Raw genomic sequence first — 72,089 nt, forward strand, 5'->3', positions numbered from 1 at the left:
ATCAAGAAGCGGATTAAGACTGCTCAGGATCGACAGGCTAGTTATGCGAACACAAAGCGTCGACCTCTTCATTTTCAGCCAGGTGAGAAGGTGTTTCTCCGAGTTTCGCCTTTTCGCAGGATTTTGAGATTTGGTCTCAAGGGTAAGCTGTCTCCGAGATTTATTGGTCCATTCGAGATACTGGAATGTGTGGGAGATTTAGCTTACAGACTTGCGTTGCCGCCGTACCTATCAAGTATTCATGATGTGTTCCACGTATCCTTGTTGAGACGTTATGTAGCAGATGAGTCGCACATCTTACATCCATCTGAAGTTCAACTTGATACGGATTTGTCTTACGTGGAACGACCAGTTCAGATTCTAGATCGCAAAGATAAGGTGTTGCGGAATAAGATCATTCCTCTTGTCTTAGTGCAGTGGCAGCGTCGAGGCACTGAAGAAGCCACTTGGGAGTTAGAGAGTCGTATGCGTTCGGAGCATCCAGAGCTCTTTTGAGTTGTGCTTTGTATAAGTTTGTGTTTTCAGTTGTAATCATAGTATCAGTTGTATTCAACAACAATTGAGATGTATTAATGATGTTGTTATTTCGTTTTGTTCATTCTCTAAGCCTGATTTCGAGGACGAAATCTTTTAAGGGGGGGAGAATGTAGTAGCCCGAATTCCAAATTGGGTAATTAACGGAGTAATGGTGATTAAGAAGGTTTAAGGTGTAATTTTGGCTATGGTCATGATCGGACGGACCGAAGAGGGTTCGGAAGCACCGAAGAGTTCGGACGATCCGAAGTGTAGTTCGGTGAATCCGATCATAGGTGTCAAGTGTTGATCGACACGTCATTTTTCCATGCATGTTCGGACGGTCCGAAGTGTATGATCGGAGGATCCGATCATGAGCTGTCAAGAGCCAATGGACACGTAGCGTTCGGACGTTCCGAAGTGTTGTTCGGAGGATCCGAACATGGCCTATAAATAGTGCTCGGATTTCTCATTTGTGACTTGCCAATTCATGATTTTGCCTCATAGTTGAGAGGATTTGGAAGGTTTCTAGGGTTAGTTGTTGGTCGAGCGATAGCCAAGAGCTGCCAGGAGTAGTAGCGTAGCGGCGCCTGAGTTTCAAGGCAATCGACATCAAAGGGCTGTCGACGGACGAAGGTAAACCCTAAACCTTTGGTAGTACTAGGGAGTACTGGTTTTGCTAGTCGAGCATGGTAGTATTGATTGAGTATGCTTTTGATGCGTAGGCTTGTGCTAGACCTGATTAGCGGTGTTGCGTAAGGCTAGGCTTGCTGTGATAGAGGTACGAAAGTACTATCCGAGATATCCTGGTTGAGTATACATTCATATATGTGTTGCATGAGTATTTGCTGCATTGTTATATGTCATATGATGCATGCTATTATGTCACGAGTTATGATGTATATTGCATATCATGTTGAGCCGTATCTCCTTCGAGATAGCCTTTACTGTTGAGCTGTATCTCTTTCGAGATAAGCTATATCTTGGGGCCGCTCAGCCCTGTCTTGTGGACGCATGGACACCGAGAGTACACAGTGGCCGACGGGTCGGGAGGGCTTCGGTGGTCCGGGACATTTTAGGTCCACGTCTGTCTTGTAGTGGATGCAGTGACCCAGAGGTTGGACCGCGCGGCACTATCCACTTGGCGCCTCTAGACTAAGCATTTTGAGATCCTTTGTGATTCCTGTTTCTTGACTACCCTGGTATCATATCATAGCATGTGCATTTCATATAGGTTTGTATACTCATACTTTTGTCCTGGGCGTTCTTATCGCTCACGTCCTCGGTTTTGTTTATTCTTGGACACCCCATTCCCACGGGGCAGGCCTCAGGTTGGATGGCTCAGGAGGAGCAGGAGGAGGACGTTGAGTAGCTGGTTGGTTTAGTTTTCAGTGTTTTCCATTTGATTCGATATGGTTGTACTGGATATTTCATTTTGAGTTAGTCTAGACTTCGATTTCGATTGGGTTGTATAACTATTGTTGTTGGCCATATTTCCGCTGTTATCTCTGATTATAATTAATTAGGTTAATTGCATGCTTAGTTTTTGATTAGTAGGTGATTCTGGAACGGGTCACTACAACCTGTCCCACCTGTTGTCATGCACACATACAGACAAGACAACAGTCGGATAACTTCGGTGAGATATAAATATCCCAGTATAAACAATGTATCAATGCAATCATATAAAACATATATAAAAGCATAAACAATCATGAAAACATGTATCCAATCTGACTACATGAATCGATACAAATCTGTACCTAAATCTAGGACTCATGTCTAATCTAGGGATCCCGATCTAATTTAGACTTTGGTATGCTGTATCGAATGTCTACAATAGACGTCGATCTACATCTAAGCTCATCGATACACCGTAAGTCTAGAGTCTTCGCGGTTCTGACAAAGACTCGGCTTGTGAAAACAGATATTTCAAACTCTTATGATCAGAATATATCTCAAACTTTTCACCGTAAAGATAGTGTCGCCATATCTTTAATGCAAAGACAATGACTGGCAATTCAAGGTCATGAATTGGATAACAGGTCTCATGTGGTTTAAGCTGTCTTGAGGCATAAGCAATAACATGCCCTCGCTGCATCAGAACACATCCCAACCCTCTGTGAGAAGCGTCGCAATAAACCACAAAATCACCAGTACCGGATGGGATAGTCAACACCAGAGCACTGGTCAATCTCTTTTTCAACTCCAGAAAACTGGTCTCGCATTCCTCAGACCAAACAAATGGAGCATTCTTCTGAGTCAGCTGAGTAATTGGTTTAGCTATACTCGAGAAATCTTTAATGAAACGATGGTAATATCCCGCTAAACCCATGAAACTGCGAATTTCGGGCACGGACGTCGGTCTTGGCCAAGAAATGACGGCTTCTACTTTACTGTGATCCACTGATATCCCGTCTCCGGATATAATATGACCCAGAAATACTACATGTCTTAACCAAAACTCACATATCGACAGTTTAGCATATAATTTCTCAGCCCTTAAAATTCGCAACATAGTTATTAAATGCTCAGCATGCTCACTCATATTCTTTGAATAAATCAAAATATCATCAATGAATATAATCACAAATTCATCGAGATATTTCTGGAACACACGGTTCATCAATCACATGAATACAGCTGGAGCATTCGTTAGAACAAACGGCATGACAATAAATTCATAGTGTCCATACCTGGTTCTGAATGTTGTCTTTGAGATATCAGAATCTCTGACTCTCAGCTGATGATATCCAGATCTCAAATCGATCTTGGAATATACAGAATAACCCTGCAACTGGTCAAAAAAATCATCAATACGAGGCAAGGGATATTTATTCTTTATCGCTGCCTTGTTTAGTTGCCGATAGTCGATGCAGAGTTTCATCGAACCGTCTTTCTTTCTTACAAACAGTACTGGAGCACCCCAAGGAGAAACACTCGGTCTGATGTACCCCTTGGCCAGTAAGTCTTCCAGCTGATTCTTCAATTCTTTCAATTCAATTGTTGTCATTCTGTACGGAGCTCTAGAAATCGGCATTGTACCTGGCATCAATTCAATGCTGAAGTCTATCTCTCTGACTGGAGGTAATCCCGGGATCTCATCTGGGAAGACGTCAGCAAACTCACGTACTACTGGAAAATCAGCCAATGATGGACTCGACTTCAGTAAATCTACTGAATATACAAGGAACCCCCCTGCTCCTTTCTGCAACAATCGAGTCATAGATAATACGGATACTAAAGGAATTCTCGATCTAGAACCCTTACCGTATAATTTCCACTCTTCAGCCATATCTGGTCTGAATCTCACTATCTTGTGGAAACAATCAGCTGTAGCTCTGTACTTGGTCAACATATCAATACCGATAATACAATCAAAATCGGACAACCCAAGTACGATGCAATCTAATTCAATCTCATGCCCGTCATACTGTAGTACACAATGTTTAACAGAATTTACAGATATCAAACACGTCCCCAAAGGAGAAGAGACAGACACTACAGTAGCTAAGGACTCTACAGGCAATGCATGACTCAATGCAAATCGTTCAGAAATAAATGTATGTGAAGCACCAGGTATCAATCAATACATAAGCAGGGTAACCACATAAAGAACAGTTACCTGCTACAACGTCATCTGGTGCTTCTTGGGCCTGCTCCTCTGTCAAAGCAAATACTCTGGCCTGCTGTCTAGGAGGCTGGCTAACAGTCTGGCTACCTCCTGGCCTCTGCTGTGACTGAGCTGGCACTGGCTGGAATGTGTGAACAGCACCTGATCGTCTCTCAGTCTGTGCTGCTGATCCCGATGACTCGGCTCCCTGAGATCTTTAAGAACCTCTCTGTGGAAACACTTTAGCAAAGTGTCCCGGCTGTTTACAGATGTTGCAACTACCAGTCACTCCTTGGCATTGCTCAGTTTCATGTCTTCCTCCGCAAGTCCTACAATAAACTCCAGTATAGCTCTGGTTCTGTCGGGAGCCACCAGAGCTGGAAGAACTGCTGCCCAATTTCTTAAATTGTTTTCCTTTGGCTTTCAAAAATTCATTCTTCCCCCCACTGCTGTGCCACCCTCAAATCTGGGAGGTGGTTGTTGTGGTCTCGGTGCTGGAGGCACAAATGAAGCCCCTTTCTGTCTCATCAGACCGACTTCTGCTCCCTTAGCTCTGTCCAAGGCGTCAGTAAAATTATTCAGTCGTCCTGTGTTCACCAATAAAAAATTTCTGGGTTCAAACCATTAATGAACTGATCAGCAGTAGCTTCCTCGCTATCAGCAACATGTGGAGCAAATTTCAACAAGGTGGAGAACTTGTACACGTACTCTTCTATATTCATCTGTCCCTGCCTTAGATTGGCAAACTCCGCCCCCTTGTCCTTTCGGTATGACACTGGAAAGAATCGTTGATAAAATTCAGTTCTAAAAACATTCCAGGTGATAGTCGTACCTCTATGCTCCAAAGCCCTCTTTATCGTAATCCACCAGTTCTTTGCAACATCGTGTAACTGGTGTCCTATCAGCCGAACTCGTCTCTCATCTGTATACTCTAATGATTCAAACAACATTTCAATATCATCAAGCCAACTCTCGCATTCCACAGCGTTCTCTGTTCCTTTCAAAGTTGGCGGATGAAATGACTGAAATCGTTTCAGTAACGTTTCCATTGGAGTCGGGGTGACATCCATTGAAGGATTTGATGTACTTCCCTGTTCTGGGATTCGTCTGGAAGGCATATCTTGTTATCAACAGGATTAGTAACTCAAATATAACAACCAGCTTCAGCCCTCCTCTGATCATCTTACTGCTGATCTAGAATCGGTGCTGATCCATTCTCAATAAAACATATTACTATATCAAATCAGATAAGGAAGTAACATATATTAAAGCAGTAAGACATGCTAGCATTCAAAAGCAGGAAAGAAAACCTCAATCTACCCCGCTCACTAGCCTCTTCTATCTCAATCTAAAGGATCTATCGCTCTGATACTACCTGTTGTAGGGACCTGGACGCTAATCATCTTTTTAATCGTTATTGGGACTAATTTAATCAATTATAATAAACATGGTCTAATTTTTTTTTTAAATGCGGAACGTAATGGAATCAAACTCCTATACATATCAGTATAAAAGTTTAAATCTGATACAACATACAATCATTTATATATCAGGTTCAACAACTAACTATCAAGTGTTTAAACTCTATCTCTAGTCCAAGTCCGTAGTCTCCACTCTAATCTCGATCTTTCTTCAACTCTGTGACCCTGAACCTGTCCCACCTGTTGCCATGCACACATACAGACAAGACAACAGCCGGATAACTCCGGTGAGATATAAATATCTCAGTATAAACAATGTATCAATGCAATCATATAAAACATATATAAAAGCATAAACAATCATGAAAACATGTATCCAATCTGACTACATGAATCGATACAAATCTGTACCTAAATCTAGGACTCATTTCTAATCTAGGGATCCCGATCTAATTTAGACTTTGGCATGTTGTATCGAATGTCTACAATAGATGTCGATCTACATCTAAGCTCATCGATACACCGTAAGTCTAGAGTCTTCGCGGTTCTGACAAAGACTCGGAGATTCTGCCCTAGCTAGGCTGATCTGCCCTAGACTCAAACTCTGGCTCTGCTATCATTCAATAGACTAAAATCTGCAAATATCAATGCAATAAAATAAAGTATGTGATTTTGGGAGACTCAAGTCAAACCTGACTCGTGTTGTGCAATTCCGAATCTTATTTATACCATTCGTTCTGTCGCTCTGATATAATTGAAGTCTCGACTCAAAGTTTGTCAATGTTCAATCTGGCAATGACAATATCAATATACGTATCAATATTCTATTCTAATCAAGACATCTCTGTCTTATTAAATTCTGACGGTACAACCGTATAATTCTGTGATACCGGTGATACCACACCAGTATATACTAATTCCAATAACTTATAATCAAGCACCGTACAAATCTGACATCACATCTCAGTCAATTTACTCTGAAATTCATAACAATTCCATAATCAATCTGTTTCTTAATCTGACTTCGATTCTATGATGTCTACTATGTCAAGAACGCCATATATGAATCGTATCTAATTCTGGACATAGCTTAATTTCAAATTTTAATAAAACGTAACGAAACTTACGTCCTGTAGGAGCTGTCGTTGCTAGGAACACGGTGCCGTACTCGGATCCCAAATCAGACGGACGGATCAACGTGTAAAGGCGTAAGGATTTTATCAATCTTTCTCGTTTTCCTTTCTTCGTTTTTAAGCATTTCTGAAGGATTTGTATATATATATATATATATATATTCCGCCCGGGCGCTTGCTCGGCGCTCGGGCGGTTAAAACCTACCGTCCGGGCGCGAAAGGTTCTGTCCTCACCCTTATTCATTGGCGCTCGGGCGGTAAAAAACTACCGCCCGGGCGCCACATCTTCTGCCCGCAACAGACCTTATCGAACATTGGCGCTCGGGCGGTCACTTTCTACAGCTTGGGCGCCAATAGTTCTGTCCCAAACTTATACAATTCATATGCTTTGTCCAATCTGGTCTCGGAATGGCCCAGCTATAATCACATCAGTTCAAACTCAATAATCTTAGATTAAAATAAAATCAAAATCTCGGGCATTACATGTTTCATGAGATATCGAACACCTATGCGGGGAAGAATGGAGGCCGATCGGAGACAGTTTGCTGTGTTTTCTAGCTTCAAAAGTGACTAAATTAATCAAGGAACGTAGCGTGAAATCAGCTATGGCTGCTGCTAGGTGAAGAACCTAGAAAAGTTTTAATTACTAATTAAGCTCTACAACTTTTCAGATTTGATAATTTAAGAGTCCTACAAATCCTAAATTTTACTCATAATTAAATATTAACTAATTTAGTTAATTAATTCATGAAATAACTATTAAAATATTATATCTCGAGTGAAAATATTTAAATTCCTAACAATTTCAAAATTTTTTAATTAAAATTTTTAATGTCTTTATTTCACTCTATAAATTAAATTTTACCCTTAAATGATAAAATTCATAAATCCTTTAAAATACCTAATTTTTTAGCTTAAAATAAAAATATAACAATAAATTTTAACATATCAATCGTCTCCGGTCTCCTTTTTCGGTTCGACATCGAATATTCACTTGAAAACTAAAACTCGAAGAAATATTTTAAATTGCATGAAAATAAATATATATACATTTAAAATAATTTAATACATAAAATGCATTACCTAATTTATTAATTGAATAAACAGACTATTTCAATCATGTATGAGTTTCCGTGAACTGATTTTTAAACTACTATATGCAATTAATTAACCCAAATCAAAATATCATAACACGTTAATGACAATTAGATATATTTACTAATATAACTTAATATCTTCATTCCTGAGATTAACGATTTAACGGTTGCTAATCTATGAGTTTGGACTAAACTAACCCTACGTTAAAAAACTATTAACCTAAACTCTATATGTATAGGCCAAAAAAAGGGGGAAATAAAGTAAACTGCTTCCAGCCAAACCAAAGCTCCATTTCTATCCTCACACTCCATCATTCAAGTTCCTAGGTTTGGCTTACCTATCAGGTTCATGTGCAGAAAAATGCCATTGATTTAAATGATTAGTAAGTTTTTTTTTCCCTTTTAAATTTATATTTTTGTTGTTCATGAATTTGACAAAAACTTGTGTGAGACGGTCTCACGAGTCGTATTTGTGAGACTGGTCTCTTATTTGGGTCATCCATGAAAAAATATTACTTTTTATGCTAAGAGTATTACTTTTTATTATGAAAATGAGTAGAGTTGACCCGTCTCACAGATTAAGATCCGTGAGATCTCACATGAGACACACTCCTACATAAAATAACAAGATAAATATATTAGATCATAAGAAAGTGAGCATAAAGTATATGAAATATTAAACATTTTAAATTTGAAATTAAATTATGTAAGCGCTCGGAACCGCCACACAAATCGCTAGTATATATTATATTCTCAATATAGAGATCCAAATTAATCTTATTTGAAAGTGTGAATGGACGATAAAAATAGGTTAAATATGATATGATAAATATTTTACAATTAGTTTGCCATAAATATGTGTATATTTAAATTCAAAACTTCATAAAAATTGTACATAATATGATTTAACGGTTTCATATTTTTTTTCGGGAATCAAGATATATTCTTTTATTAGTCAAAAGAAAATTTAAAATTGTATAAAAGGGCAGTATTGTCCATTAATTTAAAAATAAAATTGAAAGAAAATATAAATACGTAATTTTCCAAATCCTGACGTAAAGTGAATTTCTCACGCTCGAGGGTAAAGGAGGAAGATTTTGCTAGAACGCAAGTAAATTGAAAACGTAGGGAGTCAATTACTCCCATTCAGATCGAAACATGTCCTAAATTTCATTCAATCTCACGAATTTGTTTGATTGTTTACGGTGAAACCGCTGTTTTCCAACCGCATTTAATTGTTATGTCAATCGAAAATTTGTGCACTGATCTAATTATTGCCGGGGAAATGGGGGTTTCTGCAATTGGATGTCTTTGAGGTTCGAAAATTGCGGTGTAGATTTTTGCATGGCTTCGCCGCAAGTTTTGAAAAAGCAAGAGCAATTGGCTGCTGGAAGGAGAAAGGTCTTTTTATTGTTCGGTTCTCAATTTCCATTCTTTAATTTAATTGGTTTTTGCTTGAGATTCTGTTTAGTTTTGTTTATATATATCCACCTAAATGGGGGATGTTTTGTTCATTTGGATCATGGTTCATTGGATATTTCATAACAAGTGCATGTAATTCTTTATATATTTGCCGGTGCGCATAGAACAGATTGGAGTTATCTGCTGATTAGTTTTTGAATTCTTTCTTATTTTGTTGTTGTTGAAGTTGTATTTCTTAATCTAACTTCTATGCGCCATGCTACTCTGGTAATTCTTTGTTTTTATTGGTAATAAGTTGTTAAATTCATTAATTAATCTGCAGCTAGAGGAGTTTCGCCGGAAGAAGGCCTTGGAGAAGGCTAAAAAAGCTACATCTCCTAGTCTTCTTGATCCTTCCGATGATGTCTCACATGAGAAGCAACCATCTGAATCTGAGCGGGTATATGTGGATGATGATGGTGTGCTGACAGATGACACATTTTCTGTAGGTGGTTTGAAAGCTTCAGGTGTTGTTGAGAATAATGAGACAAATGAAACTAGTATTGCTTCGCAAAATGAATTTGGTTCTTCAGGCAACAAGATTGCTAGCAGTTCCCTTGTGAATAAGACTGGTGTATTTTCATCCGATCTAGAACATTCATTCTGTCAGGATAAACAGTACAAGAATGCTTCTGCTTCTTTGAGCTCCTTGGAACCTAGAAGTTCGGGATATAAATCATTGGATAGAGATGAAAAGGATGGATTTTCATCTCCAACTACTTCTAGGATTGGGAATGATAGCTTTATGGCACATTCTGTATCATCCGTGCAGGAAGCTTCAAGTCACTTTAATGACCATGGTTTAGATGGTTACCCATTAAACATCAGTAATGACCTTGGGAAGGATCTTTTGCTTGGGAACTCAAGCTCATCTACCCTTTTTGCTAAAAGGTTTTCATCTGAGAATTCTGTCAGCACACTGTTGGAAGACAGTTTGGGTACTAGGGACTATCAGGGTAACACATCAACATTTTCTCCACACCAAGGTAATATTTAATTGAATGAAATATGTTACTCTTTTAGTATCTCTCTTCCTATACCCTCTGATTTATTTTAGAAATTTCTTATGATTTTGTTATGTTCTATGCTTGGGCTTCCTATTGGGTTACAGAATCTGTTCATTCTGCCACAAGTATTGGACAAAGGCTCTCTGTGTTTTCTGATACCGGGGAAAACAGAATTAGAGGCTCTGTTGTTCATACAGGCAGCATGGACCACTCATCTTCATGGATGCGCGACCATAGAAATGATGAATTTGATTCTGATGCTCGAAGATCATCCAATAATGCACTACCACCTCCATCTGTAGCTGGCAAGAGATCCCGACAATCATTTCTTGATTCTATTCACATCTCAAAAGGTTCGTCATCACCCCCTCCCCACTTCGGGGAATCAAAATTTGATTTTTCCAGTTCGAAGGTTTATCAGAAATCTGCTACCTCATTAATTGATTCTGGTAATGCGGTCGAATCTCCCAATCATTTTGTGGAGAGCAAAAATGACTTCTTTTTGAAGAATCCGAATGAAGACTTTTCTACTTTGGAACAGGTTCCTTGACTGTATTTTTTTCTGTTTCCATTAGTTGTGAAATCTATTACGAAAGTTATATTTCTTGATTCACTTGTATTTCTGTTACATGTGCTTTGTTTAGCTCCTGTTGGTGATTCGTTAGCCTCATCATAGAGTTTTGGAAAATTGCAATTTTTCTGTTCGAAATTTATCGCTGTTGATTTTCCGTATCCTCAACAGTTCTCTTGGAATATCACCAAACGCCATGACGATAATCTGGCAGTTTATTATGACTTGCTCTATCTATAGTGGATGTTCTGAATTTTACTGTTTGAAGATGCTGAATGTGGCATAGTTCTGTTGTTACTTAGGAAACACTAAAAAGAGTGACATAGATGATAACTTGGTGAATGCTGTACAATAATTTGATTCATTCTTGGAATGGGAGGGAATACGAGCCAATAAATATTCTTTTTAATTTCAGCAAACTGACCACAGAAGCTTGCTGTATGTGGATTTTTCGCTAGTTGGCGGCTCTCCAAATTTAGAATTTGACGAGCATACTTTCCATCTAAAGCAGATCCACACGTTCCACAACTGTTAGTGATATCATGTAGTTATCGATCCAATAAATATGACCTATAATATGGGTTGTAGGATGCCATACAATTGCCTCTAGATGTGGTCTATATATGTATGATACTAACTGTTGACCTATAGTTAAGTTGCGAAAATGTGTATAATCCTTGACTTTACAAAAAATAACGCAAATGCTATCAGTACGATCTCGAATGAAAGACAAGCATAATTTCACTGTCTTGCTACGATAATATTTCAATTCCATAATTCTCTTTCTATTCGGATTCTTGAAATCTTGTAACTGGAATTTACAAGAAATAGAAAGAAAATAGGTGTTAAGTTTTTGGGGACAAGAGGAAATAAACCGAGCTTATATAATTATAACAAGTTGATCACGTAATCCTCAGTTTTTGTGTCAAACTAAGGCTGACTTTTTATCTTATTTTATTATTCGTTATCCGAAAGATCTTGAAATAATGGTTAACACAGGAGACTTTCATTGTAAGTCATATCAGTAAAAACCCATAAGTACAAAATATTATGGATTTTATTCTATCATCCAAAAGAATTCAGGATAAACCTGGGAAGCTTTGATACAACATGTGGGCCCCGACTTATAATATCATCATTATTTAATATTTATAGTAGCGAAAGTATGTACAATCCTTGACTTTACAAGATAACCAATACTTTTAGTACGATATCAAATCAAATATAAACGTAATTTCACTGTCTTGCTAAGTCAAAATTTCAATAACCATAATTCTTTTTCTCTATTGGGATCCTGAAATCCTGTATCTGAAATTCATAATAAATAGAAAGAAAATAGATGTTAATTCTTTGGGGACCTAGTGAGGGAATAAATTGAGCTTATATATTTATACAAGTTAAACAATAATTTATTAGTACAATAATTCAATATGAGATTACATATATCATTAACAATGTATTGTTGCGAAAATATAAGTGAAATGCAGTGACTGTTCAGGACTATGAAATGAATATCATGTTCTAAAGAGGTGGCTCCACCAACATTCAGTGTAATACTTTTTCTAACGTACTCAACTAAGAACCGTACAATCAATCATTTACGAGCCTAGGTGAACTCAAATTTTCGGATCGAAGTCACGATGTTTAGATGAACCTTATACCAGTGTTTAAACCCGTTGTTCATTAGACTCACTTTCCAGGTTGAAGCCGTGTTGTCAATTGGACTAGCAACTTGGTACATAGACTGTTGTCCAGGGCTCCATTCATTCATTCATTCATCATTCAGTCAATAGCTAATCGATCAGGAACCAATAATTCAATCAAAAATTCAAGTATGCATAACAATATGATCAATGCAATGTAAATGCACAATATTATGCAATATATATGAATAAATCAGTAGTTTATGAAACTTCATTGTAAATTCCAGGCCGAATGCCAAAAGACCATAATTGAAAGAAAAAAAGGTACTGAACTCACAGTAGAAATCTCACCTCAGTTGATGAACCCAAGCCAATATAATTTCCTATAATTATCATTTCCGCAATTTTACAATGTTAAGATTGGTGGTGGGTGACGAAACCTTTAAAAATCATTTTTGTACATAACTTGTACCAGGTAGTTTTTGTTTTAAACTTTAAAATTTCATAACAATTAAAATACATGTCCATAGTTGTCAATCGTGTGTAGTGCCCCGTAGCGTAAAGGTTTCCCGTGGCTATAGCGAATAGCGTAACAAGAGCTATTTGAAAGCAAATTGTCACAAGCATATAAATAAATATATAATATATAGCACATAATAACATCAATACTTCATGCTTAAATAACAAATCTATATGTTCAGAGCATATAAAGTTGCAATTCTAAAACTAGATAAACATAATCTAAAATTCATCTTCATGCCCTTCATCAAGATCGAGATCATCTTCTTCATTTGAATTGCACAACGCTCGGCATCATTCTGTTTTTCACTTTCTTTATCAAAGTCGAATTCATCCTCTTCATCTACAAGATTAAGTGTAGTAGATATGTCCATAATTGCTTAAAAATAGCGCAAAATTGTTCTTTCATAGGAAACCGTCAAATCAGGACAGCGTGTCGGCGGTGGGCGTGGCTGCTCTTGTGGTCACTCGCCGGTAGAGCAGCCACGCGCCAATGAATTTTTTTACAGTGGGTTCACCTCATCCCGGTCTACAACTTTTGTATTGAAAACATTTTAAAATTCATGATGGATTTAGCCTAGAGTTTGAAAAATAATAATGATCATTTGGATTGCTTCGTCCGTAAAAAATAGATTTTTCGGCGACTGCGAGGATGATCGGCTGACACATTAAACAACTCTTATGTTACGATCGAAATAAAATTCGTTCAAGAAAATGAGAAAAACAAGCTGTAAGTAGCTACCTTAAAACTAGTTTTCTGGAAACTTTTCAAAAACTCTTCTTCACGAACTCGAATTTTCTGGAAAGAATTGGATCATAATCTTGTTACACCTCCAGCACATGATGGTTTTGGCCTTTGGGTAAGAAAGAGTAGCGTAAAAATTTTGAGATTTGGACAGGGATTGATATTTTTCTCCTTTTCTCCTATTTCCCCCCTTTTTGTGCTTCATCTCCAATCCATTATTTTTCTCTCTAAACCCAAGAAATTTGATTAACTTATCTAATGAAATGCATGTAACGGGACCTATTTATAGCAAGGCAGTGAAGTGGGGGGTAGTGTTGATACATAGACACTTGGCTTTGGCTTGAAAACCAAGTGCCAAGACTATAATTTCATATGTACATTAAAACAAAGAAGACTTAATATTTTATATGTTTATACTGTCCGATATAAATTTATTAAATTTTACTTGTAGGATGATAAAATTCATTTCATATAATTAAATATTATTATTATTTAGACGAAATATTGAAAATAATACTAGTAGAATTAAATTCTAAGCACCTAACAATTTTTAGGGTGTTACATTTCATGCGTAAGAGTCAGCATATGAAAGATCCCATTCACACTTCAAGATGCAATATGCTTATCACATGATAAGATGCAAAATTGGAAAGAGCATTAGTGGATTCTGGATGTAACATCCTTAACACATTATTGCTGGATAGCACCTTCTTAATATTACACCAGCAAAATTTTATGCATGTCTACTTGCATCTTTAAGGTTAATAACAGTAGCAGTGACCACCAGTTTTATGCAATGACTAGCGGAATGTGTTAATACTATTGTTAATAACCTTAAAAAACTGCTACTGTTATTAAAAATTCCACTAGCGTTAATTTTATGCATGTTTACTTAAATCTACGGAAACAATAGTATGCAATGACTAGCGGAATTTTAAGGTTAATAACGCAGTTTTTTACCTTGCAAGCGACTATTTTGAGTGAAATGCATTTTGTAATTTATTTACTGGGAAAAATAAATCTTTCGATGTCTTGGGGAGATCCTTTTGACAGGGAAGGCTTCCAAGGCTTTGTGTAAGTGAAAATACATTGATTATTATTTTTCATTCATATGATTTTTTTCCTCGCAGCATATCGAAGATCTAACACAAGAAAAATTCTCGTTGCAACGTGGTCTTGAAGCTTCGCGTGCTTTAGCAGAGTCTCTAGCTTCTGAAAATTCTGCTTTGACTGATAGCTATAATCAGCAGGTTTTGATTTTCCATGTTAATTTATGTAGTACATTTATCTGCTAGTTGTCCTTCCAATTGTAATCACTGTTTTATATGATAGGATATGATTATTAGAATATGGGTAGGAATAGTAGAATTATGCATTACTGGTGGCCCTTATTCTGGTTATTCTACCCTTTCTAAGTGATATTGATTCAATCATTTGATTTACTCTCTCACATCTTATTTGCCTGCATCAATTTTTTTTATGTCCTCCAAAATTCCAAGTTCTTAGGTTTTTTAGATTTTACGGACACCTTTATCTAGTTAAAGGGTATGGAAATGTTTTCGCTGATATGTCAACATAACTCCCTTCACAAAGACTATTAATTTTTAAAATAAAAAGTACGTTGTAATTTGATGAACCATCACTATACACTCCAAAATCCTGTCCTAACCTAGATGAGAATGCAAAACTGAGTAATAGTGTAATACTTCTTTGTCCCATATGAGGTTGTATGATGTGAAGTGGCATTAATGTGGAAGTTATCTTACAGTTGTAAATATAAAACATCTTAAATCCGTTTGGATTGTAATTTGATGATAACTTGATCAAATTTCTTATTTGATTTTCGGGATATTATGAAGAGATTACTAATTATCTGGATGAATCTTATAGATACTTTGTATTTTTGTTGTGAGAATATTATGTTTCATCTTCGTACATGATGTGTGGCTTATGAATGCCGTTTAGATTAAAAAATAATCCAAACATTTAATCAATCTAACAAAAAGTCAGAAGGTAATTGTTGTGGCTTATGAATGCTGTTTAGAGTAAAAAATAATCCTAACATTTAATCAATCTAACAAAAAGTCAGAAGGTAATTGTTGCTGAGTCAACCTAGAAAAGATTTTAGGTTACAGAGTCTATTGAGCTTGGAGTTATTACCCACCTAAGTTACCTGTCTTTCGCGATCATGACTCTTGTTTTCAGTTTCTCATTCGCCTCGTGCCTTTGGATCATTTCTTTTTTTAGTCATATACTGTGCGACCTCCGATGGTAATCCATGCCGTATGGGTGTGTAGCATGAACACTTAGATTTATAGTATCTAAGAGTAACACGACCAGGTATCATGAAGTGCCTGTCTGTGGCGAAAGAGTGACCAATTTCATGACCGAGCTGCATAGACGGCAATCATTTTGTTTTAAGCTTATTTATGCTAAATTTATTATTATTTCACAGTGAATAATAATATATGGGGTACTCTCGTAGGGTTTGTGCTTGAAAGGCATTAACTGACGTGAGTCTGTGAAACACATAAAGTTAGAGAGACTTATTAAAGGACTTGAAAATTCCTTGAGGAGGTCCTATATGAAGCTGTATGTTGATTGCTAATCAACAACAAATAATAGTCCATAATCTTATCCAACATGTCCAGACAAAACATGTGGGAATCAATAATTTTGTCAAAGGTACTCATATCGTTCTAGTCTGAAAGATTTGTCATTTTGAAGTAGCTTGACTTGTATTTGATGTTCTAAATAATGCTAAGATTTGAGATTCATTTATCAAGAATATCATGACTCTAATAATATCATAAAGGCTTTCCATATTATTGTGGATCTGAAACAACACTGATATAGTTGTCCCAACTAATAAAGGCTTTAACCTTTATCAAGAATACCATGACTATAATAATAATACAAATTTCCAAAATTCTTAACTTTCCCTGCTGTTGTGGATCCGAAACAACACTTATTTGCAATGCTTATTGTTGTTTCGGGTGTTTGGAGAGTTATAAATAGTAAATGTGAAATTGGTAACTGGTTAGGGAAAAATTGTTACTTTTGTATCTGGTAAATGAAGCATATTTCTGACATGATTGGCTTGTTTCATTGTCCCTTTTAACTTGCTATTCATATTTTTTATTATATTTTTCTGATACTCCTAATCAAATCTTCTTTCTTCTGGTGGAACGATGGGTTTATTTTATTCCCTTGTTTTCTGGTTTCTTTAGGGAAGCCTTGTCCACCAGCTGAAGGCTGACTTGGAAAAGTTGCACGGTGAAATAAAACTGCAACTGGTTAGTGTTGATAAATTTTTCTAGCTGCGGATCAGTATATTATTATATTTTGTCATTCTGTTTTTTTTTATTTCCACGTCTATCTCTCATTGCATCCATATGATATTTAAGTTTTGGAAACTTCATTTGTTACCCCCATCACTTGATAAACTTTGTTGAATTAGTCTTGTCAATAAATTCTGTCCAAGGACACACCTTTTGGTTGCCGATATCTTTTCTCTTATCAAATTAAGGTAGTGAAGAATCTTTTCCGTTCAATACAGGGGTGAAATTGGATTTATGCATTCCGAAAGCTTTTGACATCTCGCTTTTTGTTTTCTAGTTGAAAATCAATATAATTCTATGAAAATATTGTATTTTATTTTAAAAAATTTCTCTTAATTCACTGGGGGCAACTCCCCATTCTATACTCTTATCTGTGCCTACTTGACCCATTTCTGTGCCAATATCTCTAGGTGGAACTTGAAGCTGTAAAACTTGAATATGCTAATGCCCAACTGGAATGTAATGCAGCTGATGAACGTGCAAAGCTGTTAGCTTCTGAGGTTATTGGATTGGAAGAGAAGGTGATTCAAAGTATATATATCCTTTGTTATTATGATCAACCTGAGTTATGTTAGGGTAAATGCATGGAATACGAGTTTGTGGAGGACAAATCTCATAGCGAAGCATGCATCAGGGATTAGACTACGAGTTCCATTAATTTCATGATGTGGTTTCATGTCTTGTTTGTGATGGACTTAAACCATTACATTAATAACGAATGCTCAACTGCTCACTAGCTCTAACTATCAATAGAGTCATTCTTCATTATCTGCATTTACTGGCTGAAATTTTGTGAATGAAATCATTGCTACTTCTCAGCTTTCTTTCGGCTGCCATCTGTTGGGTGGTTGATGAATGAAGTCTTCCAGTTCAACTTTTCTTATGGCGCACCAGCATGTAGTACTCTCTTTGTTGCATGCTACTGTGAACTAAACCTTTATCTGGCTAAGAGTTGTCTATATTTATGCATTTGAGTATAAATGTATAATTCACACAGAGAACCATAGAATATTGGATTATCTAAAATCCCTAACTCCATCATGCTCATGTGTTCAGCTATCCTTGGTTATTTCTATTTACTTTTTCTGTGTTCATTCCTGCAATACAGGCATTGCGGTTGAGGTCTAACGAGTTGAAATTGGAGAGGCAGGTAGAAAACTACCAAGCTGAAATTTCTTCTGATAGGTATTGCTATTTCTTTGATCGCTAATGATTTTCCTCCCAATTATCACCCAAGTTTAATGGCCCATATGCTTGTGTTAAGTTGTTTTATTGTTTTTAATTCCTGTGCCTTTCTGAAATCCTTAGGAAGAAAATGTCTAGTCTTGAGAAGGAATGTCAGGATCTGCATTCAACCATTAATGCTTTACAAGAAGGTAGAGTACTTATTCGGCTGTGCCGCTGACTTGGCTTTATACAGAGGAATGTTGTCTATAAATCGCAAGTAAAGATAATGGAAACTATCTAGAAAAATTCAGAAAGTATCTAACATACTAAATCTTTTGTTTGGTTAATATTTAGATCTCTAGGTACCTACTTATTTCCTTTATATTAGTTGAAAATTGTGGCTTTGTAGGGTTTTATTTCCAGTGCTTTCGGAAAATGTATTTAGGAGAATTGACTGAAAATTTGGTATATGTCTGATTTTATTTCAGATGAAATGTCTTTTTTTCCCTGTAGGTGTCATACTGTATAAGATATTGTAGGGTGAGTGTTGTCAAATATCGATTTAGGGTGAGTGTTGTCAAATAACGATTTTTAAATTTCGGCTTTTGTAATGATTTTTAATTTAATATATTATCATTTAAAATTTTCAATTTACTTTGATTGAATAATATATTAAAATGGATTATTTTCTGGGAGTGGGTTTGGTGTTGGTTGTTTTAGTGTTTCATTTCACGTGGTCTTTGAAAAACCCAATACAAAATTGTAACTTGCTGTATTATTACGATTTTGGAAAATTTACCCTGATATCCTAAGCATTTGAAATGCAACCTTTTGTTTTTGAAATTTTTTTATCTGAAGTATTTTTACATTGTCCTTTCTAGTGAATAATTGTTTTGTAAGATGCAATTGAAGAGCTTCTTTTTATTGTGTTCAATTGCATTGGAGCCGAGTAATGCTGCGTGTATTATTATTTTGCACTCAGTTATTTTGTGTTCTAGTCATTTTCCTGGAATTTTTGAAAGAGAAAAATGAGATGAACTCACTTTACGGGTCTGGTTGCTCAGGAAATATGATTTATAGGAAATTTGTTGCTGAGTTCGAGTGTAATTTAATCCCATTCAAAAGACATTTGTCTAAGTTACTGTTATCCGGTTCACTTTCCACTGCCTTCAAGCATCGTGTTATGTATGCTGTAATGGTAACTGGTAGTTTCTTCCTTAGATTTATTTCTTCCTCTTGCGCAGAAAAAAAGATTTTACAGTCCAGATTACTAAAAGCTTCTTCAAGTGAGAAATCTTATGACACAAAAAAGACGCCATCCACTAAAAAAGATGTCTCAACTTCCACAGAGGATCTTGGTATGGAGTTATTAGGTATGGCCTTTTTTTTCTTAGCACTTTCAGCTAGAGATGTCAAAAACACACCATCAAATGGAACGGTGCGGGCTGGGCCGCCAATTGACGGGTTGCGGTTAGGTGGTTCCACCAATTTTTAAAAAAAACTAAGGACAAAAAAAGACCAACAAATCCATATTTTATAATACATATATTATCCATTGTTTTTATCCAAATAATTCAACAATTAATATAATTAGCATGAGAAATTAAGAGGGCATTAAACTTGTCAAAAATCAAAATAGTGCATAAAGTTTAACAAAGTCTAAAAAGCTAAATAAATAATATAAAATTCTTCGAAATCCATCAATCACTGTGATTTTGTTAATCTTCTCCTTCTGCCTTTTCCCTTTACCAATAATCTCCAGAATATTTTATCCTTCTCGTGTAATCTTATTGAAGCATAGCCCACAAAAATAAAAAATAGATCGTCATGTTCTTCAAGTTTGGAAAACAATTTGAAGCTTTAAAAAATCAGCGCAAGCAGTGATTGTGATAGAGATGAAAAATGAAAACAGAAAATAATTGTTTAAAAATTAAATTGGTAATGGGCTGTGTTTTAAAAATTAAAAAGAGGTGGAATTAAAATTTATTGGACATCCTTTGATATTGACAATGAATATATTTATAATTTTTTTTAATTTAATAAAATGGCGGGCTAACCCGACCCAACCTGCCATAACACATAACCCAAACAGTCTAACCAATGGGTTGCTAAAACCTTATCTCAACCCGTCTTTTATCATGGCGGGTTGGGTTGACCCCACGGGCCCATTTTGATGTCTGTACTTTCAGCAGCTGGCTTCTTTGTGAAAACCATACTAGTTTTTTTGGGGTGGGTTTGCAAAATGGACTTTATTTTCTTATGAGTACTCTCCTGTTTTCTTGTTTCATCCTACATTCTCATGGTTTTTTTTATGTCTTTAAGGTCAATAACTGGTTATGCTGATGCAGATAACACCATGGAAGCTTCCAATTCAGAAAATCTAGTTACTGCATCACTTCCTGGGGATAGATACAGTCAGTTGCTGCTCGAAAACAGACTTCCAAGCCTTGAAAGTCTATCTTTAACTGTTCCGTCTGATCACATGAGAATGATTCAAAACATTAACACATTAATTGCTGAGGTAGATACTGTTCCAGTTTTTTTTAAAAGAGATACCGTTCCTTGGAATTCTTGCATTGATTCCTTTTTTGCTTCTACTTTTCTCTCCTTTCACTACTGTATCGAATTTACTGCCCCTAACTTTTCAAGAACCAAAAAAATTTATGGGAAGCTCATTTACTGCAGTTAGCAATGGAGAAAGATCATCTGACTCGTGCTTTGTCTGCAGAATCATCCCAAAGCTCTACACTCACGGTACTTCTTGTTGGTTATCTGTTGCACAATGACTTTGGAGTTTATGTATATATGGAGTAAGAGAATAATTTGGTGATTTCACAAGGATGTACCTAAATAATGATTGTAGTTTTGTGCGATTTCACTCAATTCATTGTCTAAGACCTTGAGAAAATTTCTTTATATAAGTGCTTAGTATGAATGATGCAGTTTATCAAATTTTTTTATTAAGAACTAGAAATACACTCTCTGACTAGTTTTGGTAAATACAATATTATGGAGATTTCATGGTGTAGAAAAAAGTAATGACAAGGAATCGAGACACTGGCAAATAATTTGAGCTTGTTAAACGTTTTGGTCGCCTGGGGCTGTTCCATGGGAGATGCATTGAAAGGAAACATGTGGTTTTTGTATCACCATTTCTCTTCTTTCTCCTTTTCGTTTTTCCAGATTGCTCGAAAAGTTTATCGTGTTTTGGTGCTTGTATTTGAATACATGAGAAATGTTTTCTTTTATTTTCTTGACCGACTTTTAAAATTTAGTCAGTCAACAATGTTATAGTTGAAACATGAAGTTAATTTGATAAATGTGGTGCTTGTGTACACTTGCTTTTTATCTTTTACAATACCTTCTTTCAGCTGAAATTTATGCTACTTATCTGTTTAAAGGAACTGAACAAGGAGTTGACCCGAAAGCTTGAAGTTCAAACTCAGAGATTGGAGCTCTTGACCACTCAAAGTATGACTAACAATAATGTCCCACCAAGACGGCCGGATACCCGTGATGTACGTGATAACATTGCGTATGCTGATGAAGGAGATGAGGTAATTGATTATTTTTTTTCCTTTTTGCTTAGCTTGTATTTAAAGCATCAAAAGTTGGTCATGTGTTATATCAAGTGGTTACGCCTTCATGGGAAATGCATTTTTAAGAAGATAATCTTTCAGCATTTTTTTTCCTTCTGCCGAATTGATCAGGTACATTGTTGACACAATGTACATGAACACAATTATTTTATTGATTGGAAAATACTTCATTTAGTGAGCACAAAAGGGGCATATACGTATGCTGCCAGGATTCTAAGCAGCAGGCAAAAGTAGGGTTTGGTGATGGTATTGACCCTCTTTTAGATTAGAAAATCGAGCAAGTGACAACATCCCTTTTGCTGCCTGTATCTGAAAAAGTTATGGCCCTTGGTAAACTAAAAATTGAGGCTCTTTAACACCTCAACCAACTATTTGAATATTTCGACTAGGTTAAAGAACAGTGGCATAAGGCATAGTTTGGTACACATGATAGGATAAACGTGTGATATATAATATAAGGATGTTAAAGATAAATAAGATGTAGGATATTATATTTAATGTTTGTTATGATTTTAATAAGAGTGATTAAATTTATATATTAGATTGTAATGACAAAATTAACCTTATCATAATAAATTTTATAATTTCAAAGTTGTTGCTTGAGTTCATATTTTTTTATATGTTCATGCGCCGATAGTGCTTGCATGATTTATTTTTACCTAATTTTATATATTATATAATATTATAATTGAGCCTTGATTTTATGAGTCAAGTCAAATATCAATTTTTAAGGTTAATCGGGTGATATTAATAATTTTATTGAGATTTATAAAAATTATTTATATAATTATATCGAATTCATTTATGTAATTATCATGTTATATAATACATCAAAATAATAAAAATATTTATTTGATTATAATTTCTATCTACTAGCATATATTTATAATAATCATTTATAAATTGAGAGTAATTAAGTCATTTGTAGTGTATTTTATCATTAAATTAAAATTATCACACCTAATAGAAGGGACATTTTATCCTTCTAAAACATTATTTATCAAGGGCCCATTATATTATCATAGGCTTTTTAAAAATGTACCAAACATGGGATAATAAGGATTATTTATCAATTCCTCCCTTATCTCATGCACCAAACTATGGCTAAGAGTATAGTATTTCCATATTTCTAGGTATTTAGTGAAACTTAACAGTTACTTCTCTCATGTCACCTGTAAGAATCACTAAATGACGGATGACTAAAAATAGCTCCTCGTTCCGTTATATTAGGACTTTAATTTGCTTTTGCCTGGTCCATGCTGGGTCACAGACCTTCCATGGTATCGTTTCACGCTTCCTTGACATATAATACTCCTTTAATGACATGAGAATCACCCAGTTGGATACTATTGTTCTGTCTCAAATGGCTACCATTGTGTACGGGTTCATATTCGTACATAATATTTAATTGTTTTAGTTTATGTTTGTAATATATAAGCCTTGTACTGTAATGCTCGTTGTCCCATCAACAGTTCTGTATTCTTGTATCTCAAAACTTAGCGAATCTAAGACTGAAATTTTAGTCGGTCCTTTCAATTTAAGTTTTTAGAGATTGATAATCGTTCCCTTCATATATATTTTTGTCTTGTGCATAGGTGGTAGAAAGAGTGTTAGGATGGATCATGAAGCTCTTCCCTGGAGGGCCATCAAGACGAACTATGAGCAAGCGTTTTAGTCTTTAAATTCATAAACTTCTTCAGCAGCACAGGTCTGTTGCTCTTTCCTCCCTTTTTTTGACAGGAAGATGGAGGATGCGGTTTGTAAACTATGAGTGACATTACGTTGATTCTTTTCCCGGTAAGCCAAAATAATGTTTTTCGAGAAGCTTATTTTCCTACAAGTTTCCAGAAGTTGGGCGGATTTTGGATTAGAAATATGATCTTGCATTACCACAATATCTTATAGCTTGCTAAAGTGGTAAGACGGTAACAGTATTGTAGTGAAGAGATGACTGTATGACCACAGTATATTGTACTGTCTGCCTTGTACAAAGAAAACTTGTATCATGTTTTTGTGTGTGTTTTGAGTGGCTATGTGGTTTCGAGGTTTGTAATCCTAATGAATTTTGGAGCAGATGACATTCCCTCTGCCAGATTAGACGCTGACCGCTGTATGTAATTTCTATGGCATTCATTTTTTACTAATAAATATTTATACTTATATTAAATTTTAAGGATGATTCTTTATAAAATTATCTATAATTAGTTAGAATAATTTTGAGTAAGGTTAATTTGGGGTATTTCTATGTAATTGTGGAATTATCATTGATTAGAGTACTTGTAGTAGTGGGGATATTTTAGGTCTTTAAAAAATTAAAGAACTTGACACCACCTATGTACTTATGTTGTAAAGATAAAATTGTATGAGTAAAATTTTACGACATATACACTATCTATATGTGTGTGTGTGTGTGTGTGTTTTATGGAAATGTGTATTTAGACTTGTACCTGGTTTGGGTTTATATATATATATATGTGTGTGTGTGTGTGTGTGTTTTATGGAAATGTGTATTTAGACTCGTACCTGGTTTGGGTTTATATGATTTTTATTATAGATTATTCGTAAATCATAAGTCAAATTTAGAATTTATATTTAATCTGATATATTAACATATTGATTAAATTTTATGAATTTATTCAATCCCAAAATTACACTATTTTTTTTTTGGATATGATAAATTAATTGAATGTAATTTTTAATAAAAAAACTTTTTAAAAATTAGAAAAATTTAAATTTAATTTCGAATTTGTTAAAAATATTATTTTAAAAAATCGATTATAATTAATTATATGAGAATTTTATTTACACTCCAAAAAAATCTTAATACCATCTTATTTAAAATATTTATTTTATAATTGACAGTATCCTCGCCACGTCTTCCTTCTTAAATTTTGAAAGATGATATATCCTTTTAAAAGTTTACATACTTTCCTATTTTATCTCATAGTCACATTGACAGAAGTTTATGTCTAATATAATCTATAAATACAACCTCTTGTATAATAAATATATAATATAGTAATCGACATTTTTCTAATTTACCCAAAAAAAAATATTAACCCACTAAAAGTGATAAAAAATTAATCCAAACTTTACAAAAGAAAAAAAGTCCCACAAAATCCATTGTTACTAAAACAAATATTTATACAAGCACATAATACATGTACACGAGATGTTAATTCATATCACTCACACGACCTCTTAAAAACTAATTGGTGTGATCAAATTACATGAAACTAAAATATATTTTATATTCTCACCAATACAAAACGCCAAAAGCAATCGATATAATTTCTATTTTTTTAAATAATAATCTATAACTCTCACCAATATATTTCTTCTGCGTTAAATTAAAAAAAAAAACTCTAACCAATACAGAAAACAAAAACAATCAAAACAATTTCTAGTTTTTTATAATAATAATTTATGTATAACATCCGACTTTATATGTGTGTATGTACATATATCATAGGCAATTTTAACTGGGGAAGTGACTGAAGTCTCACTTCCCGACCCTTTGTATTCCCAAATACCCATGAATACAACATAATTTTATATACATATATATAATAAGGTAAAAATTTGTGTGAAACGGTCTCACGGGTCATAATTGTGAGACGTATCTCTTATTTGTGTCATCCATGAAAAAATATTACTTTTTAAACTAAGAGTATTAATTTTTATTGTGAATATCGGTAGTATTGACCCGTCTTACATATTAAGATCCATGAGACGGTCTCACATTATACATACTCGTATAATAAAACAATGTTACCATCTATGTTGTCTCTTCTTGAAATGCTAATCTGGTTATCTTTTGAACACGATGAATCTATTGTGGCGTCTCGTGAAATATATTTTTAAGAAAAAGAAAAATACAACATTTTATTACAATTTTTTTTGAAAAAAAAATAATTTCATCCCCCTAAGGCTTGATCTCTCTATTTTGCACAAGCCGAGCAACCAAAATTCACACAAACTGCATTTGCTACTATTAATGCGAAAGTCATAGAGGGTATGAAATAATACTTTTTAGATTCGATTTTATATACGTCGGAACAAGTTGATCAAGGTCGTCGATGGCTCGATCGGAGTCAGGCTAGGATTATTACTACATTAATTTGTAATAACAAGCGTTGCCGGATAGAAGGATTTCATAGTCTTCTCCACAGGGACATTTGAAGTGAATGATTAAACCTCCTCCTCCACCTATCTGCTCAATCCACACTGACTCCTTTCCATATTCATCCTGTACCAAATATAGATCAATTGAGGGAGGACTGAATATTTATAATCAAAGCTAGAATTAATAATGAGAATTATAATATAAAATTATTTTTTAATAACATTAAATTCAATAAATTTTTTCTCCTTTGAGCTAATTGAAATATCTATACTATCTATAATATATTTTACGTGTCGAAAGAATAATAGTAATATTTTGGTATCGTGGTGTCAAATTTTTTAAAATTTAAAAAGATCCTTAGGGGACAATTATAATAATTAACTATAATCGATAAAATAATTCTACTCGGAAAATTATTTTGATTAATAATAAGAAAATCTTCTAAAAACTCATCATTAAATATTTTTAATTTAATAAAAATTCTCACTTCAAAAAAAAAAAATGACAAAACGTGGAATTTTGTGAGGAAAGATGAAATCTTTACAGTTACCTTGGAATCTTGATCAGAACTGGGGAATATTGAAAGTGTTCTTGTGGCAGCAGGAGACTGTAGCGGAGTATTGGCGGCGGCCGCCGCCTGATAAAGTTCGGGTGTAATGGGTGTAATGGGGTCAGATGTTGAAAGGCGCAGGGGAGGCGGCACAGCTTGGGCTGCCGCCTGCTGATGAGTTTCAGAAGAAATAGGGCCAGATAGTGAGTGGCGGAGAGGCAGCGGAAGAGGCGGCAAAGGGGTGAACAATGAGTTGTCGCTGTTCTTGGAATTCTCCGGTGACGGCGAATTCAAGAACTGTGGTTTTGAAGAATCGGAAACATTGGTTGATGTTTCAGCAATGGAGGGATCCTGAAGAGGTGGTGGCGATGGCGGAGTGAGAGAAAGAGGGCGGTTTATGTCGTCGGAGCTATGGAGATTGGCTCTTTTGGAGACGGATCTTCGGAAGGAAGGTGAGGAGTACGATCTTCTCTTCTTGGAGCGTGAAGCTGAGGAAAAAGGATTCCGGACGGCGGCGGCGGAGCTTGTGGAGTTTTCGGTGGAGTTGAGGTGGAGCAGGGCGAGGAGCTTGAGTACATAGGAACCAAAACCACCGTTTGCAGCTTCAAGATCTTCGCTGCTCATTTTCTGTTGGTGATTTTGTTATTAGAAAGGCGCTGAATAAACTGATTTTGATGTTGACTCTAGAAAATCGAAATTTCAATCATCTTATATTTGTTTTTGATGTTATAAGATCAAATTTTAATATTTTATCTCTTTTTTTCAATTTAATTCATTTTACAATATGGCTTGATTCGACGCTACATGACGGTTGACACTGGTTTGTGTAGTATTATATTTGTAAGATGTAAAAAGTGATAACATAATTCAACTGTACGCAAATATAAAAATAATAAAAAATACCAAATTAAATTGTTTTAATTGCATTTATTGAATGTCATAACATGTTTACATGTTTAAAAACATAGTTTTCTATTAGAATGTATTGAACAGTGTTTTGAAAATGTTGTTCGAAACGCGATCGAGGAACGGAGACCGAGGACTGTAAAGAGAAAATAATTTTATTAAATGATTATTTTTAACTATTTAATATATGGTATATTTTATATGGTATTTTCGAAAATGGTGTTTTTTGAGGTGTTTTTACGTGCCGAGTCGTATTTTAAACTGATAATCGATTTTTTACGGACATAGAGAGTTTTTAGGAACTTGGCTAATATTTTCGAAAACTATCGTAAACAAAATATTTTACCTATTCTCTAATGGGCCTACTATACCTAGGTTATTGGGTCTAAACATTTATCATGGTATTTTACTTTAAAACTTGAGTTTCAAACCCTACATTAAAACACACGCCTCACCACCAAGCGACACTAGGACACTCCGCAGCCAACCACACGCACACACACTCACTTTTCAAGCAAATCACGTGATCTTGAAGGGAACTTCAGCAAGCTTCCTCCCCCGTCTCTCCGCCAACGATCTTCGCATCTCAAATTGTTTTGCGTGCGTGAAATACGCAAAAAACATGCCTTAATCTTCATTCACTCATAATTCATACCATATTATGTGTATTTAATCATGTTTGCATGAAAAATATGAAACCCTCCTTTTATTTTCGTTTTTGAGGCATATACATGATAAAACTTTGATTTTTATGCTTTTAAATTCTTTTTTGTGTGCACAAAGGGACTGCCATTATAGGGTTATGATAAGGAACATATTTCAGCAGGTTTACGAGCCTCTAGATGCATGGTTAAGGGATGGACGAGAGCTAGGAGAGGGGTGCACGTTTTTTTGGTTTTAAGGGAACAAGGGTGGTCGGTTTTGAGGGCTAGGGAAGAGTAGACTGTGTGCTGCAATTGGGACTTGTTCATGGGTACTAGGATCAGGGTCTAGTCATGGTGTAAATTCCAAAACGCTATAACGTAATCCAACTGCATGCAAGTCTAGGAAAGATGACTAATTAAATTATTTTAATTGCATTTATTGAATGTGGTATGTATGTTTACATGTTTAAAATCAGGTTTTATATTAGAATGCATAAATTGTGTTTTTAAGAGTTATCGATGCGCGATCGAGGAACAGAAACCGAGGACTATAAAGAGAAATATTTTTATTGAATGATTATTTTTAATTATTTAGTATATGATATATTTTAATGTGTATTTTCTGGCAACTTTTGAGGTGTTTTTACGCGTCGAGTCATATATTAATCGATTTTTGACGATTTTCGAAAACCATCCTTATCGAAATATTTCAACTTCTATCTAATGGACCTATTATACATAGGTTATTGGGCCAAAACTTGTACTAAGTGTTTTATTTAAAACAAAGCCCAAAAACCCTAGCTTTTTTCATGTAAAATGCACGCCCACTTCTTCAAGAGACCTACTTTTGCTCTCTCCATCAGCAGCACACACACGTTTTTTAGTCAAATCCACGTGAAGTTGAAGGGAAATTTCAGCACGCTTCCTTTCTTTCAGTCATCTCTCATACCATATTATGTGTATTTAACATGGTTGCATGAAAAATATGATGCACTTTCATTTATTTTCGTTTTTGTGGCATAACATGAACAAAACTTGAGTTTTTATGTTTCTAAATTCATGATTATGATGCACAAATGGCTGCCATGATAGGCTTATGGGAAGGGATGTTTTTCAACATGTTTAAGGGTCCATAGATGCATGCCTAGGGCTGGACAAGAAGGTAATGTCACGCCCCGAGACCGAAGCGTCGGTGACATCCGACATTGTTTAACAATTACTTGAAAAACAAATAAGCCTTGTAGCAAATGGCAAAAAATCATTTTTTTTCATATAACAAAACATTGTCTTTACAATGACAACAGAATACAAATTATATCAGAGTTTGCGGAAGTTAAACAAAAGGAAGGTAAAAATCTTGATTCTTGATCTTGTCAATCGATCACCATCCCCAGAAAGCTTCTTGTTCCTCCTCATTCAGTTTCTCTTCATTCTTATCTGAAGGTTGTAAGAGGTGTGTGTTTTGGGAAACACTCAGCAAGTGGAGGTCGATCGATTTCCAAAGATACATATAGAACTTAATCTTTAAAGCATCTCTTTAACAAACTTTCAAAACTTATTACTTTTGTCTTATCATAACAGAACCGAATCGAATATGAGACAAAGATTATCAGAAGATTCAGAGCAAATCAGAAGCAAATTAGAACAATTAAGAACAAACACAACACTGTTATTCATCTCATTTCCATGGTCAAATTGTCCCCAATATGTTAGTCCTCTAAGGGGTGAGGCCAGAACACAGTTTTATACCCACTGATGGGGGCCATATATAATTACAATTATCGTTCTATTTCAAATCGATTTGTAACAGTGTATCACAGAATTCAAACTTATCGAACAGAACTTATCAGAATCTTGAACGAATATAGCGGAATCAAAGAATATCGAAAACCCGAATGAACAGAGCAGAAAGATCATATCATCGATCGAAATTTTAAAAAAGAAAGACTCTATTTTTTCGAAAAAGAAGACATACTTTCATGCATGTCATGATATATTATACAAAGTTTAAAATTACAAGTAAAGTACGTAACAAAAACCCACTTACAGATTTTTAAAGGTATGCTTCGAAATTTGCAGATTCTTGAACGAAGTTTTCTTCCGAAAATCTGGCAGCACTTCGACGTATTACTGGAGCAAATAATGTCGTTAATCCAGCAGAACTTTGACTTATTTACTGAGCACATGAACTGCACGAAACTTCTTCCTTTTCTTTCCTTGCCTTGACCGAGGGGGGGAGGGGGGGGGGGGGGGGATTTTTGGGTGTATTTTCTTCAGCACATGCATGCCATATTTATAGTTGAATTCTTGCCCCTTAGCCTCCCCTTGGCCGACCCTTTGCACCCCAAGAAGTACATTTATTTTGGTCAAAATTCTACCATTCTTCAAGAGTCATCTTGGTTAGTTTGTGAGTTGATTCTTGCATATTAATGATGTTTAGTCTCTTAGCTCCTTTTCTTGATCAACTCAATGGTCATCTCTTGTACAATAAGTTTGTTCAAACCTTTATCTCATTTAGTTCCTTCCTTGGTTAACTCAATGGTCATCTCTTGTACAATAAGCTTGTCCAAACATTTAGCTCATGGAAAATTCTTGCTCAATAATTTTTTCAATTCCCTTAGTTCCTCCTTTAGCTCCCTTTTTTTGTCTTTTTAGGACATGCATGGTTGATGTTCATTGAGCTGAAAGATTGAGTCCTTGAGCTAGGGGTTTACTTCTCCGATGACGACTCTTTGATTGATGCGGTTTCTTATAGCATAGCTTCCCGTTGAGCTAATCCCCGAGCTTTGGAGCTACTTCCTCGAGTCATGTTAGCTGAAAATTTAAGTTTATATTTGATTTTTATAGTTAAGATTAAAGCTTTGAGCTTAGTTTCAAGTTTTATTTCTTGCATGATTCGCTTCCAGGGTTCACAGGTAACAAGGTGGAGCGAAAATTGAGAACATATGGGAACTAAGGTTCGACTTGGGCTTCTTAGAAGGGTGCGGCCACCATCTGCTATAGGGACGTGTTAAGGGGTCCTAATAGGGTCTATTCATGGTCCACCACATGAAAAGTACAAATCAACAACACACATACGACAACGGTTTTTATTAAAACCGTTGTCTTTTTTCTTTTAACAACAGTTTTTGTTAAAACCGTTGTCGTAGACACATAAAAGACAACGGTTTTTAAAAAATTGTTGTCTATGAGCGTTTTTTTTTTGGGCTACAACAACGGTTTTTAAAAATTGTTGTCGAAGAGCTTTTTTTTATGCTACAACAACGGTTTTAACAACCGTTGTCTATGAGCGATTTTTTTTAGGCTACGACGACGGTTTTAAAAAACTGTTGTCTTTCAAATGGTTTTTTTTGGGCTACAACAAAAAACGATGTCGTAGTTTCCAATTTTTTTTAAAAATCGGTTAATATTTAGCGACGGTTTTATATAGAACCATCGCCAATTTAAATTTCACGACGGTTTAAAAAACCCGTCGCTAATGTTAGCAACAGTTTTGGAATGACCGTCGCAAACATTAGCGACAGTTTTTGACATTCTGTCGCCGATTTAATTTAGCGACAGTACATAAACCATCGCATGTTTTAATTCTTGACTTTTTAAAATTAGCGACGGTTTTTTAAATTAGCGACGATATAACCGTCGTTAAGTTAATGTGTACGAAGGTTATTTAAAACACCGTCGCCTATAGCGACAGTAAAGATAACCGACGCAAATAGCGACGGTTTTATTACAAAAGTCGCTAGTAGCGACGGTGTTCCTCAAAACCGTCGCTAATAGCGACGGTTTAAACAAAAACCGTCGCACATTTTCTACAAAAAATCCACACCCTTAGTCCTTTTCTTCCTAAACCGAAGTCTTTTCTCTTCCACAATTTTCATTTCACTTTAACTTTTCAATTTCTTTTTTCTTTCATGATTTGTCCACGAATTTCATTAAATTTCAATTTTAAATATTAAAGATTATAAATATATTAATTTAATAAGATTGTTAGGTTTATAAAATTATAACCGTAAATATTTTTTTATTTTACGAAAAACAATAGCGATGGAAATTAATTAGCGACGGTAAACATAATTTAAACCGACGCTACGTTGTGACAGAATAACAAAAACCGTCGCTATTAGCGACGGAGTTGTTTAGAAAAACTGTCGCAAAATTTTGTTTTACAACGATTTTTCAATCCTACGACAATGGTTTTTCACCGTCGTTTTTAGACGTCCACGACAACGGTTTTTCACCGTTGTCTTTGAGCACACCCTTTAACCATAGAACCTTTAACAACGGTTTTACAAGACCTACGACAACCGTTTTTCACCGTCGTCTTTGATGTCTACGACAACAGTTTTTCAGCGTTGTCTTTGAGCGTACCATTTAACAACATGGGCTTTAACAACATTTTTTTGACCTACGACAACGGTTAAAAACCGTTGTCTTTCGCCTTTTTTATTATAGTGGTCCTAGATGGCTTGAGAGAAGGCTTGGGCAAGGGCTAGGGAAGTTGCGTGCGATTTGGGCTCTCAAGGCTTGTAGGGGGCGGCTTAGGGTGCAGCTCAGGCAAGGTGCGCTGTAGGCTCATTCCAGTAGGGTCCCTAGGGTGTGGTTATGGTCATAGGATGGCTGCATAGGGGCTGGACCGGTTGGTGGAAGGCTAGGGGCGAAGGGGCACAGGGTTTGTTACAGCTAGGGTTTCAAAAAAGAAAAGAAAAAGGTGCAGAATTTCAGTGGCTGTTCTAGGCTTGTTCAAAGGTTTTAATTGGCTTGATTTGGGTTGCATAGGGTATGTTTAGGTGTTAATAAGCTATGGTTCAAGTTTGGTAAAGTCTTGTTAAGTTTTGAGTCGATTCGGATTAAAATCGAGACGTACGTTAAGTTTTAAAACGAATTGAGAAATTAGATGAGGTGCTTATGTTTACATCTAAGAAATGTTTATGGGTGTATTCTAAGGTGTCATGTTAAGTTTGAATGGATTCGGGTCGTCGTTTTAAGGTCTAAGGGTAAATTGGGAAAGTTAGGGTTTCAGGGGCAAAATAATCATTTTACACATAAAAAAATGTTAAGACGTCCTGTAAGTGTCCTGAATGCTGTAATGAATGATAAAATGTTTATTTTAAAAGATTACGGAATTTTATGGGGAAAATGATAATTATAAAAGACGTGTTGTATGCTTGGTTTTAAGGAAAAATTATATATATGCATGAATTTTTATAAGTGGTGAATATAATGAAAGGTTGAAGGAGGTGACTTGATTGTGACTAAAATGAAATGATATGATGATATGTAAGGTCAAGGCTCAGTTGACGAGTGAGAGTGTCGCTGATGTCCATGTTGCTTGGTACCATGGTTATACGTAGATAGATCCACCGACCTACAGCTGAAACAAAAGTCACAATTAATGAGCTGAATTCAATAAAAGAGAAACATATACGTATATTATGAAAGGAAAAAGGATATGATGAAATGAAAAAGGGTTTAAAGTTATGCATGTTCATGAAAAACTATTTTATTAAAAGTATCTTTCACTGTTGCTTGTAAATATATATGTATTATGATAAACATAAAAAATTGTACATTAATTAAATATTTTATAATATAAATTTATATTTTTGTTTTATTAACTTTTTAAATATTATATGTTTTATAATAAATTGTATAAAATATAAGTTTTTGTGTAATTATAAGTTTTTTCAATTTTTACAGGTTCGATAAAACAAGAATAACATTGGTGTTGCAAATGGGATTAAGATGATTCTTGAACCTGTAGAAAGTTGATGTTAATATCTGTTGGAACTATAATTTCAGAGTTTGACAATTTGAGCGTGCAAAGATTGTACAACTGATCAAAATAATTGAACTGAAGATTCGTAATTGATAGTTGCCCGAACTGAAGATTAATACGTACATAATCAAAAGCAACTGAATTGATCAAGCTAACTGAAGCTGTGTAGTGAACTGGACGATCAGTTAAGACTGATCAGTTACACAACAATCAGTTAATCATTGTTGTGTGTTTTCTTAAATGCTCACAAGCGCACGATGTCAAGTTATAGTAAAATGCAATTTTGAGTGCAAGTTTCGATCCTACGAGGAGTGTGTGTATAAGAATTTAGGTCAATACTTGTAATTAATAGTCAAAACTTTATCTAGAAAGATCAATAACCAAATTGGTTTGTTTGAACAAATTAATTAAAAACAAAGGATTAATCTAATCACCGAATTGAAGAATACCAATTAGAGAAAATATCTAGAGAAATGATTTCACTAAGTTTTCACGACAGTTATTCTCAGTTAATTTTATATTCCTGAATTCCAATTATTTAATGGGCAATAACACTTAATTATTTTATTCCTCCTTTCCCAAGTGACGAATAAATTGTATCACTCAAACTTCGAATCAATTATTCCTAATAAAAATCCACGTTTAATTGATAAGTGCAAACAATGTTCTTACCTAAGGCTCGCTAAAGTTATACGCCTTCCGAACGATATAAACAATCAACGATGTGTCTCCAATGATCTATAATCCTAGTCCCTCTCCTGAGTTGTAGAATAAATCAGACAACAAATAATTTATGTCCAGTAAATTGCAGTGAAATAAACACAGAGAAATACAATTAAATATAAAATGGAATTCAATCATGTAAAATAACCACATCAAATCGCCGTGTCCACAAAGCTACATCATTCTCTAGAATGGGAAATTAGTTCATCCCGAAATCCAAGCAAAAACAAGACATATTCGTAGTTCTAGACATCGCTACACAGTAGAATATAAAAAACAAAGGAAAAAATAACAAATCCGAAGTGTCGTCTCCGTCCCCGGATCCGTTGTTCTTCGTATAATGTTGTGGCACATGTTTTGAGCAGAAAAGTAGCAGTCGTAGAATAGCTATCAGTGTAGATGCCTCTTCAATTAGAGATTCAAAGGTTTGACCTAAAATTTTATCCTAAGGGCAGAACTCGCAAGTTGTCTAATTTGACAGTCCAGTCTTCTTTGCTAGACAGAATTCGTAAAGGTCAGCCTTCAGACGAACAGTTACAGAAATAGAGACTAAAGGATGAAGCCAAGGGAAGTGCACTCTACGTAGTGTCCAATGGTATTGTGAGGTACAGAGGAAGGATGTGGGTGCCTAGCGTTGATTCCATCAGAGAGGATATTTTGACAGAGGCACATACATCTCCCTATTCCATCCATCAAGGGGACCAAGATGAACAAGGACTTATGGATGTTGTATTGGTGGCCAGGGATGAAGCGGGAAATTCGCCGATTTGTATCTGAATATCTTACTTGTCAGCAAGTGAAAGCAGAGCATCAGATGCCAGCAGGGATGCTTAAGCCGCTCCATATTCCCGAGTGGAAATAGGAGAATATCACAATGGATTTCGTTGTTGGATTTCCAAGGTCAGTCAGAGGATCTAATACCATTTGGGTTATAGTGGATCGATTTATTAAATTGGCACACTTCTTACTGATGGAGACGACTTTCTCCATGACTCAGTATGTAGAGCTCTATATCCGGGAGATAGTTCGATTGCACGGGATCCCAGTTTCTATTGTGCCAGACAGGGACACGAGATTCACATCGTCTTTTTGGAAGAGTTTACATGCAGCTATGGGGACGAAGTTACTATTCAGTACGGAATTTCACTCTCAGACAGATGGCCAGTCTGAGCAAGTGATTCAGATATTAAAAGATTTGTCGCGAGCATGTGTGATCGATTTCCATGGGAATTGGGAATCGAAACTACCCTAGTGGAGTTTACCTACAACAAAAGTTTTCAATCATCTATAGGTATGGCTCACTATGAAGCACTGTACGGAAGGAAATACAGATCGCCAATTCATTGGGATGAGGTCGGTGAGACATCATAACTTGGCCCAAAGATTGTTCAGCAAATTGTAGACGTGGTGGTCAAGATCCGAGACAGGATGAAGATCGACCAGAGTCGCCAAAATAGTTATGCTGACAAGAGAAGAAGGGATCTCGAATTTGCCGTAGGAGATCACGTATTCGTGAAGATAGCACCCATGAAAGATGTTATGAGGTTTGGGAAGAGAGGCAAGCTGAGTCCGAGATTTATTGGGCCATTCGAAATTCTTGACAGAGTTGGGACACTTGCTTATAGTGTATCTCTACCGCCGAATCTGGCCGGAGTACACAATGTGTTCCACGTTTCGATGCTGAGGAAGTATATGGAAAATCCTTCGCATGTTTTGAGTTATGAGTCATTGCAGCTTGCTCCAGATCTGTCATATGAAGAAAGACCAGTTCAAATTCTATACAAACAGGAACGGAAACTTTGGAACAAAGTGACCAAGTTGGTCGAAGTCCAGTGGTTGAATCAAACAGTGGAGGAGGCCACTTGGGATGCCTTAGCAGATATGAGAAGTCGCTACCCGGAGTTGTTTGGTAAGATTTAATTTCGAGGACGAAATTTATTTAAGTGGGGGAGGAATTGTAGCCCGAAATCAGTATACATAAACCAATGCATTTATTGAATTGTTAAATTATTTATTTAATTTTAAAATGAATTTAGCGATGCATGATTTACGATTTGCATTATTTTAAATTATTACATGTTTATTTGATGCACGTTAAAACGTTTTCTTTAGTTTTATGTTTCAGGCGAATATTTAATACGGGATCGAATATTTATTACATGTTTATTTGATTTATTAATATTGTGATATTTTATTTCAAGTCAAGAAAATTAGTATTTTAAATGATTTATGAAATTTTAAGCCTTTTAAAACCTAATTTAATTTATTAGGTGATTTTAAGATTTTAAGTTTTTCTAAAATACTAATTTGAATAGTTGGTGATTTTTTAAATCTTGAAAATTTGACATTTGTGCATTTTATTTAAAATTAGGGGTTCTAGTAAATTAATGAGAGATTAGTACTTTATTTAGCATGTTAATTTGTTATTAATATTTATATTAAACTAATTAACCCCTAATTATCTCCCTAATCAATACACACACACACCCCTACACGTTTCTACACCCCTCACACACACACACACTCACTCGGCACACACACACACACACCTTGTTTTGCTCCTCTCTTTGATAAGAACTAGGGTTCTTAGAGTATCCAGCAGCCATCCCTTTCCCCCACAATTATCTTCAGTGGACTCACGTTTGATTATAGCAAGAAACGTGCCACAAGTCCTCCTGGATCGGTTCTCGCATTCCCTTGCATTGTTATTCTTCGTTTCGTGAGTTTAAATCATAAAGGCATGTATATTCTTTCATTTTTCCATATCGATCTTGTCATAGTAAATATTTTGATTCATATTGTGTGAAAATTTGTTTATGTTATGCAAAGTTTGAGCAATGGTATTTAAAACGATTTTGGAAGATTTTTTAGATCTCAAAAATCGAATCTGCTGTCATTTAGAATCATGTGAATTTTTGGTCGGTTTCTTGGAAAACCGTTTAACATATAAAACGTAGTACTTTTTGATATCTTCGATTTGATAGCAAATTTGTAATTTTTGAACAAGAGACAAGTGAGTTATGATCATTCTCGTGTGACTGCTCAAACTGTTATGTTATAAAAATTTGTTCTTCATGTTTTCTTAAGTTTATTGGTTATAGGCTTTGTTGGGAACCGCCGGGTGAACACTAATGCGATTAGGATTGTCGTGTGTTGTTATCAGATGATTTTTGGTGTTTCGTTCGGGTCGGTAATGCTTTGGTTACATTAGAAGTCGTAGGAAAGGATGGGTAGAAGATGACTTTTTGGGGTTTGAGTCACGCAGGGTTAGCGCCGCAGCGCTGTATTTGGAGCGCTGCAGTTTCGTGCAGGGTAGCGCCGTGGTGCTGCGCTTAACCAGCGCTAAACTGTAGGCACCTAGGCGCTGGTCCAGGAATGGGGGAACTTTAGGTTTAAGTGCTATTGCCTCATTTGGGTATTAATACATAGTTATGTCCAAGCTTAGTGAGGGTTAGATTAGTTGATACGAAACTTGAATAGGAATCGTTGAATTATGGTTTAAGCAGGATCCGTGTCTTCCATTTCTTGAGAAATGTTCATACCCCATACCAGGATTGTTTCGAGGTTCGATGTCATGGTTTAGTATGATGATTTAATATGTCAAGTCACAAGTGGTCTAGAAAGTCATAAGTTATTGAATTACTTCGGGAGCGAGTACGATTGGTACGGCTAAGTTATGGAATTTAAGTGGTATGAGAAATGTCTTAGTATGTGCAACAGTAGCCCAAGCGAGATCCAATGAAGCCCTCAACACTATGTAAGTATTTTGGACGTGCAAAAAGAAAATGTTTTATGTTTTTGAGGTACGCGAATTTTTGTGACCAATTATGAACGGATTTAGAAGCCGGAGAACGTGTCCGGGGAACTCTCCACCCACCCTAGTAAAGCATGACCTGGTTTTGATCAGGATTGAGAAGCGGTAAAGCATGAACAGGAACAAATCCAGTTGGTAAAGCATGACCGAGGATCTTATGTATGTGGGAGTGGACGTTCGGTCGAAAGGCTGTGATGATCTCTGCCAGCCCAATACTGTGGTTTAGTCTGATCAGGCGTATTATGTTACGGGTCATTTGCTTTGAAACATATTTCTATGCAAAATGATGATGATTATGCATGTTTAAGTATGTATGATGCAAGCACGTTTATGAAATAATGGCACGTGTATGTTTATGTAAGTATTGTTTAAGTATATATGTGATACTTTAAAATGCATGGGGTTTTATTATATATTACTTGCTATTCTCAGTTTATACATGTTGAGTATTTAGACTCACTAGACTTGATCGATACAGGTGAGGACGAGAATGAGGAGACGAGAGACGGAAACCAATGAGTTGGCTCGGACTGTGCGGAGGCCTAACCCAAGGACCGCTTAAGTTTTAAAGGATTTCATGCATGTTTAATTCATTTACTCTGATGTTAATGAAATTTCTTCATGTTGTTTAAACAAGTACTTTTGCAAGCTCGTTTTGTTTGTGACATTGGTGGCACGAAATTAGTTTGTACTCGTTTTTGTTTCAAATATTTAGTCAAATTTTTTATTTATATTCCATTTTCAGATTTTATTACTTAAGAAAAAAATTTATTTTCCACAAATTTTAAATATTTTTAAAGTACGGTACGTTACAAAGTTAGTTTTCAAAAAAAAATTAAACCAATATTATTTTTCAAATTTACATATTATCTAAATCAATATGTAACACTTGCAATCTATTAACAAATTTCACTTAGATTCAAAATGTTTATTTTTTAATCTATTTTTTAGTATATTTTAAATGTACTTTCAAAATTAAAATTTTATTAAATAAAAGAATTGATAAAATATATCGATATTAATCGTTCTTCTATTAATTTGCAAGAAGTTCATATTATATTTATGAAATCTATACAAATTAATATATGTACACTTTAGACACTGATAAAAAGATTAATAATTTATTTTGGTGAACACTAGGTATTATAAAATAAAATTTGAATAAAGAATAGCTAGATAGATATGTGGTCGCGCCCTTTGATTATATTTTGTACAAAAATTCGATGACTACATTGTAAAAAAAGAGAGATTTAAAACTTTTTTTTAAAAAAAAAGAGTGGTCTGAACGCGTTGGAGATAATAATGGCCGACGTGGAAGAATTAAAAAAATTGGCGATTGAATATCATTTTAAAAAAAAACTAGACTTAGTTTAAATCTCTGTATATCTTTACCATAAAACAAATGGGCTAAGCTGCAGCCCGTAACAAACCTAAAATAGATCCCTTTCTATACTGACTTCAAATTGATAATATAGAGTTTTAAAAAAATTATAATATAGAAATTTAATTTGACAATTAAATATTTCTTGATCGTCGTATAATTCAAATCTCAACCATAAGATGTTTAGAGTTTTTAAATTTGTATTCTAAAAGCTAGACACTTTACTATTCTGAATTTTAAGCGGAGATAGTCTTTCTCTAAATTTTTACGAACAATCAACTGAATTAACATAATTTTTCGTTCTTCAAATTATGGCCACCATTGAAAAACTGGATTCCTTATTCAGAATGCATTAGAAATCTAAACAAGTTTTGCATTGAAACAATATTGTTTGAGGTGGCTCACGGTGGTGGTCGGTGAAGTGGAAGGTGGTGCTTGGTCGGTTTCTGTCAAGAACAAGAGGGGCCCAATTTTTCTTGTGAGGGAGAGAAAAGTGATGTGGATTTTCTTGTCTTTATGTGTTATCAACTTTTGATAATGTGTTATCAACTTTTGATAACCCTTATTTATTATCTCTCAATTTTGAATCTCAATTATACTAAATACTAGGGCTTTTTATTGAGTTATTCTAACTTAATTAGTCAAAAATCCTGTCTAGATGTTTATGATAGGATCGATTAATATAGATGTTGTGTTTAGAAAAGATGTTGAATAAACACTTTGATTTTGAAATCTTTTTGGATATTGATACTCACGAGAAATTTAGGGTCCGATCCACGCAAGCGTTACTAATCCAGACACGGGCTTCAAAATTACCCTGAGCCTGAAATCACAAATAAGACTGTTAGGAGGGGGCCAGGAGGGTGTCCTGGCGTAGCCCCTCCGACGCTCAAGTCAGAGACTGAGGATATATCGGGGGAGCAGCTAAGGGCGCTACTGAAAAAAATATAGTGAATTGAATGCCTGAGTTATACACCCGAACCTGATATTTATAGGAGAATACCTGGGCCCGTAATGAGCCTGTCTTCCATTTGGGCTTGGGATGAGCCACGGGCTCCTGGGCCGGATCTTGATGGGTTCATCCCTGGGGTATCACCAGTCTCCCCCTCCCGAGTGGAACTGAATCGCAGGTTCGAAGTTCGATTAGTTGTGCCGTCCTCGAGTTAACGGGTGCGAGTTGTACATTTTCTTCTACTGCTCATCAATCTCCACTTCATCCACAGCTTCTCCTCGTTTAATAACCGCACGCTCCCACCTATTCGCACGCTCATCCCCTCGACAACATCGGTGCCCAGTCTCGCCACGCCCTGCACTCACCCTCGCCCCTCGCCAGCATCGCCTTACCCCTCGGCGCCTCGCCGCATCTCGCCCCGCAGCCCCTCGCCCACGCCAGCAGCGCCTCGCCCCGCCCAAGCTCGCCCAACCATCACCCTCGCCCAAGCTCGCCCGCCTCGCCTCGCCCTTCGCTAGCAGCGCCTCGCCCAGCGCCTAAGCTCGCCCAACCATCACCCTTGCCCAAGCTCGCCCCTCGCCCTTCTCTTGCAGCGCCTCGCCAGCAGCTCGCCCCACAACCCCTCGCCAGCAGCGCCTCGCCCATCGCCTTCAATTTGGTCACCTGCTCGTGCGTCGCCCATCGCAACGTCGCCCTCGCCCGCTCATACACTCGCCTGCTCGCCCGCCCAGACGCTCGCCCTCGCCGCACCCGGACGCTCGCCCAACCCAAACGCTCGCCCTCGCCGCGCCCGGACGCTCGCCCTCGCCATGCCAGCTCGCCCGACGCGCACACGAGCGCCCTTGCTGCCAGCTCGCCCAGCCGCGTCCAGCGAGCACTCGCCCCTCGCCACGCTCGCCCGCGCCACGCTCGCCCAGCCCCGCCGACGCTCGATCCCCGTAAGTTTCGCAGCGGTGAACATTGTTCGTTAATGGCAAACGAAATAAATTTTTCTAGTACGGTACGTCCTCATCGTCGATAAACCAAGGACAACACAACTAATCGAACTTTGAACCTACGATTCAGTTCAAGTTGGGAGGGGGAGACTGGTGATACCCCATGGAAGACAGGCCCATCAAGGGCCCTATTATGGAAGACAGGCCCATCAAGGGTCGCTTTATCCTTGGCCCATCCATAGCCCAAGTGGAAAACAAGCCCATCAAGGGCCCATGTATTTTCCTATAAATATCAGGTTTGAGTGTTCAGTTGATTCATTCACTATATTGTTTTCAGCAGCGCCCTTAGCTGCTCCCCCTACATATCCTCAGTCAGTGACTTGAGCGTCGGAGGGGATAGGCCAGGACACACTCCTGGCCCCCTTTAACAGTCTTTTTCGTGATTTCAGGTTCAGGACAATTCCAAAACCCTGCGTCTGTACTAGTGACACTTGCTGGAAGTGGACCCTAAAATTTTCGTGAGTATCAGATATAAATCAGTTCTTTAAGGTACTGGTTCTGAAATCTTGCGTGTCAATATGGATTAGTTAACTAATAGTAATAGTGCAGAAACAAACTGAATGATAGATTGAATATTTTGGTTAAGATATTTTAATAAAATAATGAATAAAATGATGGATACAAAGAGTTTTATGGATGTTCAGATATTTCAACTGTTCCTACGTCACCCCTTCTATCTCAAGGATATGAATTTATAAAAAGACCTTGATTGATTACAAAGAATTGTAATAATCTACTTCGGCTGGACTTGAACAATACCAGACTGAAACTCTTAGTTTTCTTCTTATAACTTATCAGTTGTTAACTGAATAGTTTTAATGAGTAGCATGAATGCTACAGATAAATCAATAAGATAAGAGCTAAATTTTGCGGTTTGTAAACTGAATAAACTCGAAAAATGAATCGCAACTGACTAATTTTTTATTGATGTAGTTGTTCGGTTATTGTTCGTTCACATTTCTTCAACTGAACTCATCAACTATAAATAGTCTTCGATTCCAACAATCACATTGAATGCATTTAATGATTAATATCCATTGAATCGTCATCTGGTCCATGTAGATGAATTTTTCTGACAAGGTACGATGTATCAGACTATTCTGATTCATCTGTTCTGTTTTGGTACGGACTTTCAGTTTGTCTGCTGATATTCAAATTGCCACTGCTGACTTGGCAAACTGATCAGGAGTCAAACTGGTCGACTATCAGTTTAGCTGGACTACATCAGTTACTGATCATGTCTTTTCAGTTTGAACATTCCAGTTCAGTTTTCGATTAAGTTAGTTCTGCGAATCACTTATTAAGTTCTTTAGATCTTGTAACAATTCATCAATCTTTGATTCATGATCAGTTTGAGACTTGACTAAATCTTTTGAGAACTTTAGTTGGTTTACTTCAGTTCTGCTAGTTCCATTAAACTTCTAAATCTTCTTCAATTCAGTTGTATGGTTTACTAGTTCAATTATTGATTCAGTTCATTTCTTCTGATCGGTTACTAGTCAGTTTGTCAAACTCTGCAACTATGGTTTACTAGTTCAGTTATCGATTCAGTTCATGTCTTCTGATCGGTTACTAGTTAGTTTGTCAAACTCTGCAACTAATAAATTCCAATAGTTTCTCTCTTGTCAAATTCTCATGTAGTTTTTTTTTTACATGTGGTATATTTAATTAACTATATGTATTATGTTTTCCACTTTTGACAATACATAATTAAATTAAATAACTATTATTTTATTAATTAGTTAGTTAATCAATTCTACATTCATCTAAATATTGTTTTAGTATTTGACTAAGTAAAATTTACTAATCGACATTTGTTTAGATTTCATAGGTTTAACAATTAAACAATTTATAATTTTGGATTCATTATAATTTTTATCGACGATTGAAAGGGTTGATTTGATGAGCAGTAAAAAGTGAAAATTTCGAAGACCAAAATATTTCACTTTTTATTTTTGGCAACTGCCTATTTTAAAACTCATTCACTAAATTAGGTAGCTACACAATCCTTGCCAAATTAATAATCAAGATAATTATCACAACTTCTAAATATAGAATATACTTATAAATAGGGATGTAATCGAGCCGAGCCGAGCCGATCCGAACTTTTGAATTTTTGAGCTTTGTTCGTTTATAATCGAGCCGAGCTCGAGATTTATTTAACGAATATATGCATGGCTCACGAGCTTATTGCCTTTATCGAGCCTAAACAAACTTAATAAATATGAATTATACATTTAATTTTTTATTAAATTAATTAAAAAGTAAAGTATATATTTAAAGAAAAATATGTTATTTTTATTAAAATTTGTAAATATATTATAATAAATAAATTTAATAGATTTTTCTATATATTTCATAAATAACATGCAAAATCAATAAATTAAACATCAAAACTATTATTTTTTCATCTAAAAGATTACTCATGAATTTACCAACGAACACGTTCACGAGCTAACGAGCCGAATACTGTAAAGCTTGAGTTTTGTTTGTTTATCTTAACGAGTTCATTAAACGAGCTTTTATCGAATCGAGTTTCGAATATCTCACAAACGGTTTGGTTCGTTTACATCCTACTTATAAACTTCTTTATAAGAAATATGTTTGACCTGCATCAAACTACAGTCGTCAAATTCCAATTTTTTGAATTTGACTATCTCAACGATAACATTTATTTCAATATTTGTGTGATCTTCAATGGTTCAGAGATATAGCTGACCATGGTTACACAAGTTCATGTGATTCATGACAACATTTGTCCTTATTCGATCATATCCTAATTAACCTTATTTTTTAGTCACCTATAGATTTGCGTTGATTTTGATGAGATTCCTTGAATTGATTACTACAAGATAGGAAAATATTCTTTCATTAGGAAAAAAATTTCTTTTAAATATTAAAGATAAAATCTAGAATTTAAGAAATTCAATAATCTATAAAGACAAAAGTCATATGCAAAATCTTATAAAAAAATAAATTTAAGAAATTTTTTCTTGCAATGCAAGTCACGTTTCCTTTCAATTATAAATAAATTAAAGTTTCATGCAATATTTCTTTGTACATTCCTTACAAATTACGATATACCGCAAAAACTAATATAACTTAATATGTAACAATAATAAAATATAGAAACTAATCATATGAATTTTTCGGATCGTCTCTATTGTGAATTTTTTTTTTTAAAAATTCAAGCTTCCTAAACTTGAGTAATCAATATTTACTTACACACGATGTGTGCGCTTGAGTGCTAGACGTCAAATATTAAGGATCAATATTAAAAAAATTGGCATATAAGATTTTTACGATAGACAAGCATCATGTATGCCACGTTACACTTGTTATGATAATCAACCAATTCTTTTTCTTGAGTGGGATATCAATGGGTCTGGGTTATATTCAGACCTGCAATGAACCCGCGTGTATGGGGTGGGTTTGGACATACTAAATGGGTTATGGGGTGGGTCTCGGGTCCAATTTTTCAGACCCGTCCGGATATGGGGCGGGTCATGGGTACTATAATACTCGCCCCATACCCGCCTGCTGTCCCAGCTTCGGTGAAATTTTTACCAAGTTTTGCTTCGATTAATTTTCTCTTTTTCTTGATTCGTTGAAGTTTTTTTCCGATTTAGGTTTCTAATGGATATGCAATTTCATATTTAGTGTAAGTAAATCTTCTTTGTTTCATTATTTGCTATTTCGTATCTTGTGGATTTTATAATGAGTTTTTTAAATTAGGGCTTCTAAACTTATATTTACGGGATCTGAAATTTCATATTTACATAAGAATGAGACTCAAGATTTGTGCTGCAATTACAGAAGAACATAGCTTAAAAATTTGTGTTATAATTACAGAAGAACAAAGCTTAAGACATTTCATTTGTGCGCATACGATGAATACGTTCTTTTCAATTATTTTTTCCCCAAATCTTTCTTGCAATTGGCTCACCTATTGATATTTATGTTTATTTTCTAGAACAGTACCGGATGGATCGCTTAAGGTCTTGCATGTTCTCATCTCATATTATGATTGTGATAACAACTTTAATGTTAAAAATTTTTGTGAGAAAATTTGTTCTATGAATTTTTATTTATAAGTTTCATAATCTAAACCATTTGATGCTTTTAATGCAATTTGATAGTTACCATTTCTTGGTATTTTCACTAAACTGATAAAATAATCTTAAAAGATATTTCAACACTAAGAGTTCATTTCAAATTTAAAGAAACTACATTACCAATTATAGTGACTTTTCTCACAATGTCCCAAATTTTTGGATGTAAGTAATGGTGTTGACTATTGTATAAAAGTATGGTAGAGTGTGGTTTACTAATATCAATTTTATAATTAGATGAATCATTGTTTGTTTGACTATATTTATTGTTTAAGATGATCCTTAATTCTTTCAGGGTTTTAGAGATTCTGAAGAATTTGATAAACTGAATTCTTAAATTTTATTAATGTCAAATAGAGTATAAATACAAGGAACAGAGACAAGGAAAGAAATCAGGAGACAAGGAAAGAAATCAGGAAATATCCTAAAACTAGGAAATAAATCAGAATGAAATCAAATCAGAAATAAATCTAGGATTCTAATCTTAATAAAAGGAAACTAAATATTATGTATATCTCTCCTAACTTTTAATACTTCGACACTCCCCCTCAAGTTGGGACGTAAATGTCATACATTCCCAACTTGTTACATATTTCATCAAAGTTAGGACCAATCAAAGATTTGGTCAAGATATCTGCAAGTTGTTCATGAGTTGGAGTATACCGCAGTAATACTTCAGTACTCTTAATCTTCTCGGCAATAAAGTGACGATCAATTTCGATATGTTTAGTACGGTCATGATGAACAGGGTCTTTAGCAATGTTAATCGCAGCTTGATTATCACACTTGAGGATCACAGACTCATGGTACGGCATTTTCAATTCGGCCATCATTCTTCTAATCCATATCCCTTCACACGTGGCTAAGGAAAACACGCGAAACTCAGCTTCAGCACTGTTTCTTGACACAACGGGTTGCTTCTTGCTCCTCAAATCACCAAATTTCCCCGTACGAATGAACAGTAACCCGTAGTAGATCTTCGGTCAATATGACTTCCTGCCTAATCAGCATCTGAAAACATAATGATGTTACGATCATCATGTTTCTGAAATAAAATCCCCTTTCCGGGAGACTTCTTCAAATACCGAAGTATGCGGTAGACTTCATCCATGTGGAATTGCTTCGGATTATGCATGAACTGACTTGCGTAGCTAACCGCGAAGCCAATGTCCGGTCGTGTGTGCGACAGGTAGATCAATCGTCCCACCAACCGTTGATACCGTTGTTTCTTGACGGGATCTCCTTCGGGTACACCTTCGGCCTCTCGAGTCGATACCATTGGTGTGCTTGCATGTTTACAACCGAGCATCCCAGTATCTCTAAGTAGATCGAGTACATGTTTCCGCTGAGAAACGGATATGCCCTTCTTTGAACGGGTAATTTCCATACCTAGAAAGTAGCGGAGAGGTCCCAAATCCTTCACCTCAAACGTCCGAGCAAACGTAGCCTTGATACTACTGATTTCCTCTTCATCATCTCCAGTTAATATAATGTCATCCACATGCACAATAAGGATGGCAATTCTATTATCTTGAGAATGTTTAACAAAGAGCGTATGATCCGTTTGGCACTGGACAAACCCCTGGTCTTTAACCACCGTGGAAAACTTTCCAAACCACACTCTAGGCGATCGTTTAAGACCGTAGATGGACTTATGCAGTCTGCACACTTGATTCCCTAGTTCATTCAGGAACCACTAAACCGGCGGGAACTTCCATATACACTTCTTCCTCTAGGTCCCCATTAAGAAATGCATTCTTAATGTCCAATTGCTGCAATTTCGAATCGAGATTCACTGCTAAGGAGAGGAGGATCCGGACAGTATTGAGTTTCGCAACCGACGCAAATGTCTCTTCATAATCGATCCCATAAGACTGAGTAAACCCACGAGCCACTAATCGAGCTTTCAATCTCTCAACACTCCCATCAGCGTTAAACTTCACCGTAAAAATCCATTTACAACTCACCGCTCTTTTACCATGTGGCAATTCGGTAATCGACCACGTACCATTCCTTTCTAGAGACGTGAGTTCGGATTTCACTGCTTCAGCCCAGCCCGGATGCAGAAGTGCTTCCTGGATGGTATTCGGAATGTAGATATTATCCAGCTTCGTGACATATGCTCGGTAGGACTGGGAGAGACGTCCGTAGGAGACCCACCTATCAATCGGATGGTTAGTGCATGTACGAGTACCTTTCCATAGAGCTATAGGCAAGTCTTGCAGATTCTGATTCTGAGGGGCTGGAGCCGGAGTGCTTAGTGTAGTTGTCTCCGGAATTGGGATCGGTGTAGTCGTATATTCAGCGGCAAGTGTAGAATGTGCTGGAGGGAGCTTCACACTCCCCCTGACCTCGTCGCCACTGACCTCGCATATAGACTTGGAGGTTTGGCAAGGTGGGTGGACTAACATGGGTTTCGGTAGCTGGTGTAGCTGGTGGGTTCGGGTTCGATGGGACAGTAGGTGTAGTTGACTCAGGTGGTTCGGGATCATGAAGGATTTTACAAAACGGGACTTCGATGGTAGGTTTTTTCTCCCCCTGAAGGACAGTTTTGGGATAATATGGAGTATCCTCAAAAAAGTTAACATCCATAGTTGTGAATGTTTTTCGAGAGACGGGGCAGTAACATTTGTATCCCTTTTTGTTAGAGGAGTACCCGATGAATACACACTTGGTAGCCCGAGGATCAAGCTTACTACGGAAATGAGGGTAGATGTGAACGAAGGCGGTGCAACCAAATAATTTTGGTGGGAGATGAGACGGTAATGTATTAATATGTGGGAAACTAGACGATAGGGTTTGAAAAGGGGTGACATACCGCAAGACCCGGGATGGTACCCGATTTATAAGATAGGCAGCGGTCAAAACAGCCTCTCCCCACAGGTATTTCGGCACATTCATGGAGAATAGGAGGGAACGTGCGACCTCTAAAAGGTGACGGTTTTTTCTTTTGGCAATCCTGTTTTGTTGCGGTGTGCCGATGCAAGAGCTGATTTGCACAATGCCCTGCTTGGTGAAATAGGATCCTAAGGTGGTGTTGAATTAGTCACGGGCATTATCAGACTTGAGAACCCGAATACGGGTATTTAATTGTGTTTGGATCATAGTGTTAAAGGCTGGAAATATTTGGGCGAGATCAGATTTGTCCTTCATAAGAAAGACCCATGTAAGGCGGGTATGATCGTCGATGAAGGTGACGAATCACCGGGCTCCATTTATATTGGGTATCCGAGATGCGCCCCAAATGTCACTGTGGATGAGTGAAAATGGTTGAGAAGGTTTGTATGGGATATGATTATATGAGACCCGAGTGTGTTTTGAAAGTTGACAGATATCACAATGAAAAAACCTCGATTTTTTATTAACGAATAAATTCGGAAACAATTTTTCAAGATAAAAGAAACTTGGATGGCCTAAATGAAAGTGTAAGCGCATAACATCACTTCCAGACTCTATATGAAAACCAAAACTAGCATTTGAACAGGAATGGGAGCGAGACTCGAGGTTGGATAGACTTGTATTGAGGAGATAGAGGCCTGAGCACATCCTAGCACTGCCAATCGTCTTCTTCGATCCCAACTCCTGGAAAAAACACACATTATTGAAAATATTAGCCGAGCACTGTTCATCGGTTGTCAATTTACTAATGGACAATAAATTGCAATCCAAAGAAGGAACATGCAGCACAAATTTAAGAGTAAGGTCGGAGGAAATCTGTACGGATCCGAAACCAGCAATCCGGGTCTTGGTACCATCCGCAATCCGAACATGGAGAGAGGCGGTATTGGGTTGGTATGTTGTAAAGAGATTCCGGTTGCCGTTCATATGGTCGGAGGCACCCGAGTCGACAATCCAAGAGCACGAGAACTGCTGAGCGGAAATTAAAGCAAGAATGTCTATACCTTTGGTAGCGTGAAGGCTGGTGGATTTAGATCCAGTAGCATGTTGCGCTAAGGTTGCAGACATGATTTGTTGCAGTGCTTCAATCTGTTGCGGAGAGAACGGACTGTCGTTGGCTTGGTCGCCTGAGGTCTGAACTGAGAGGCCGCGGTTGGTCTTGGCAGTCGGAGGACGGGAGGATTTCCAATCAGAAGGTTTGCCATGGAGAACCCAGCAAGTGTTCTTCGTGTGCCCTGGTTTGGAACAGTGCTCACATGTTGGCCGTGACTTACGCCTCTCTTGTTGAGTTGCTCCAGTAGCACCGAGTGAAGACCCGAGGAGGGCAGAACCATCAACCGAGGTAGAAGGTGGGCCCATCATGACCTTTTTGCGGCTTTCTTCGCGGCGAATCTCAGCAAAAGCTTCTCGAAGACCCAAGAATGGCTTGGCACTCATTACTCTGCCTCGAACATCATCTAGTTCTTTGTTGAGACCGAGTAGAAACTTGAAGGTGCGCTTCTGCTCCACAATCTTGCGATAGCGCTGACCATCTTCCGGACACTTCCAGGCGTGGATTTCAAAAAACATCAAGTTGCTGCTATTGTTTGGTGAGAGCATTGTAGTACTGGGTGACACTGAGTTCTCCCTGTCGGAGGTTGTGAAGGGTTGATTCAATAGCCGACAGTTCCGAGGTGTTATCGGAATTTGAATACGTCTCACAGACTGCCTCCCAAACATCTTTAGCAGTCTCGTAGAGAAGGAAATTCTCACCTACTTCCAAACTCATGGAATTGATGAGCAATGACATGATTAAGTGATTCTCCGTCTTCCACTTCTTATAGCCGACATCAGCCTTTGCTGGGACTTCAATTTCTCCAGTGAGGTACTCTTCTTTGCCGCGTCAACAGATGAACATTCTTACGGATTGGGACCATTGCAAGTAGTTCGGACCTGTAAGGTGGTGAGGAGTGATAAGGAGAGAGTTATTAGAAGGGTTGGATTCGACTCAAGGATATCGGATTTTTCCTCCGAAGAGGTTCCTGTGGCGAGACCGTGTTTTACCATGGTCGCTCTGATACCATGTTAAGGAACTAAATCTAGGATTCTAATCTTAATAAAATCAAATCAGATCAGAACTAAATCTAGGATTCTAATCTTAATAAAAGGAAACTAAATATTACGTATATCTCTCCTAACTTTTAATAATTCGACAGATTCCATTTTGTTGGTGTGACAATTTTTGAGGTAGAGAGTTTGTAAGTAGCGTTAGCATTGATTAATGAGATGTTTTGTAAGAGGGAGAAACAATTATAACAATAATATCATTTTTTTGGTTTCATTGATTTGGATCTTTAAAAAGTTTTATTTTGATTGTAACTTATTATATGAATGAATCATGATTTGATGAAAACTTATTAACAATAACATGAGTTTTTTTAAAAATCCTTATATAAGTGGAGCATGTTTCAGTGTCCTTATAAATCTATATAGAAGACACTACTAATTAATTATCAATAATTATTAAGTATAGGTGGCATTTGACTATTTCATTATTAATGTAATACAAGGCACACATAAGTGTCCTTGAAACATGGTGAAACGTCTACATATTTGTTTTCTTAAAAAGTACTGGAATTTATTTTTACACAAATATTTGGAGTATATGCTGGATCAATAAAGTTGGCGGCTTAAATCACGAAGCTTGAATAGGCATCTAAGCTACAAGTTTGAAGAGATTTTAAGCTATTATTTGTCTTAACATGCTTTGCATTTACCTTCTCACTGATCAAATTTTTATTTTAGTCAGTATCGACCATCCTGGAAGGAGGGGTCAAATGGTTGGTTAACAAAATCAAAGTTAGTTCTTTAATTTTCTCTGTTTTTGCTTCATGATTCGTCTGCTTGTTTAAACAAAAGATTTCTCACTCTCATCCATGGCTTATTTTTATATTTCTTTCTTTTTCGATAGTATTACATATTCAATATACAGAACTTGTTATTTTCTAGGAAAAATGCAAAAACCATTGCCTGAACTCCTGAATGAGTATGACCTAGCCATATGCATTTTCCCTCGTGATGCCCCCAATTATGAGTTCAATGAAGAAACAAGAAGGCTTACTGTTTACATTCCGTCAGCGTGGGAAGTTGGTTACAAAGATTCATTTCTGAGTTTCACTACTGTTATAACAGGTTATCTGGATAAAGGTAAACTAGGGTGATATTGATGGAATTAAAACTAAGGTGATTGTTTGGGTCAAAGTGACTTGCATATCATCTGAGGAAGCAAAACTCCATTTCACTGCTGGTATAAAGAAATCTCGAAGTACAGACGTGTACAAGGTTCTTAGAGATGGGATAAGACTAGAAAAGTATTAAAACAATGAAATTATCTCCGTTCATTCTTGCTTCTTGTACTTGTGATCACTTGTGCACAACCAAAGTGTTGCGCTAATATTAAGTGCATGTCGGTTCAAGAGTGTGACAAATGTGGAAGCAACACTTTGGAGTCGAAAAATTCTTGCGACCGATCTTATCGTTTTTTATCCTCCTTCAAATTATCTTTTATGAAAAAAATAATTATATGTTCTATCTTGTATTTTTCTTGTTTCTTGATACTCATTAAAAATATAGGGTTCGATTCCAATAGATGAGACTAGCCCGAATTCAGACCTCAGACCTACTTTGGACCTGAAATCACAAATGAGAGCGTTAGAAAAGGGATCAGGAGGGTGTCCCGATGTAGCCCCTCCGACGTTTAAGTCAGGTACTGATGACAAAAATGAGAGAGCAGCTAAAGATGATGCTGAAAGCATAGTTGTCAAGGCGCTAGGCGACGTCAAGGCAACGAGCCACTGCCTAACGCCCGAACGCCTAGGCGACAAAAGGCGATCGCCTAGCCACGAGGCGATAATATAGAGAGAATGTATTATATATTTATGTTCTACTAAAAATCAACTATTAATAATAATGAACTATATGAAAAACTAAATATATAAAGCTTCAAGTAACAAAAAACAAAAATATCTCAATATTGTCGATAAATCAACACATTCAAATCTTATGCTAGACAATTTAATTTTTCCAAAACAATCTAGACTCAGATCAATCACTATCTAATTCAATCATTTCATCCACATCACCATCCTCCACATTTTCATCAATGTCTGAATAATCATCTTTCAACACATCATCATCAAACTCTCCCTCGTCAGTAGATTCTTCATCTACATCCATTGGTGATTGTAGAGCATGAGTAGTTTGGCTTGTCACCCGACCTCTTCGTCCTCCCCTACCTTTGCCTCTAGAAGTTGAAGCTCCCCTATAAATAGGGTTCCAGGTCCGTTTTTGTCTAGTATGTCTGGTTTTTTCTGCTACTCCAGCAGCCTCTGCTACAACGTTCCATGTCAAAGTATCATCATCATCAAAAACAGGTTCCTCTCCAGCTTCCATCATTCCAATCAACCACTTATTATTACAATCATCAATATTCCTCAAAACTATAGGATCTCTTTTATCCTTCTTAGCCGCACGAGCCTTGAGTGTTTGATTGTACTTCAAATATACCAAATCTCTTAGTTTCTTGTGATCTAGTCTATTCCTTTTCTTTGAACGTATATGTGACACGAATGACGAAACCATCATAAACTATAAATTGAAAAGAAAAGTGAAAGAAGTCATGTAATACCGTAATAGTATTTACTCACATGCTCAAATATGCTCCAATTCCTTTCACAACCCAAAGCACTACATGTGAGGCTAAGAACTTTGATAGCAAATTCTTTCAAATTTGGAGTACCATTGCCAAACATTTTCCACCAATCCGCTGAAAAAAATGTATCTCATAATTTTCATTTGATATTTAAGTATTTAACTTCTTGCAAAAAAAAAACACATACCAGGCGCCATTGGTTGGTCTTTATTATTCCTTGCTCTAATGGAAAATTCGTTGCCTAACAATGACTCCGAGTTCTTATATACCGGCAACTCCTCCATAATAATCTTATCCCTCACGTCATGGCTTGGAATCAATCTTTGTATGCATGCAAACAACCCATTTGTGACTTCTGCATCCGTCTCGACTTTCGGATTGTGATAGTAAAAATATGGGTTTAAGTAGTATCCGACCGCGTGCAAAGGATGATGAAGCTGAGTATCCCATCTAGCATCAATAAATTCTAACACTTTTTTACATTTCTCTCTGTTGTTATCAAAGGACTTGAGAATTATTTCTTTTGCTCTGTCCATAGCTTCATAGATATAACCCATCGCTGGCCTTGTTTCATTATCGGCAATGCGAAGAACCATAACTAGAGGACACATCACTTTAAGGGTGTATGTCACATTATTCCAAAATGAAGGCTTGAAAACAGTATCATTTGCCTTCTTACCCTTTATATCATTTGACCATTTACTTTCTAACCACTGTGTTGATATGAACATTCTCTTCAAAGCCTTTTGTCGTTTGTGGAGGCTTTGCAAAGTGAGAAATGTAGTAGCAAAATGGGTGACTCCATGTCTTGCCAGCTCTTTGTTTCCAGTAAATTCTCTCATCATGTGCAAAACACCTCCATGATTGTAAATGTAACCAACAAGAGCAATTGCTCTAGAAATAGTCTTCCGAACCACCTCAATTTTGCCAATATCCTCTAGCATCAAATCAATGCAATGAGCAGCACATGGAGTCCAAAAAAAATTTGGTCTTTTTGCTTGTAGAAGTTTACCTACAACAAAAAAAAAGAGTACAAAACAAAAAAGAATCAATTTATGTTATATGTAATATAATATCCAAGGAAATAAAATTTCAATACTTCACTTACCAGCTAAAACATAATTGCTGCCATTGTCTGTAATCACTTGCACGACATTTTTCTCTCCCACACGCTCTACAAATCTATCAAGCAACTCATATAACATGGTTCCAGTCTTGACATGGGCGGATGAATCCACAGATTCCAAGAACATTGTTCCTTTGGGTGAATTAACCAAAAATTTGATCAATGTTCTATGCTTCCTATCAGTCCACCCATCAGACATAATTGAGCAACCATATTTCTCACATTCATCTCTCTTTTCTTTCAACAACTCATTTGTGTAGGCAATTTCTTTCTGTAAAAGTGGTACCCTCAATTCATGATAACTTGGTGGTTTCAAATTTGGCCCGTACTGACCTATGGCTTCAATCATTTCCTTGAAGCTATCTAAATGGGCAGCATTGAAAGAAATCGCAGCTTGATACATGAAACGAGCTATATTTTGAACTGTTCGATCTCTAAGCTCTTTATCACAAGCATCGTTTATGTTTGTTTGCCTCAATTTCCCCCCTTTGGTTTTCTTCTTCGTGATAAAGAGATCCATCGGCCCTTTAACACTGCCACTGCCACTTACACTTCCAGTTCCAGCCTCAGTGTATGGAAGTCAAACTTCTCTTTTTGCTTGGTTGTACATTTTCTTCATCGTCTTCATCTTCATCGATATCAAGAAAGAAAAAATCTTGCTTCATTCCACCGCAAGCTCTCAATGTTTGCTTCTTCTTTTCATTCATATAATTCAGCAGCTCATCACGGATACTTTGAGGACACTCTTTGCATTTTCTTACATATTTTGAATTCCTAGCAATATGTTGTTTGGCTCGAAAAATCCCTCCATTGGACGTGAAGCCACAAACCTACACGTCACACTATTAGTATCATTTGGATTTTTCAAATAACAATGCTTCCAACCGGGGTCTTTCTTATTATCTCCATCTGGTTTTGTGTTTTTTGATTGAGGATGAGAAGCCATACTAGGCTATTTTTTTAAAATTAATGCAAAACAGAAGCCTGAAAGAGAAGAATCTACCCGGCAGAGAAGAAAAGTTGAAAGAGAGGCCTGAAAACAGAAGCCTGCGGCTGCGACAGAGAAGAACAGGTCCAGGAGCTTCAATATTCAATCGGCAGGGGAGAATGGTGTGCGCAGAATGGCAGGGGAGAATGGTGTGCGCAGAACGGCATGGCAGAAGCTTCAATCGGCAGGGGAGAAATGAGAATACGTATCGACATGTAAAGCAAAACTAGGCTTTTTTAAAAAATAAATTACTTATGGGCTGAAATTAGTTATGGGCTTATTTAGTTGGGCTTTAGGTCATTAAAAAATAAAGGATACGCGATGCGCACATGGTTCTGCAAAGAGGCGGAACGCCTGGAACGCCCATCGCCCGGAGAAAGGCGGCTTCAAGGCGCTCGCCTAGCCATGCACCGTCGCCTGGTTGTCCATAAGGCGCTGAAGCTCCGCCTAGCGCTTGAGGCGCGCCTCAGGCGCGCCTTTGACAATTATGGCTGAAAGTCAATATAGTGAATGAACAAATTATACTCTCAAACCTGGTAGTTATATGAAAGTGTATGAGGTCCATCATGGGCCACCTTCCTTGGTTAAAAATGGGCTGGGGTCCAAAGTCTTGATGGGCCCATTCATGGGGTATCACCAGTCTCCCCATCCCAAGTTAAACTGAATCATAGGTTCAAAGTTCGATTAATTGCAATGATCCTTCCCATATTCCTAGACATGCCATCCGTCAATCACCATTTAAATTTTTTTGTTTCTCCGATAAGTAGTTATCCCCTCCTCACTTTATCCTCCTCTCCCCACACAATATATCCTTCCCTCATCCACTAGCTCTCCCATTCGCCTCTACTCCTAGCTCGCCGTCTTGCTCCTCTCTCCCTCGCCTCGCCTCCGCTCACTCAGCACCTCGTCCTCGCCCTCGCCCTCGCCCTCGCCCTTTCCCTGGTCCACGCTCGAGCCCACCCATCGCCCCAACTCCACGCCTACCACCTGTTCGTCGGATCACCTCACATAGCCACCATCGCCCCCTTGTCTCTCCTTGCCATCGCCTAGCACCATCTCCTCGCCCTCGCCTCGCCCTCCCCTCGCCCTTCACCACATCTCGCCTCGCCCCTCTCTCCATGCCTCGCCGCTTCACCTTGCTCTCGCCCCTCTCCGCACCTCGCCCTCTCGCCTCTTGCCTCTCGCCCGCCTCCTCCCTCACAACATCGCCCTCTTGCTTCTCGCTCGTAGCCTCCACTCGTCACCATCTCGCCTGATCTAATCACCATCTCGCCTTCGCCCCAACACTCTCGCCTTAACACTGCACAGCCTTGCCTCCTCGCCCCTCACCCACAGTCTTGCCTCGCCCTCGCCCTTCACTTCGCCCTGCCCCATGTCCCCGCTTGCCACCTCGCCCTTGCCTGTTTCAGGTCAACAGGCTGTCAACACCGACGATAAGAGTTGCTCTCTTCCCGGGCCAACATTCCGTCCGACTTCAACCTTTCATTCGCTTGTTCTCCTAGTATTTTACCTCCAGTATTTTCCTACGCTTCTTTCGGGTAAGTTTCCTCCCCTACTTGTTTAGTTACCCTTAAAATCCATGTCTTCCTCTGATTCCTGAGTTTAATTCCTCGAGTGCTTTACAAGAGGTCTATTGAGTCTGATGAGACTAGGACTTCGTTAGAAGATCACGAACTTTCCCCCGACTCTCAAGAGGAGAAGATTGTAAGTTACAGTCATCCTGGTAAGGAAATCCGTCACTTGAATCAACTGATGGACATAGCCAATGCTGATACACTATGTTATTGCCACATATCATCCTGTATATCTCCTACTTGTGAGTAAGACCTTAGGACTTCATGGTACATTACGTCTTCCCGCAAAATCATATTTCTGGCCTCCAAAGGCCGATCATATCTAGCTCCAAAGGGTTGCTATACCTTTTTCCAACATCAGTTAGAAGCAGGTCTCCGCTTTTCTCTATCTGAATTCCTCCAAGAGCTGAGCAGTTATTACCAGGTGCACCTAGGTCAACTCATCCCCAATGCCTTCCGTTCAATATGTAGCTTCGCGGAATTACTACGGGCTCTAGGCTTTCCTCTAGATTGTACCTATTTTTTGGTCTTGGCCAAATCGAAGGAAGGGCCTTTCTATGTAACCTCCTATCCAGCCATAAAATTTTGATGGGGCTCCTAGTCATGTAAAGGATTGGAGAAAATATTTTTTCTTTATCAAACCTCCCAAAGAGTGGACTTGCACCATAGAGTGATATCATATTTTTACCAAGCCGACTCTTCCCAAGGGTTTCAAGAAGGATAAAGCATACCTACGCATAGTGAGTGTACTATGGGACCAATGCTTTTCTATTCCTCTACCAATCCCCCGAGAAAGTCTGATTCATCCCCGTCTCCTCAGACCAAGTCCCCTCCTCACTCTGGCAAGAAGAAAACTCCCACTGGTCCAAGCCCATCACTCTAACAGAAAGGTAAACAGAAAGTTTCCGCGACCTCAATCACATCGACCTCTTGTCAAGAGGTGTCAGGATCAGACGATTAACATTCTTCTGGGTCAGGGATACACCCCTTGTCTACCCAAAATCGGTTATTGTTGGACAAGGTCCTACCAACATAACCAAGAAGCTGTTATTTCATCTCTCTTCCCACCCAGATGCGGCGTTATTAAATTCATTGGGATGATTTGATCAAGCGTCTCCGTGTCATTACCAAAGCCAAAGCCAACTTCTCTAGCCCTGAGTACCTTATCTCTGCATCTTTGAGTGCATGTGAAACATATTAGACAGGCTGTTGAGTTGATCCTTCTTGCTTGACAAGAACCAAACTCACTAGCTCCTTCAGTTACAGATAAGTATACCCAAAAATTCTTGCCTATTGCCGGTTTGGCCTGGATAGAGAGCTCAGCAAGATTAAATCTTAAAAAACCTTCTCACAATCTATACCACATTCAAACTTATTCGCCTTATGTAAGGTTCGGAAAAAAGGTAAGCTTCTGTGAGCGGACCTGGAGATAAACCATGGTAGCGCGGCAATCCTCCCTGTCAGCTGCTGGACCTCCTTAGGTCTTTGGGGGAAACCATGTCTGGGATAGCTCGGACCTTCTTGGGGTTAGCCTTTATCCCTATCTCCGTCACCATATATCCCAGAAATTTCCCACTCCTCACCCCAAAGATAATTTTCTGAGGGTTCAACCTCAAGTCTCCACTAAGTCGGCTACTAGCTGGGTTGAGTCCTTTGACTTTACCATGATATCATTTACGTACACTTCGAAATTCCTCCACACTTGATCAGAAAACACTTTATCCATTAATCGCTGATACGTGGCTCTAGCATTTTTTAGTCTGAAAGGCATGATCACATAACAAAAGGTCCCCTCTGAGGTAATGAAACTCACTTTATCTTTATCTTTCACGGCTAAGATGATTTGATGGTACTCCTGATAAGCATCGAATAGACACAAGTACCGTCCGTGGAGTTCAACAACTAATCTATCTAGGGCAAATGATAATAATCTTTAGGACATGCTTTATTGAGGTCCGTTAAGTCAACACACATCCTCCACTTTCCTGAGCTCTTCGACACTAGGACGACTTTCGGTAACCAAATAGGAAATTCTTCAAGAATATGCTCGGCACTAAGCAACTCTCCCACTTCTTTTTTTTATTAATTTGTTTTTTTGGGTCCGAAGTGCCTCTAAGTTCCTATAATTTTGTTTAACAGGGCGAGCGTTTGGCAAAATTTTTAGCCGATGCTCTACGACTTCCGGGGTTGTGCCTTTGAGTTCTTGATTTGACCAAGCGAATACGTCAAGATTAGCTTGTAGACATGTAATGAGTTCTTTCTTAACCTCTGAGTCAAGGTTAGGTGCTATCTTGAGTATCTTTTTTTGGGAACCCGACTCTACAATTTCATGTTCTTCGCCCGCTTTCTCGTGAACCTCCTTCTTCATTATTGGTAACCCGCTTCTTCCCTTCCTAATCATGTTGAAGTCTATACGCTCTCTTTTTCCCTCTTCCTTTACTACCCATTCATAACATCGACGCGCTTCTTTTTGGTCTCGGCATAAGACTCCAACTTCTTCTCCCAAAGAAAACTTAAGCTTATGATGATAGGTGGAAGCTGATTTTAGAGCTGACAGTCCCAAAATTCCATTATACGATGATGAAGGATCTACCGCGGTGAACGTTATCATCTTCGTTATACGTCGATGATCATTCCCCGCAGATAAGGGAAGAGCAATTTGACCCTACGGCTGAATGACATGCCCCGAGGACCCCTACAGAGGTAGTAGAGACCGGCTCAAACTCAAATACTTTCACTTTCATTTGTGGTAGATTATAAATGATGTCGTGCATTTTGTATGCAAATTTATCCTCCGACTTTGCCATTTGTTCAAAAAACGACCACGAATAAAGGTCATTGAAACATTTTCTTCCCAACTTTTCTAATTAAATTCTTTATGGTTTCAATAAACCCCTCCGCCATCCACAATTGAACAAACTCCTCAACATCATATTCATAGCTTTTTGGAAACAGAGAACAATAAACAAAACATCTTTTAAGTTGTGGAGTAAGATGAACGTAACTAAACATCAAAGAAGGATATAGATTATGCTCATCATGTTGCAAGTCCCATAAATTACACCTCAACGGAGAAAGCCACTCGCATTCATTATGTCTAAAACTCGACAACAATCTTCACATTGCCTTGCGGCCCATGACAAAACTTTGTAGGTTTTTTGCAATCTTTTTGCCAATTCATTGCAAATTTTCTTACTCTTCAATGGAAGGAAAAATGCTTTGTTTTATGAGTTTTCAACAGTGATCGTCAGATAAAAGATTAAGACTATGTTTTGAAAGATCTCATTATTGACAAGACTTTAAAGATTCAAGTTGTTACTATGATTTTGCTTCCTATGACACATGATCTGAAAGGAAAAGAAAGTGATTCCCAATCATCAAGTGCTTCGCTCTAATAATCATAAAAAACCAATAAGAATTTTAAATTGCGTGTTAAATCTTTAAGAGTGTCTTGCATATAGTTCAAATCCAATAACAAGCAACTACTCCTAGGTCAAAATCTCAACCATAGATTTTGTAATCCTCACTATATCAAAATCCATTGATACAAACAACCACGTTCTTTTCTCAAAGATTTCATCCCCATAAAAAGAATGATACAACAGTCTCGTCAAGACTGTCTTTCCTATTCCAACCATTCTCACTACCGATAATACGGAATACGAACCTATGTCAGGTCCAATATTGGCCAAATTCAAAACACAGTCTTTCCTATAGTGTCCCCCTGGACGACTTTGCTGGCATCTATCGGGGACTACCAAGCAGAAAATTATTAATAGATGACCACATTAATACATTAGTGCTACACGTTTTCAACTTTTCAACTACAAGAAGAATTTCTACTTCCTGAGCAAGCTCCTCCAGCCAATTTTGTAGCTTATTTATGTTTTCGAACCAGATGTTCCAAGGATTGAAGACAGAGATTGAAGGTCGGTTAATCTTCAAAAATCTGGTGGTATGTTCATAAGTTGACTTTGTATATCCAACTCCAACTTCTGTAACTTGGTAAACTTTCTGGTTTCTTCGGGCAAGTCTTTGATATTAAGGCAGTTTTCTAGCTTCAACGTGAGCAAGGCGAGAAGATCACATATCTAATCTGGCAGCGCATATATGGAATTATGGGAGAGGTTTAGGTGGCGAAAGAATTTCAAGTGTTTTAAAGACCGGTAGAATTCACTAAGACGGAGCCTACTCATATCTAGCACTCGCAAATAATGCAATCCAACAAAAAAATCATCATCTAATGAAGCCGAAACACCAGCATCATGTTGGCTCCCACCATCATTTTTTCACTAATCACCATAAGTTTCCGTAAGGGCCTGCTTCTATGGAGTGGCTTAAGGTGTATTGGCAACCTACTTTCTTTAATAATAGAAAAATGGAATGTGTCTCCAAAAATTCGGTACGAGTCTATAGTGTTCATCACTACCTTCGAGCATATGCCCGCAGACACCTTTTGTGCTAGATTATGAATGAAGTCGTTAATTTAGTACGCACATTTATCCTCTGAAGTTGCCATTTTTTCAAAAAACGACAACTAATAAAGGTCGTTGAAGCATTTTATTCGAAAGCTTTGTAATTTAATTCCTTCTATGGGTTCAATAAACTCCTCTGTCATCTACAATTGAACAAGCTCCTCAACATCATATTCATAGTTTTTTGGAAACAAAGAGGAGTAAACAAAACATCTTTTAAGTTGTGGAGTAAGACGAACGTAATTATGCATAAAATAAGGATATAGATTATGCTCATCATGTGACAAGTCCCATAAATTACACCTCAACAGGGAAAGCCACTCGCCTTCATTAACTCGACAACAATATTCACATTGCCTTGGCAGCCCATGTCAAACTTTGCCGTTTTTTGCAATATTTTTTGCCAATTAATTGCAAATTTCATTATTGAAGAGACTTTAAGACTAAATGTTTTGAAAGATCTCATGATTGACGAGACTTTAAAGATTCGATTTGTTACAATGATTTTTCTTCCTATGGCACATGATCTGAAAGGAAAAGAAAATGATTCCCAATCATCAAGTGCTTCACTCCAATAATCATCCATAACCAATAATAATTTTAAATTGTGAGTTAAATCTTTATGAGTGTTTTGCATATAAGTCAAATCTGACAGTAAGCAATTACTCCCCGTCAAAGTTTCAAACATAGATTTTGTAATCCCAACTATGTAAAAATCCATTGATACAAACACTCATATTCTTTTCTCAAAGATTTCATCCCCAGAAGAAGAATCATATACCAGTCTCATCAAGGTTTTCTTTCCTATTCCAACCATTCCCACTATCGACAATACGCAATACGGACCTATGTCAGGTCCAAGATTGGCCAAATTCAAAACACAGTCGGGAGGGAAAATTATATGCTATGAATATGATGTTGAGGAGCTTGTTCAATTGTGGATGACGAATGAGTTTATTGAACCCATAGAAGGAATTGAATTAGTAAGTTTGTTAAGAAAATGCTTAAACGACCTTTATTGGTGGTCATTTTTTGAAAAAATGGCAAAGTCGGAGGATAAAATTGCGTACAAAAATGCACGACCTCATTCATAATCTAGCCCAAAATGTGTCAGTCGGCATATGCTAGCATGTAGTGATGAACACTACGGACTCGTATCGAATTTTTGGAGACACATGCCATTTGTCTATTGTTCGGAACAGTATGCTACCAAAACACCTAAAGCTACTCCATAAAAGCTAGCCGTTACTGACACTTATGGTGATTAGTGAAAAAATGATGGTGGGAGTCAACAAGAAGATGGTGTTTCGCCTTCATTAGATGATGATTTTTTTGTTGGATTGCATTCTTTGTGAGTGCTAGATATGAGTAGGCTCCGTCTTAGTTAATTTTATCGGTTTTTAGAACACTTAAAATTCCTTCACCACCTAAACCTCTCCCATAATTCCATATCTGTGCTACTAGATGAGATATGTGATATTCTTGCCTTGCTCACGTTGAAGTTAGAAAAATACCTTAATATCAAAGATTTACCCAAAGAAACTAGAGAGCTTACCAAGTTACTGAAGTTGGAGTTGGATATATAAAGTCAACTTATGAACAAGCCACCAAATATTGTAAGATTAACCAACCTTAATTCCCTGTTTTCAATCCCAGGATAATCTGGTTTGAAGACATAAATAAGCTACGAAATAGGCTGGAGGAGCTTGCTCGAGATGTAGAAATTCTTCTTACTGTTGAACCTGTATTACCAATGTATTCATGTGGTCACCTATTAATAATTTTCTTCTTGGTAGTCCCCCAATAGATGCTAGCAAAGTGTCGGGAGTTAAAATTACATGAAAGACTGTTTTGAATTTTGCCAATCTTGGACCTGACATGGGTCCGTATTCCGTATTGTCGATAGTGAGAATGGCTGGAACAAGAAAAACAACCTTGACGAGACTGGTGTATGATTCTTTTTCTGGGGATGAAATCTTTGAGAAAAGAATGTGAGTGTTTGTATAAATGAATTTTGACATTGTGAAGATTACAAAATCTATGGTTGAGACTTTTACCAGGAGTAGTTGATTACTGTCGAATTTGAATTATAAGCAAGATTCTCTCAAAGATTTGACTAACAATTTAAAATTCTTATTGGTTTTGGATGATTATTGGAGCAAAGCACTTGATGATTAGGAATCACTTTCTTTCCCTTTCAGATCATGTGACATAGGAAGCAAAATCAATTTAACAACTCGAAGCTTTAGAGTCTCTTCAATGAAAAGATATTTCAAAACATGTAGTCTTAATCTTTTTATTTGACGATCACTGTTGGAAAGTCATCAAACAAATCATTTTTCCTTGAGCAGGAAAATTTGCAATCAATTGACAAAAAGATAAAGTAAAATGAAACCATGAAACATAAATTATATTAAAATAAAGACTTTTAATTACAATTAAGTCGATAAATTCTTTAGCCAACCATTGCCTTACAGGACATCTACTCTAACAGTATACGATCTCAGACGACATTCGATCACCCTCTTTTTTCTCTCTATTTTCTTCTAAACCCACTCCCTGACTTTTTCTGCACTCTTGCAAGTGTTTCCTCGCAATTTGTCTTTCAATGAAAATGGAGGCTACATCTCCAGTTTCAGTTTTTGCCCAGCAAAACCCACAGCTTCAAGATTGTCATACTCCAGGATCCTCCCTGAAGCCTTTCAAGAAAGGATTAGTCACTTCACTCATGGAGGCTGCAGCACTCCGCACGCCTTCTTTCAAAGAAGACACTTACCTCACATCCCACCTCAAAAGCTCCGAGAAAAAGGTATTCCAAGAGCTCAAAGACTGGCTTATGTCTTCCCACGGGCCTGATTCCATGTGGGGTATCCCTCTGTTAGGCAATGCTGATGAGCGTGTTGATGTTATCCTCTTGAAGTCCGTGCCAGGGATTTTAAAGTTCAAGAATCTCTCACGATGCTGCTCAAGTGCTTGGCTTGGAGGAAGGAATTTGGTGCCGACGACGTTTTGGAAGAGGATATGGGGTTCAAGGAGCTGGAAGGAGTTGAGGCTTACATGCATGGATGTGAAACAGAAGGGCATCCCATTTGTTACAATGCTTATGGGGTTTTTAAGGATAAAGAAATGTACGAGAGGGTTTTTGGAGATGATGAGAAGCTTAAAAAATTCTTGAGGTGGAGAGTTCAGGTTCTTGAGATAGTGATTAAGCTTTAGCACTTCAAGCCTGGTGGTATCAATTCTATAATTCAAGTTACTGATCTCAAGGACATGCCAAAAAGAGAGCTTAGAGTGGCTTCAAATCATATTCTTTCACTGTTCCAAGATAATTACCCTGAAATGGTTGCCAGAAAGGTAAAATCTTGTTCACATGGTCCAAGATTTTGTGGTTTATCGGTAAGAAAGTGACTAACTAGCTACAGACGTTAATGAAAGGGCGTTGTTGATCATGAACGAACATGAAATAAATTATAATGTGTGTATCAGAAGTTAATGTTGTGCTCTGATGTTAACACCAGCACATAACATGCAACGTTATTTAACACACACGCAAACTTAAATAAATAGATACCCGATTTAAATTATACACAAGTACGAATACTTGTGTAATGTCTCATGGCAAAAATTAACTAGAAAAATATGTAAATCGTTTACATCAAAACAATACTAGTGAGAATAACAAAACCAAATTTCTTGACACTCCAAGGAATTAAAATGCATCAAAAATTCAAACCAAATACTAGATACATAAAACAAAAAGCGTATTGTTTAAAACCAAACAAAAACACTTTTCAACCAATACTTCACGCAATTAAAAACAAAATATCTCTTCTTTTAATTGATGTTGGGAGAACTATCCTCGGCAACGAGCCATTGAGATAGTCAAATGCTCATATTGTGTTTAATATATGTCTGATGATTTTTCTCTTTAAAACAATCATATTTTATTTCTCATAGATTCCATTGCATATCACGATCGGCCAAAAAACAAAACAATAAACAAAAAATTCCCCCATTCTTCCTTGGATTAATTGATTTTATCCTGAAAACCGCCCACCTCTATGGGGCTTTTTAATTGTTTACGGCATATATGGTAAAAGATTAATAAAATCAGGTAAAAAAACTTTTTTAACAAACTAATGGCGTGACTTGCTAAATTAATTTTTTTTTATAAAAGAAAGTCACGCCATCTCCAATGGCGTGACTTGCTTAATTTTAATTTTTTTTAAATATGTCACGCCTAGTAAATAGGCGTGACTTATTGAATTTTTTTTGAAATAATTGTTGGATGTTTGCGGTAAATAACTGTTGCAAGTGAAATACTGACAACCCCTGTACTCAATTGTGGGGACCCGGACGCTAATCATCTTTTTAATCGTGATTGGGACTAATTAATCAATTGTAATAAACAGGGTCTAATTTTTTTTTAAAAAAATGCGGAAGGTAATGGAATCAAACTCCTATACATATCATTATAAAAGTGTAAATCTGATAAAATATACAATCATACATACTCAGGTTCAACAACTACTATCAAGTGTTTAAACCCTAGCTCTAGTCCAAGGTCCGGTATCACCACTCTAATCTCGATCTGTCTTCACCTCTATGACCCTGTACCTGTCCCACCTGTTGTCATGCACACATACAAACAAGACAATAGCCGGATAACTCCGGTGAGATATAAATATCCCAGTATAAACAATGTATTACATGCAATCATATAAAACATATATAAAAGCATAAACAATTATCGAAACATGTATCTAATCTGACTACATGAATCAATGACTCGTGATCTAATCTTATCTTATCTCAAATCTAGGGATCCCAATCTAAATTAGACTTTGGTATGCTGTATCGAGTGTCTGAGATAGACGTCGATCTACAACATAAGCTCGTCGATACACCGTAAGTCTAGAGTCTTATCGGTTCTGAGAAAGACTCGGCGGTTCTGCCCTAGCTAGGCTGATCTGCCCTAGACTCAGACTCTGACTCTGTTCTAGGTCAATATATTAACATATCAATCTGACTCTGTTCTAAGTCAATACATTAACATATCAGTCTGATAATCTGCAAATCTCAATGCAATAAAATAAAGTATGTGATTTAGGGAAACTCAAGTCAAACCTAACTTGAGTTGTGCAATCCCAACTCAACATTAATTTATACCTTTGTTGCTGTCTTTCTGAATCTGTCGAAGTCTCGAACACAAGGTCTGTCAATACTCAATCTCGCAATGACAATATCAATATGCTGTATCAATATTCTTAATCAATTCACCACATCTCTGTTTTATCAAATTCTGACGGTACAACCGTACAATCTTGCGATACTGATAATACTATATCAGTCTATATCAATTACAAACATTTACAATCAACCACCATCCAAATCTGATGTCAATTCTAGTCAATTTCATTCTGAAATTCATAACAATTCCATATTCAGTTCGTTTCTTAATCTGACTTCGATTCTACGCTGTCTAACATGTCAAGAACAACATATATGACGTGTATTCAATTCTAACAACATCATATTTTCAAAACATGTCAAAACGTAGTAAAACTTACGTCCTGCTGTAGCCTGCGTTGCTAGGAACACGGTGCCGTGCTCAGATTCAAATTTGGACGGACGGATTGAAATATAAACGCGTAAGGATTTCTGGAGGATTTTCTCGGTTTCCTTCCTTCTTATCACTATATTTTGCAGGATATACGTATATATATATATATATATCTGATTGCATGTTGAGGAAACGTGTCTCGTTTTCTTATATTTCGGTCGGCGCTTGAGCGGTGATAATATACCGCTCGGGCGCGGCCCTCTCTGCCCGAAATATTTTCGAATGCACCCTTGGCGCTCGGGCGGTCAAAAACTACCGCCCGGGCGCCAACTCTTCTGCCTGCAATGTATATTTGATGAACACTGGCGCTCGGGCGGTCACTTTCTACCGCTCGGGCGCCAGACTTTCTGTCCCCAAGTGGTATAAATCATATACTTGCTCCGATTTGATCTCGTAATGGCCCGGTTATACTCATATTATCTTAACTCCAATAATCTCATGTTAATATAATTAAAATCTCATATTAACAGAATCAAGATCTTGGCCCTTACATTTCTCCCCCCCTAAGATACGATTTCGTCCTCGAAATCACAAGCATTCAATCGTATCAATAAGGGGTATATATACAAAATTGTATACAAATTTACATTATCTAAACAACTCTGGGAATTCTTGTCTCATATCTGATTCAGTCTCCCAGGTTGCTTCTTCTACACCATGACGAGTCCATTGCACTTTCACAAGTGGGATCATCTTCGTTCCGAGCAGTTTTTCTTTGCGATCAATAATCTGGATCGGTTTTTCAACATAGCTCAATGTCTCATCCAGCTCGGCCTCGTCTGGTTGAATAGCATGTGAAGCATCAGGAAGGTACTTCCTTAATAACGATACATGAAAAACATCATGTATCCCAGATAATGAAGGCGGTAAAGCTAGTCGATAGGCACGATCTCCTATCTTCTCGAGGATCTCATAAGGCCCGATGTATCGCGGAGACAATTTCCCTTTCTTGCCAAATCTGACAACTCCTCTGAAAGGTGAAATCTTTAGGAACACTCTGTCCCCGGTCTCGAATACCAATGGTCGTCGTTTGACATTGGCATATTTGGCCTGTCTATCTTGTGGTGCCTTCATTTTCTTTCGAATTAGCTTCACTTTTTCTGTCATATCTCTGATCATATCTGGTCCAATCTCAGGAACTTCAGAGATATCATCCCAATAGAGAGGGGATCGACACTTCTTTCCGTACAACGCTTCGAATGGTGCCATCTCAATACTCGTCTGATAGCTGTTGTTGTACGAAAACTCACAAAGCGGCAATGCATCTTGCCAATTAGTGCTAAAATCTAGCACTACTGCTCTCAGCATATCTTCCAGTGTCTGGATAGTCCGCTCTGACTGTCCGTCGGTCTGTGGATGATATGCGGTACTCAGATGCAACTTCGTACCGAGAGCTTGCTGCAAACTCTGCCAGAAGTGCGAAGTAAATCGAGGATCACGGTCTGATACAATCGATTTCGGCACTCCATGCAATCTGACCACTTCTTTGACATAGATCTCTGCCATCTGGTCAAATCTGTACGTCATCTTGTACGGAATAAAACATGCGGATTTGGTTAATCTGTCAATCACGACCCAAATCGCATCACAACCTCGGGAGGAACGCGGCAATTGCGTCACAAAGTCCATGGAAATATGATCCCATTTCCATTCAGGAATGGACGAGCTCTGTAATAAACCTCCTGGTTTCTTTCTTTCTGCCTTTACCTGCTGGCAATTCAGACATTTGGAAACAAATTCGGCAATATCAGTCTTCATTTGTTTCCACCAGAACTGTCCTTTCAAATCGTTATACATCTTTCTGCCACCAGGGTGAATACTGAATCGACTTTTGTGCGATTCTGACAATATCTGTCGTCTCAAATCTGAAACATTTGGCACAACCAGACGATTATTCACATACAAGGCGTTATCACGTACCTGATATTCTGATCGATGTCCTGTTCTAACCATCGATACTGATTTCTGTATATTCTGATCAATTCGCTGAGCTGCCTTAATTCTCATAATCAGCTCTGGTTCTACTTGCACCGTATAGAGTCTCAACGGTCTATAATCTGTTTCAAATGATAATCCAGACAAACAGCAGTCTTCTATCAAATTTGAAACACCAATCGTCGATAAAGATAAAGAACATACCTTTCGACTCAGTGCATCAGCTGCTGCATTAGACTTTCCTGGATAGTATTTGATTTCACAATCAAAATCTTTAAGCAAATCAAGCCATCTTCGTTGTCTCATATTCAATTCAGATTGTGAAAACAGATATTTCAAACTCTTATGATCAGAATATATCTCAAACTTCTCCCCGTAAAGGTAATTTCGCCATATCTTTAATGCAAAAACAATGGCTGCCAATTCTAGATCATGAATTGGATAACGGGTCTCATGTGGTTTAAGCTGTCTTGAGGCATAAGCAATAACATGACCTCGTTGCATCAATACACATCCCAACCCTCTGTGAGAAGCATCGCAATAAACCACAAAATCACCAGTACCGGATGGGATAGTCAACACCGGTGCACTGGTCAACCTCTTTTTCAATTCCAGAAAACTGGTCTCACATTCTTCAGACCAAACAAATGGAGCATTCTTCTGAGTCAGCTGAGTAATTGGTTTAGCAATACTCGAAAAATCCTTAATGAATCGACGGTAATATCCCGCTAAACCCATAAAACTGCGAATTTCAGGCACTGACGTCGGTCTTGGCCAAGAAATCACGGCTTCCACTTTACTGGGATCAACTGATATACCATCTCCAGATATAATATGACCCAGAAATACTACCTGTCTTAGCCAAAACTCACATTTCGACAGTTTAGCATATAATTTCTCAGCTCTTAAAATTCGCAATACAATTCTTAAATGCTCAGCATGCTCACTCATATTCTTTGAATAAATCAAAATATCATCGATGAAAATAATCACAAAATCATCGAGATATTTCTGGAATATACGGTTCATCAATCCCATGAATACAGCTGGAGCATTCGTCAGACCAAACGGCATGACAATAAATTCACAGTGTCCATACCTGGTTCTGAATGCCGTCTTCGAGATATCAGAATCTCTGACTCTCAGCTGATGATATCCCGATCTCAAATCGATCTTGGAATATACTGAAGAACCCTGCAACTGATCGAATAAATCATCAATACGAGGCAAAGGATATTTATTCTTTACCGTTGCCTTGTTCAGTTGCCGATAGTCGATGCAGAGTCTCATCGAACCATCTTTCTTCCTTACAAATAATACTGGTGCACCCCAAGGAGAAACACTTGGTCTGATGTACCCCTTGGCCAGTAAATCTTCCAGTTGGTCTTTCAATTCTTTCAATTCAACTGGTGCCATTCTGTACGGAGCTCTAGAAATCGGTACTGTACCTGGCATCAGTTCAATGCTGAAGTCTATCTCTCTAACTGGAGTAATCCCGGGATCTCATCTGGGAAGACGTCAGCAAACTCACGTACCACTGGCAGATCTGCCAATGCTGGACTCGACTTCAGTAAATCTACTGAATATACAAGGAATCCTTCTGCTCCTTTCTGTAATAATCGAGTCATAGATAATACGGATATTAAAGGAATTCTCGATCTAGAACCATTACCGTAAAATTTCCACTCTTCAGCCATATCTGGTCTGAATCTCACTATCTTGTGGAAACAATCAACTGTCGCTCTGTACTTGGTTAGCATATCAATACCGATAATACAGTCAAAGTCAGACAACCCAAGTACAATGCAATCTAACTCAATCTCATGCCCGTCATACTGTAGTACACAATGGTTAACCGAATTTACGGATATCAAACACATCCCCAACGGAGAAGAAACAGACACTACAGTAGCTAAAGACTCTACAGGCAATGCATGACTTATTGAAAATCGTTCAGAAATAAATGTGTGTGAAGCACCGGTATCAATCAGTACATAAGCAGAGTAACCACATAAAGAACAGTTACCTGCTACAACGTCATCTGGTGCTTCTTGGGCCTGCTCCTCTGTCAAAGCGAAGACTCTGGCCTGCTGTCTCGGAGGCTGCCCAACTGTCTGGCTTCCTCCTGGCCTCTGCTGTGACTGAGCTGGCGCTGGCTGGAATGTATGAACAGCAGATGATCGTCTCTCAGTCTGTGCTGCTGATCCTGATGACTCGGCCCCCTGAGATCTTTGGGAACCTCTCTGGGGACACACTTTAGCAAAGTGTCCCGGCTGTTTACAAAAATTGCAACTACCAGTCACTCCCTGGCATTGCTCGATTGCATGTCTTCCTCCGCAAGTCTTGCAATAAACTCCAGTGTAACTCTGGCTCTGTCTGGTACCACCGGAGCTGGAAGAACTACTCCCCGATTTCTTGAATTGCTTTCCCCTGGCTTTCAAAAATTCTTTATTTCCTCCACTACTGCTGCCACTCTCAAATCTGGGAGGTGGTTGCTGTGGTCATGGTGCTGGAGACACAAATGAAGCCCCTTTCTGTCTCATCAGACCGGCTTCTGCTCCCTTGGCTCTGTTCAGGGCGTTAGTAAAATTATTCGGTCGCCCTGTGTTCACCAATGTGAAAATGTCGGGGTTCAAGCCATTGATGAACTGGTCGGCAGTGGCTTCCTCGCTGTCAGCCACATGTGGAGCAAATTTCAGCAAGGAGGAGAACTTGGTCTTCTATGTTCATCGGTCCTTGCTTTAAATTGGCAAATTCCGCCCCCTTATCCTTCCGGTACGACACTGGAAAGAATCGTTGATAAAATTCAGTTCTAAATATATTCCAGGTAATCATCGTACCTCTATGCTCCATGGCTCTCTTTCTTGTGATCCACCAGTCCTTGGCAACATCGTGCAGCTGATGTCCAATCAATTTCACTCTCTTCTCATCCGTATACTCCAAGGATTCGAACAACATCTCTATATCATCA

General features: G+C 37.3%; 4 protein-coding genes and 1 pseudogene across 5 annotated transcripts; 2 read left to right on the top strand and 3 right to left on the bottom strand.

The window, feature by feature from the left end:
- The first annotated feature begins 8,826 nt into the window (after positions 1 to 8,826).
- LOC140833033 (protein BLISTER-like) lies at positions 8,827 to 23,790 on the top strand. Of its 2 annotated transcripts, none has more exons than XM_073197411.1 (13): positions 8,827 to 9,178; positions 9,522 to 10,224; positions 10,350 to 10,786; positions 14,854 to 14,973; positions 16,954 to 17,019; positions 17,475 to 17,585; positions 18,173 to 18,249; positions 18,373 to 18,440; positions 19,476 to 19,604; positions 20,580 to 20,752; positions 20,917 to 20,985; positions 21,633 to 21,788; positions 23,426 to 23,790. In XM_073197411.1, exons 1-13 carry the CDS (start codon positions 9,083 to 9,085, stop codon positions 23,510 to 23,512), a joined length of 2,292 nt encoding a protein of 763 aa, XP_073053512.1. In that variant the 5' UTR covers positions 8,827 to 9,082; the 3' UTR covers positions 23,513 to 23,790. The 2 variants fall into 2 exon arrangements, with proteins under 2 accessions (XP_073053512.1, XP_073053513.1); XM_073197412.1 differs by having other exon boundaries at positions 19,476 to 19,589.
- A 2,084-nt stretch (positions 23,791 to 25,874) lies between these two features.
- Positions 25,875 to 27,159, bottom strand: LOC140831764 (uncharacterized). Its single transcript, XM_073195515.1, has 2 exons — positions 26,507 to 27,159; positions 25,875 to 26,079 (listed from the first exon to the last, which is right to left on the bottom strand). The coding sequence occupies exons 1-2, from the start codon at positions 27,128 to 27,130 to the stop codon at positions 25,942 to 25,944; spliced, it is 762 nt and encodes a 253-aa protein (XP_073051616.1). The 5' UTR covers positions 27,131 to 27,159; the 3' UTR covers positions 25,875 to 25,941.
- Positions 27,160 to 52,498: 25,339 nt separating this feature from the next.
- On the bottom strand, positions 52,499 to 53,759 carry LOC140831765 (uncharacterized). The gene is made up of 2 exons (XM_073195516.1): positions 53,585 to 53,759; positions 52,499 to 53,511 (listed from the first exon to the last, which is right to left on the bottom strand). The coding sequence occupies exon 2, from the start codon at positions 53,328 to 53,330 to the stop codon at positions 52,791 to 52,793; it is 540 nt and encodes a 179-aa protein (XP_073051617.1). The 5' UTR covers positions 53,331 to 53,511; positions 53,585 to 53,759; the 3' UTR covers positions 52,499 to 52,790.
- On the bottom strand, positions 53,363 to 55,050 carry LOC140831378 (uncharacterized). The gene is made up of 3 exons (XM_073195129.1): positions 54,506 to 55,050; positions 53,585 to 54,409; positions 53,363 to 53,511 (listed from the first exon to the last, which is right to left on the bottom strand). The coding sequence occupies exons 1-3, from the start codon at positions 55,041 to 55,043 to the stop codon at positions 53,363 to 53,365; spliced, it is 1,512 nt and encodes a 503-aa protein (XP_073051230.1). The 5' UTR covers positions 55,044 to 55,050.
- An 8,810-nt stretch (positions 55,051 to 63,860) lies between these two features.
- LOC140833036 (patellin-6-like) lies at positions 63,861 to 65,391 on the top strand (annotated as a pseudogene).
- Positions 65,392 to 72,089: the final 6,698 nt, after the last annotated feature.

The sequence above is a fragment of the Primulina eburnea genome, chromosome 5, assembly GCF_022965805.1.
Source record: "Primulina eburnea isolate SZY01 chromosome 5, ASM2296580v1, whole genome shotgun sequence".
Lineage (NCBI taxonomy): Eukaryota > Viridiplantae > Streptophyta > Magnoliopsida > Lamiales > Gesneriaceae > Primulina > Primulina eburnea.

What these genes read in the sequence shown, in the direction of transcription:
- LOC140833033 (XM_073197411.1), top strand. Translation starts at nt 9,083, where the DNA reads ATGTCTTTGAGGTTCGAAAATTGCGGTGTAGATTTTTGCATGGCTTCG. An exon ending in TTATTGGATTGGAAGAGAAG is followed by an intron (nt 17,586 to 18,172) that starts GTGATTCAAAGT and finishes CCTGCAATACAG; the next exon opens with GCATTGCGGTTGAGGTCTAA. An exon ending in CCCAAAGCTCTACACTCACG is followed by an intron (nt 20,986 to 21,632) that starts GTACTTCTTGTT and finishes ATCTGTTTAAAG; the next exon opens with GAACTGAACAAGGAGTTGAC.
- LOC140831764 (XM_073195515.1), bottom strand. Translation starts at nt 27,130, where the DNA reads ATGAGCAGCGAAGATCTTGAAGCTGCAAACGGTGGTTTTGGTTCCTAT. An exon ending in GTTCTGATCAAGATTCCAAG is followed by an intron (nt 26,080 to 26,506) that starts GTAACTGTAAAG and finishes TATTTGGTACAG; the next exon opens with GATGAATATGGAAAGGAGTC.
- LOC140831765 (XM_073195516.1), bottom strand. Translation starts at nt 53,330, where the DNA reads ATGATGGTTTCGTCATTCGTGTCACATATACGTTCAAAGAAAAGGAAT.
- LOC140831378 (XM_073195129.1), bottom strand. Translation starts at nt 55,043, where the DNA reads ATGGATCTCTTTATCACGAAGAAGAAAACCAAAGGGGGGAAATTGAGG. An exon ending in CAGCAATTATGTTTTAGCTG is followed by an intron (nt 54,410 to 54,505) that starts GTAAGTGAAGTA and finishes TTTTTGTTGTAG; the next exon opens with GTAAACTTCTACAAGCAAAA. An exon ending in AGACCAACCAATGGCGCCTG is followed by an intron (nt 53,512 to 53,584) that starts GTATGTGTTTTT and finishes CATTTTTTTCAG; the next exon opens with CGGATTGGTGGAAAATGTTT.